Raw genomic sequence first — 72,089 nt, 5'->3', positions numbered from 1 at the left:
ACCTGGCAAACTGTTTAAGCCCCCATAAGCCCTGAGAACACTGCTACCTATGCAGAACTGTTCACAGAAACCTGTAGAAGCATGTTAATAGCTGTACCCACCAAGATGAAGTACAGAACTAACTCAAACAACAAACCACCCTGCTGGAATTATAACATCAATAGGCTGAATAACAGAATGAAGAAAATTATGGCAAAAATTAGGAGGTGCAGCACCCAGCAGGATAAAAGCACTCTCATCAAATTAAACAAAACAACTCAGAAGACAAATAAAGTCTACCAAAGCCAAATTTGAAGTACATTTGGACTCCCAGGCCAAGGACAATCACAAATCATTATTTAGCTATGTCCACAACTTCAAAGGCAATACACAATAGTGTGCAGAGTGCACTGTAAGTGGAGCCACCTATACTGAGCCAGAAGATATAGCTAACCTCCTGGCTGATAAATTCAGCTCCAACTTTACCCCCTCTCCTCCTCAACCTTCCCTCAGAAAATGTCATCAAATATAACTCCCTCTACAACCAATAGGGAACAGGTCCTAAATGCTCTTTCTGAGACCAAGAACATTGCATCATTGAGCCCAGACAATATCCCAGGATGCCTTCTAAATAGCATGAAACCAGACCTATCAGGGCCTTTGGAATTATCATTTAACTGTAGCCTCCAAACAGGCTCTGTGCCTCAAGAATGGAGAATAGCAGCAGTCATCCCTCTGCACAAAATTGGCCCTCTACAGGCCCTGGAAACTACAGACCCATAAGTCTCACTAGTCTTATATGTAAAGCCATGGAAATAATTATCATGTAGGTGATCATTAGAGATATAGTAAACATCCGGACACTGGACCCAATCCAGTTTGGTTTTGTCAAGGGCAGATCATGCCTATTCAACCTGGTGGACTTCTTTGAGAAGGTCACCAAAGCAATGGATGAAGGCAAAATCATTCACGCTGCCTACCGTGATCTGGCCAAGGCATTTGACACAATACCCCACTCGGGCATTGAAAAACTCATGAGGTTAAGTACAAACCCATATTTCACCTGTTAGATAGCCAACCTGCTCACAGACAGGATACAGGAAGTTAGAATTAGGGAGTCCACCTCTACAAAGAGGTCAGTCATAAGTGGAGTCCCACAGGGATCAGTCCTTGGACAGCTCCTTTTTGGCATTTACTTCTCAGAAGTCAGGGCCAGTATCAGTGGTGTCTGTCTAAATTTGCAGATGATTACAAATTAAGACCTGTCATTGAATCTCACACTGACAAAAATATTCTCCACGTGGGGCTGATACAGATAAACAACTAGTGTCAGAGCCATGGACTAAAACTAAATGCCAAGAAATGCATAATAGTATCCTTTGGGAAGTCATCCATCCCTGGTAACTATCATATTGACAACACACCCCTTAGAGTTGACCCGGTAGTCAGAGACTTAAGGACATGCATAGATAGTAATCTAGCCTTTGACCATCACGTCTACAGTGGTGAGGAAATCATTCTATGTTGCACAACTTATAACCAAAGTATGGCATGTAAGTCCAAGGAAAGCATTGTTCTACTGTATTCGACATTCATCAGACCTATCATTGAGTACAATGCTCCTTTGGTATGTACCTAACTAGGCATATCCAGCAATTGGAATGTCCACAGAGGTTCCTCACTAAAACAATACGGGGCATAAGTAAAATGTCCTATGCAGACCACTTTAAGGCCCTATCCCTGTATTCTGTCTCCTACAGGCTTTTGAGGGGAGATCTACGCTTGACAAACAGGGCATTGTCAGGCCCCACTCTGATGGACTTCCTGCATATCCACAAAACAAACACCAGACTAATCCATTCTAAAGACTTAAACTTGCCTGAGATATAAATAGGACCTGCTGCAGAGATAGTTATGTTTCCCCAGAGACTGCCCTATCTATGGAACAGGCTCCCCATCCATGTGAAGCAGAGTTCCTCCCTAACCCAGTTCAAATGTAACTTGGACAATTGGATGGGAAACTGGAAATTCAAGCCTGGTTTGGCACCTATGTCTCTAAAGGACACAGGCAAACTGAAATTGGTTCATCTCCCAGGCCCATGCTTACACTTATTAAGGGTATTCAAACTTGTCAGAGATTTGGGCTGCATGGCTAGGCTTAAAAAGGCCCTTGTGGTTGTTAGCCAAGTAAACACATATGAACCCATGAATCTATGAATCAGTGTGGTCACACCTAAAAGGCATAGGTATGAAGATAAAGTGTGTACAGTCAGAAAATATCTGTGCATTTGGCAATCATGCCAACAGTACAGCAATCCAGATAGCAGGCCTGGGATGACAATTTAGGGAATACATTGCTGTAAATCTACATCTGCAACAAAACATTGTCATGCTTATCAGGAGCAGGACCATGGGCTTGTCCAATTCCTGTCAGACCTGTGAAGAGTTGATGGAGAGGTAATGTAAGCACCACCACATGTTGCACTAAAATAAGGTAATACATCCATATATGTCACATTTACAGTAACTACTTTTTTAACTGTTATGCTGATCAACATCTGAGAATGAGATTCAAACTGCAGGTAACCCCCCAAGAACAAAGACCTGATACCCATATAAATGTATGTACATCCTGACACACTGAATGCTACAGTATTCCAATGCTGATCAAACTAAGCTTAGCTGCACACTCCTCTACCATAGAAACTGTGGCACTTACATCCACAATGTACAGTATGATTGATGCCTGGGTGCTCTTGTGTGTTCCTAGGTTCACCAGAAATTCCTCAGTGGCTGAGAGTGGTTGTTCTGCTGCATGACCTCCACCAGTGACACAACAATCCCTGGCTACATCTGCTGCTCATCTGTTTGCAGCATCAATCATGTCTGTTGCACAGTGTTTGTTGAACCTGCTCATATATCCTGCTCTGATGACCTATGGCATTCATGTCATGGACAAGGTAAGCCCACAATGCTGCTTGCTGTTCCCTGTTTTGCCTCCCTCTGGACAAGTAGAGGTTCATGGTGTTAACAGAGCCCTTCCAGTATGATATCATTCTCTGTAGCCATAAAAGGAGCACATTGTCAGGGATGCATGTTTCCTGAAAGACAACAAAATGGGAACACATCAGGATCACATACTTGAAAGTACACTTTGTAGATATACAGCAAGAACAAAATGGCTGGCAGTATCTACTGCTTGATCACAAATGTCATATTTCACAGTGCACAAACATACTAAGTGTGTGTGGATACAACTAAGATACTAGCAATACACAGCTATTCCCATGTGTGCCATGACAGATACTGCTGTATGATCATACACCTGACACTGGAGTCCATTGTACTGCATCCCCTAGTGGCAACCCCCCAATAATATGTCAAAACAACAGTGCCGAAGAAATAGCAGTGTGCTATTACAACCACTATAAAGGGACAGCCCACAAGACCAGTGTGCCACATTGACAAAAAAACATTCCACTCTTGCTGTATTGTATATCATCTGTAGGTGTAACAAATGTGGAGATAAATGACATGCCATTATCACAGTTCTAAAAAGGCTTAATACTATAATCCCCATCCCCCCAAGTATATTCCCACATATGCATTATGCTGTAAACAAAAAAAATACAAACCTGATGGAGTACATCACTCCTCTGTTGAAATGTGCAGATGTATAAAGTTTTTGGCAATGTGTTTACTATGTGAACAAAGTCTTATACAGATTGGTTCTCCATACTCAGCTGTTTTTCTTTTTAACATGCTTTTAATTATCAGGTGATTGGCCCTTAACCAATCTGTGGCTCTGAAATGCTAGTTGCAGCCAACACAGCTAATAAGCGTATCATCATCCAATGACATACAACCACTGAACAAGATATATGTCCGTCCTTTAGATTAGAAGCCCTTTCTGGCATGTAGTGCTGGGCATTATTGGGGTCAAGAGAGTACGTCATCACAGGGGGTAGGATTGTGGCAGCTACTTTTATATACAGATATGTGTGTTGCAGGCTGAAGCTGCTGCTGCAGGTAATAGGCATAGGCAGAGGGTGTGAACAGTCTAGAGGACAACAAGCTGCAACAGTAACTGTGGGAGCTGTGTCAGCATTGTTGTAGAGGCAGAGCCACAGTGAGGGTATCCATTCCACTCAAATTAATGCATGTGTGTAAGGTAAGTATTTTAGGCAATGGTATCAGTAACAGAGTACTAGGCAACATGTTTGTTGTGTCCTTGAGCAACATAGGGGGTAAATATAACATTAAGTCAACCATATGGGCAACTGTCAGGCCATGTGTTATAGTCTGGTACTAATTTAGAATGTATAAGCTGGAAGTTCTTGTTACTAGCAGGGGCTTCATATGTGTATGTCAGCTGTGCAGCTGTGCTAATCTGTAATGTGATTATGAAAGGATTGTGTGCTGCACTCTGATATTAGTGGGCCTCATTTGCATTACCTAAGTTAAAATCCTCTGTGAATTCATATTAATGCATGACTTAATACTTTATGCACTTATAGTGTTGGTACAGGGATATGAGAAGTGTGTTCCTATTTGTAGGCCTGTAACTTCATCAGTGAAAAGCAGAAATTTTATGTGAAATGCATTGTGTGGATAAAGACTGCATGATTCTGTCATTAATTGCTGGCTTCACAATAATGTAATTTAAATGCTATATATCACTGGATTTGGACCCAGGACTGTGTGTGACAAAACTTACTGTTTGCAAAGCATTTAACAGACTGAGCTACTGAGTCACTGTTATAGCAGGTGTATTTGTCAAGATATAAGTGCACACATAGGCTGTGACATACTTTTTTCCATCCATCATGATGTGCATGGCTTTATATGGATGTATTTTTCCATCAGAGTCCCAGTTGAATGTGCATGTTGCCATTAATGTTTTAGCAGGTGTATGTCAAAACGCTTCTGTTAAAAGTGCAAATTTACCTGCTATTAGAGACCTCACTTACATCCATTATTCTGTGTCTGGCTTTCTAGTAGAGTAGTCTTGCACCAGACTCCAAAGCACACTCCCATTTTTTCATTACACCTTTTAGCAAGTCTGCACAATGCAGCATGATGCACAGCTCTGCTTAAACATGCTTAATGTCTTACAGTTACTACATTTTCTTAAACCACCTGTTTGAATTAGCAGCTATGTGTTGTGTCATGTTGATGCAATGGTCTGCAGGTCCAATGGTCTTGTGTTTAAAATAAGGGTCAGATGTTTATTTTGTGTGTGTTTATTATTATTTAAAACACATATATCAATATAGCTCCATTTAGCTGAGCTTAGCAAAACTGTATGATGCATTGTGTCTTATAGCATCACTCAAAAAAATCTTTAAAGAAATGAAAATGGGGAGATAGGAAAGTGGTGAAATGGGGTGCAAGCAGGGGGGGAAACACAGTGAAAAGCAGATATGTATGTGCAGGAAGGATGTAGGAAAGAACCATAGCTATCCATTTCCCGTAGAGCAACAACTGTGCACTTTGACAGAATTTGTAGATGAATTTGGAGTCTCACCCCCAGAGAGAGGGGTGAGGACAACATAACTATGTTGTCAAGCTAATTGGACTAAATTACATGTGCACAATGAATACGTGTGAGAAATGGAGAGCTTTGCATTAGATGATATTTTTTTATGGGACAGGTGTCCATGTTTATTTTAAAGGTGAAAGTGGAATGTTGGGGAAGGGACATAGGTATGTGTGGGGAGGTAAGTTGAGTAGGTAAGAAATATTTGCAGACAGACAAAAGAGATGCAACAGCAGACAGGGGTGGTGTGTGAAACAAGAGGATGGTTAACACCTTGGGTGGGGAGGGTGTTGTGGAATCACAGTCTCATGTGCTTCCACACAGTAGAGCATGACTCAAGTCCCAACCCATGGGACTGGCGGCACTGCTCCGTCACTGCCCTGGAGGTGCAGTGGTAGAAGCTGAGCTCCGGGGTGAGCCTGCCCCACCAGGGTGGCCAGCATACTCTCCATCTGGTGCAGGCAGCATCCAAACCCATGGTACACGATCCTGCTCACCAAATGTGGCAGTTTGTCACATGTCAGAACTCCCTCTCCACCACCACTACCAGAGGGTGGCCCAGCCCTGGCCACTGGGGTGGAACTACATGATGCCGCAGGTAGTGCAGTGGCAGCAGAGGGGGTACCATCAGACCTGGTGCAGTAGGTGGATCAACAGGAACAGGCCTACTTTGTCATGCTGTAGTAAATTAGTTCTAACAATACGTTAAAGTTAGTAATAACCAAACCAATATTAGTATTAACATAATGAAACATAGTATTGACTAATCAAAATGCATATTAAGGTATATTATGTGGGACACAATATGAAATAACATAACAGTAAGTATGTTAATAGCAAACCAGAATGAAATAACCCATAATTCCAACAAAACAGCTAGTTTAACATAATATATTAATATTAAATCATAATAATACATAACAACAACAAATGTAAGAAGATAAGGGATGGGGTGAGAGAGAGAGAGAGAGAGAAAAGCATACCATTAGTGACATTGCAGATGATATTCCTGCACAAACTGCTAATACATAGTTCTACAGGTGTGTAGTGTCACTTGTGAGTACAGTTACTACAATTCTTCTATAGATGATGTAGCATGTACATACCTCTCAAGCTGTTGCCATGGGGCAGTATGGGCCAAGCTGTAACAAATGCAGGTACACAACTACACGGAAGTGTTTCACATAATGTGTACATACATGACTACCAAGGTGTTCTGTAAATGGATTTGAAAATACATTGCATTCCTGGTAATCATTTGTCTGATAATCATGGAACAGAATGACTGGGCATTTGCAATTATATTATGAAAAATCATGACAGTTGAAAGGTATGTTTGTGTACATTGAGTGGACTAGACAGCCATCATGTCTTAGTTGGTGGGCATGGAAGTAGAACCCAAAAGCTGTGACTGCAGGGACATATGCAAATAATTTAACAATAGACTGCAGTGACATTAGAACAGACATGCAATTAATACAGCCCTACTGCAAGTATTTAGATACATTAGTTATGAAACCACAATCCTGCTTTACACTTTATTGGTATTGCTGGTAAGTTTCTGTGAAGTATACACATGATATCTGCCCATAAAGTTGGTTGCCTCACCCATATACTTTGTTCCTGTAGTGGGAGGAAAAGAGAGCATTATGTGACTGAAAGTGGCCTGAAGACAGCCTTGAACCACACTGTGGGTTGTACATTTATCAGGCAATTACTTTTGCATTCTACTGTTATTACAGTTTTACAGTTGACTGTAGCAACATTAGAACAGGCATGCAATTAATTCAGCCATACTGCAATTAATTTGACACATTAGTTATGAAAACACAATCCTGCTATACACTTTATTGGTATTTCTGCTTAGAATCTGTGAAGTATACACACAATATCTGCCCATAAAGTGGGCTACTTCTCCCATATACTTTGTTCCTATAGTGGTAGGAAAAGAGAGCATTATGTGACTCAAAGTGGCCTGCAGACAGCATTGAACTGTACTGCGAGTTGTGCGATACATTTATCAGGCAATTACCTTTGCATTCCACAGTTATAACCATTTTACAGTTGACTGCAGCAACATTGCAGCAGGAATGCAATTAATACAGCCCTATTGTAAGTATTTTGATACAGTAGTTATGAAATCACAATCCTGCTTTACACTTGGTGGTATTGCTCCTTAGAATCTGTGAAGTATACACATGATATCTGCCCAGAACATAGACTACCTTATCCTTATACTTTATTCTTGGAGTGGAAGAGATACAGAACATTATTTGAGTGAACGTGGCCTGAAGACAGCTTTGAACTGTATTGTGGGTTGTGCAATACATTTAACAAGCAATTACTTTTTGAATTCTATTATGTATTTCAGTGTTACAGTTGACTGCAGTGAAAGAAGAACACACATGCACTGAATACAGCCCTATAGCAGTTAGTTGCAGACATGAGTTATCAAACTATAATCCGGATTTACACCTTGCTGCTTGCTGTTATTGGTATTGTTTATTGCACTACAGGTTTTATGGTTTATTGTTTATTGCACTACAGTTGTCATAAAATATCCATACTTACCAACCTCACTGTGCATGCTGGTCAGTCACCCAACAGAAGACTGCATGTTGCAAGCCCTGTCAGCTGCAGCTATTGGAAGAGAAGCACACCGTTATGCATACCAGCTTTGCACAGATTCAGCTTGTATTTTAGTAAAGTAGTAGCAGACATACTTACATATTTGTGGGGCAAGCCCATATCTCACCCATTCGACCCAAGTATCCAAGGTTCCCCTATTCCTTCACTTCAGGTCATCATAGTGGTGATGACATTGCTCACTAGTGCACTGGTAAGATCCCTGGCCAGCCATTCCCAGGCCTCATCCTTGTATTCTGACCCCTGGTAACTGCCCTGCAAAAGTCAGGGTTCATAGTCCTTAACCAGGAGCCCAACAAACACTCTGGATGCCTGCACACCCCACCTCTGTGTATAACAGCTCGCACTCTCACCAACACTGCCTGCCATATCAACAGATGGTAAGATTCCAACAAATGCTGCAGATTTCCCACATGGTGGTCTTAATATGGGCTGTTTTCTCACCCTTACATGTCATACTGCAACATTCAAAAAACCACCACGTTGCTTAGCACTGTGCATACCAGCTTCCATCTCGTAAACTTGCACAACCATGTTTTAGTGAAGCTTAGCAATGCACAAACAGGAATAACCATTACTCATGTTTAAGCAGTTCTTAGCACTGGACAGCTCTTCAAAATGTAACAGTTTTGTTTTTTTAATTAAGCAAAAGAGCAAATTAAATTTAAAAGAGGTATGACTGCTAAGGACTTGAACCCAGGACCTACTAAACTTTAGATTGTGACTTTACCCATTTAGATACTTGGATATTATGTAAACTACTATATCTACACATGTACTACTAAGCTACCTGTTAGCGTTGCTAAGCTCCACATCGCTCAAATAGGCATAAACATTATCAGAAATTAATTACATCCAGTTTCTATTTTTAGATGTCTGGCAGGTGTCAGCTGTGTATGTGTAAGAACAGGTTGGCTCTGCTGTGCTCCGCACTTTGCTGCGCAGACATTAAAAAAATAAAAAATAAATAAAATTTAGAAAATTAAAACACAAAATATTAATTCTCACACATTGCAACAGGAGCAGGGTATATCACAGGGATTCTTACCATGTACATAACATCTGTCCAGAAATTTTCTGGACAATCCACAACCACTAGATGGCCTCTACACATCTGCTTACATGGATTCAGAAGCACGGTGCTCTGCTGAGGGGGGACCATGGCCATGTACACAGATACAGTCCATGTAGGCTCTACACAGATCCTACATGGATTTTCTTAAATCCTGAGGTATGTCTCTCTTTTTACTAAGCATTTCTTCCACATACCTTACAATGATTTCCCTAATTTGTTGCTGACTTTTCTTTAGATTACCATCTTTATCTATCATTTTTATCATTACACTACTGTTCTCCTTCACTGTCTTACATAGAAAAGGTGAAACCTCTTTTTTTCTGCCTTGTAAAAATACATTTGTTTGTATAATAATTCCTTAATTTCCATATATTTTTTCTTAATTTTATTTCTTTTTCATAATATTTTCTATTATTATTTGCTAAATTATCCATCATATCTCCATATGTTTTAGTGTATTCATGTTTTTCTTTCTTTCTTACTTTACTCTGCCAAAGTTAATAAATGTATTTTTATTTTCTTTTAAAAATCATCCATCATCCCAAACAATTAACATAAAATGCTTTTATAGTAGTGTGGTCCTTCCATAATGGATTCATTTCTTTCTTTCCTTTTTCATTCCATTCACTTTTATTTCTTCTTTTTATACTCTTTCCTATCTTTATACGTTATTTAGTATCATATTGTTAAAAACCTGGAAACAAGCAAACAAACTGGTACAACAAGAGGTCCTGGTCAAAGCAAAGCCCAAAGCACAAAGTAATATTTGGTACAACAAATATTACTTTGTGCTTTGGGCTTTGCTTTAGTATCATATAGTTCCAAACACATTGCCAAATTATCTGGAAAACCCACTACAATGGTTTCTTATTCTATTATACATATTCTTTCAGATACTAAAAAAAATAATAATTTTCAAATTTTAAAGCATCTCTTCTATAAATCCATGTTTTTTTATTCCAAATGACCCAGTCGGCTGTTTTTCTACACAAACGATCTTTCCATTCCACCTGTCCTTACTTTGAATGGCTTAATCAGTGCTGAAAAGAAATATCCTGAAAACTAAAAGAAAAGCATTCCTGCTCTGCTCCTCACTAAGGGAAAGGACTGCAAGGTCTTCCACCCTACCTGTCCTTACCTCGAACGGCCCAATCTGTGCTGAAAATAAATATCCTGAAAACTAAAATAAAGCATTCCTGCACTGTCCCTTGCTAAGGAAAAGGACTGCAAGGTCTATATCTTAAGTGTAACTGTTGTCCTAATAGATGCTTGACTGAACTGGGTCTACAGCTCGCCTAGGGCTCATAGTAAAAGATAGCTTAACAGTCTTAGACTCCCTAGTCAGGCTGCTGTAATAAGTAATAAAAAAAATTCTACAGCTTAAACAGCCTGTATAACACATTCCCCCTGATTACTTCATCTCACAGTAGCTAAAGAAATAACAAAATATCTGTACAAAATTCAGGTTAAAAGCTTGCTTTCTACCAACAGTCAGTAAAGTTGCCTGGCTACGCTACAAACTTTGTTTAATACAGTGTTGAGTAAAACACAGCTCACTTTTAAAAGAATTGAGTAAAATTGAGTAAATTGTCACTCACTTTAAAAGGAACTGAGTAAAAACACTGTAAAGTTGTATTCTTTAAGCCTGCATACTCACAGACCCTGGAAATCCTTGTAACTTGATATAGCCCCGCTCCACTCACCCTTGCTTCACTCGGGCTCGCTCCGCACCATACCCTGCCCCCAAATTCCACCCACCCCCACTACTGCTAAATTTAAGCCCAATAAACCACTCCCCCCTCCTACAACCTATCATTGATAACCCACACCTCCATACGCCACCCCTTCCTGCCAACAACCCCCTTAATTCTCCACCCACATTCCTTACCAAGTACCACTACTATCAAGATGAGACCAATTATGTTCCTCTCAGTTATATTGCCTGGGCTATATCTCCTCACCATCTGTGAAAAACCAGCCCTAGCTTGGCTTTCACCACCACATATCTCATACCATCTCTGCTCCCACCTTGAGTGAATCAGACCATCCCCTAGCTGACTACAAACCTGTCCTCTCCATTTTTAACAACCACCAACTAACTAGACCACCGACCATCTCCCCCAAAACTAGATATTATCATAAAATAATAAGTAAACTGCTGAAACTAATAATCATGGTACGATTTACTCTGATGAGGGATGGAGACATCCACCCTAAACCTGGAGCCACCCTTCCCACAAGCTCCCAGCCCACTACCACCTTCAACATTTGGCCAAATGCAAGGTCCCCTAACTCTCCCCTGACCTGTCACCCAAACATCAGGAGCATTAACAACAAGGTCCATAATCCTCATGCCCTTCTAGCCACCTACTCGCCTGATGTGCTATGTCTTACAGAAACCCGGCTAAAACCAGGAACTAAAAGTGATGAGGTTATCCCACCAGGGTACAACACAGACTAGACTGAAACCCCAGGAAAGGTGGAAGAGTAGCAGTTCTGTTTAAAAACACAATAGATGTCACTCTAGCCCCACAGCAACCCCCCTTGTTCAATAATGCAGAAGCCCTAGTTAGCAAACTACAGCTTAACAAAAGTAAATCTATATTCATTGCCTACATTTATATCCCCCCAGGCAACAATGCAAATACCCTAGAAGACTTCCTCCAATGGCTTTCCAACACATATCCATATGAAATTATGGTGTTAGGAGATGTTAATATTGACTGGAACAACTGGTCCTCTGAATCTCCCCCCATCCATATAAACCTTGACAGCTATACCCAACTTGTATCCTCACTCATCAGAATAAATAAATCCAACTACAAAGGCAATATCCTGGATTGGATTCTTATCAACAATCACCCAGATCTGTATAACACGGGTACCCTCCCAGATGATGTAAGTGACCACTTACTCACTTACATCATTAAGCATAAAGTAGATAACTACCACCAAGTTCTTTATAAATCTATCAGAAACAACAAGAACTTTAACTCCACTGACTTTCAGAATGAACTGAGAGCATGCAATTGGGCCATAAAGAACTTCCACTAGATGTTGCTGTAGACAATTTTAATTCTAAATTCCTCTCCATTCTAGATTCCCATGCTCCTGTCTGCACCCTTAGAGCCATAACTAAGACCACCCCCTGGCTCTCTAAAGTAACCAAAACCAAAATCATAGCAAGAAATAAAGCATGGAACAATTAGCACACCTCCAAAAACCTACTTGACCATATTAAATTCTGACAACTAAGGAATGATACCAAGAAAGCCACATTGTTAAACAAAAAAAACTTATATCAACACCTTCAGCAAAAACACCAGAACAAACCTCAAAAATTTTGGGCAGGCATAAACAAACTCCTCCACCCTGGCCAAACGTCCACCCCCACCCCCTCAACTTGTGACCTTAAAACTCCAGAGGAAACTGCTAACATCATTAACAACTTTTTTACGAAAACCATCCAATCACTAGCTAGCCAACTACCCCCCCCACCAGCTCCTTTCAAAACTTCCCCACAACCACTACCACACTCCCTTTCGCCTTCCAACCTGTATATACATCGACCATCCGATCTCTAATTAACAAACTAAAGCCCACTACCCTGGCAGCTGATCTCCTCCCACCAGAATATTTACAAAAAGGGGCAGATGCCATTGCATACCCTGTCTCGATCATAATAAACCACACCTTGACTTAAGCCACTATTCCCTCTCTCTGGAAGGTTTCCCATGTCATTCCCCTTCATAAAGGAGGGAATTCTTTAGATCTCTCAAACTTCCGACCAATAACCATACTATCACCACCGGCCAAAATTATGGAAAAGTGCATCTACAACCAATTAATGCACTATCTCACCCAAAATAAACTACAGGCCAACTCTCAGCATGGTTTTAGGCCACACCACAGCACCACATCAGCCCTCCTATCCCTTTCTAACTCTTTCAACACCAATCAAAACAATAACAAATGTACCTCAGCTCTCTTCCTAGATCTCTCTAAGGCCTTTGATATGGTCACTCACCAACTGCTTCTCCGCACCCTGAAGGAACTGTCACTGAATAGTAGCTCCATTAAATGGTTCCAATCTTACCTGTCTGATAGACAACAAGCAGTTTTATGGCAGAATATCCTATCCACACATCTACCCATTACTCTAGGAGCCCGCCAAGGCTCCATACTATGACCACTACTCTTCTCAGTCTTTATCAATGACCTACCCACCATCACTCCCAAGGCCACCTGCATCCAATACATGGATGAATCTACTATAATATGTACCGCCTCCTCCTCAACTGAGCTTATAACCATAACCCAGAATACTTTCAGTGATGTAGAAAAATGGTTTGCAAACTGTCAGCTTCTATTAAAACCCAACAAAACTAAACTGCTCATCTTTTCCCCCACCTGCAAATCCTACTCACCATTCTCTACTATAAGTTCCAGCAACGGCACAATCATATCTCCAGATACTCACACAAAACTCCTGGGTGTCACAGTCAATAACACCCTAAAATATGATATCCATGTCAATCAAGCCATCAAATCTGTCAACAAAAAAACTGAGCTCCCTATACAGGATCAAACCCTTCCTCACTCCTTTTGCAAGAACCACTATCACTCGGTCCCACCTACTATCTACCCTCCTCTATGCCTCCCCCCTCTTCATTAACCTGAACCAAGCCACCCTTACCAAACTTGTTAGTTGTTACAACCATATTGCTAGATTTGCTACCGGTGCTACCTCTAGGACCCGCCATTGTATCTACCTAACTCAACTAGGATGGCTAGAGTGGCCCAGTCTTCTCGGATACAACCAACTTATAATAAACTAAAAAATACTACATCAACCCGAAAAAACACCAGCACTAAATAAGATCATCATACCATACAGCAACCTGAGGACACTGCATTCTGCTGACAAACTGCTGGTACAAACAACTAAGAGCATAAATTTGGCTGGGGACTCACTATTCATCAACTCAGTAGGCACGACTTGGAATATGCTACCTGCTGAACCTATTCACCAATCCTCCTTAACCCAGTTCAAAAAAGGCTCAAACTACACTTCCAATGGCATTGGCAGTGTCCCTGCTTAAACCCCGACTAATCACCACCCACTGTTCCTGCAAACTCTCCCTAAGCATTTCAGTCTTATACTATAATAAGTGTATGAATTCTTGAAGGGACTTAACCCATAACTCCATGTATTATTGTCTGAAATTGAAGCCGCGTGATTTTGATGTTGTCTACTATCTTTTATCCATGTTTGTCACCCTACTGAAAACTGCATATTATACTTATCTATAAATGTTTCTATTGTTCCTAATGTATTTATACTCTGCTTTCTGGAGCTTTTCTCCCCAGGCCTCCTATGAAAATGGACATATATCCAGTCGGATTTTCCTGGTAAACAAATGTAAAATAAAATAAATGACCATTTTTCCACATTTCATTACTTCCATCATCTTTTTTTTATATCTTTTCCTCTTACATTCTCCCTTTCTTTACTAATCACATAAACATATATAGCAATAATTCTATAAACTTTTCTTGTCATCTTATATCTATAGTTGTTAATCTTCCCATTTTAATAATATAACATCTAAAATCTTCATTATTCTTCTCCATTCTGCTATTCCTGAGCATTTCTCATTCTGTGTTCCATATTATTTCTCCAGCCCATATTTTTTGTGTCTGTAATCTTTCCTCAGATGTCAAAAATCTTATGTCCTCCAAAATAATACTGACATCACAGCTGTTGCACCATTCTAAAATTGCTATCCTTTTTGTAATACTTTTCATGCTATTAACAACTTTCACTGAAAAAATCCTTACATTATTCCTTTCCCTATTGTTTAATTTAAGAGATAGACTAATCTTATACTAGCTTCTTAAAAACAATTTGTTATCCATTCCCTTTCTTCACCTTTATATCTTTTGCTTTACGTGTTCTTTTTCTATCTTTTTGCTCTTCTACCAATAGAATTTGTTTTTCCTCTTACCATCTTCCAACTAATAACTTTTTCATAACTAATGTCTGATTTTATTTCTAGTTCCTCTCTTTCATTATATTTCAGTATCTCCCTTTTTTCTTCTTCTAAAGTTGCATCTATTTTTATCTCATCTTCAGTCATATTTTGTTCTTTACCTTGCTCTGATTCACAGATTTCAACTCATTCTCTTTTACTTTACAATCCATCCAAGAATATCCATTTTTTACATTTATAGCATTCAAGTTCATATTTCTTTGCTTCATGTCCCATTAACCACATACATATCATTTCTTTTTATCACAATTTATGGTTAACTGTCCTTCATTTCTGCAGGGAAAAAAAGATGTCTTTGGGTGTTAACAGTATTTTACAACACCCATATTACCATCAATATTTATAATACTCAGAATATGTACCATTTTTTCCATTTCTGTTTTTAAAATGACAATGCAATCACAAGCCCCAGTCCATTCCTATTATCATAAACTTTTGAAATGTTTATTATTTGTTACATATTAAGGCACTAGTCAATGTATATATGGTCTATGAAAAAATTAATAACCAAAGGTATAGCATACAAATGAAGGAAACTGGTACTGGTAAATAAATGAATGAGCATGAAGAAATGTGTATATTAGAGCGCTTTAGCCTCTGCCTGATACTTCATCAGAACAAAATCATCAAGAACCCACAGTCATACATATACTAAAAACATGACCTGTTAGTCAGTTTCCTATAAATTAAAGTTAATTTAATTAATTGTGTCTGTTGAATACATACTGCAGCCTTCTGTATTAAGAACTAAATTTAAACAGTTATTCAAGTGAACTACAATATATATAGTAAATAAATAAGTACATAAAAATTCACCAATACATATAAAAACATCATGATGCAATTTAAATAAACTATGCCTTGTAAATAATAAAAATAGTTAAAACTTCCTGAAAAAACTATCAAATAACAAATAAATCAATGCTTTACAACTTTTCAGTCACTGATTTCAAAACAGGTTTGACTGAAATAGTTGTGTTCAGCCTAGGTGGTGCACTGACATTAAGTTTAAGTTGCCAAACAAGCTCCTTAAATTTGAGTTGGTTCTCTCAGTCAGCACCCGTAGAGTTAATGCTAATCTTGTCAACAATGCCAAACGTAAAACCTTCAAAGATGGCACATTGACAAAAATGTTTATACAGAGCATTAACCTTGTTTTTAGTTTTAATCTCAGAGTTATGCTCATAGATTATTTTCCATAATGCCCTCTCTGTTTTTCCTATGTAAAATGATGGGCATGTGTGATGATAGGAGGTACTGCCAGCTATGCCAGGACAAATAGGGCAGTGGATTTGCAACATTTGCCAGCACAGATAGCTGGAAGGTTGTAAAGAATTATATGTTATTTGTGTATCAAACTGATTTGTGCAGATGCTTGTGTTTTAAATGTATTTGTAAAGTTGCTTGTGTTACAATGTATCAACAGTATGCCCTGCTGGAAAGAAAAGAAATGTACATGCATTATTGCAACTGAATTAAATGTATATGTTTCAACAGAGGATACTGACAGAGCAGGGGTTAATCACAATCCAGCTGCAGCAAACTCTAAAATATATATGAAATTAAATTACTTTATGGGTTAAGCCATAAAGATGTTATCCCATAGTTTTGAATCGAGCCAGAGACATAATCCCCCTGATTCTCAAAAGCCTGCACAGTGTGAAAGATCAGTACAGGAGCTCAAGCAGGCAATATGTCCGCTGTGCGATCTAGGAACAGCCTGCAGGGGTGTGCATGAGCGCTCCTGCACTAATCTTGCATGGACAAAGCCATTGTATGCAAATCACCCCATTTGCAGGAGAAATCCATGCAAATGAGGTGAATTTGCGATCCAGGAAGCTTGCGACCGTTCATGCAGGACTAGTGCAATCACCAGAAATGTACTCGGTTAGTAACCAACTACATGTCTGCAAAATCCAAAACAGAGCTATGACAGCCCCAAATAAATGCTGCATATCATGTAGTAAGCATACCAATGGCCAAATATAAGGCCATTGGCATTGCAAACATACAAAAATTTAAAAAATAAACTTTTAATTCCTATTAGTCGATCTCGTCTGTTTAAGCATTCAGCGGCACGCAAATGGGATCGGGGAAAAATAAAATGAACCTAAATTAAGCAGTCTAACTAACATCAGTATTCTGCCATGCAAGTCAATGGCAGGCAGAAAAAAACCTGGCCATTGAGTAGTGGTTGTTAAGGGGGGAGGCTCAGTGTGAGACATGTAACTATGCATTAACAGGCAATCCTATGCAAATGAGGGGAAGGATAGTGAATCCCAGGTTTCCCCAGGATGTAAGGCAGGTCCCAACAGTGTAAGAGATGAATAGCTGGGTTCAAGCCTAGGAGGTAGGTGACATCATGGGGGTATGTGTCAGGCATACTGTAAGCGGATTGGAGGTCTGTGGCCTGGGGTTGCTCCTAGCATAGCACAGCTAAGCTAGGGGGTCTGTCTAAACCTGCCTAGCAGTCATTACAAAGCTAAGCAGATGTGCGTGCCACACACCAGTTTGTACAGGAAGAAAAAAGAGGTTAAACCAGGAAATAGCAGTAGTGTGCATATTTGAGCACTCTGTGCGGCACACACACGGGCTTAAACAGGAAGGCAATGGGAAGGGAAAAAAGCAGTAGGAAGGTAATCAAGGAGTACTAGCTTAGCTGGCAGATGAAATGTCAGACCCAGCCAATTACACAGGCAGCAGACCAGCCCAGCACAGAACACTATTATAAACTATGCAAACACCTACACCTCTGTTTTTCCCACACCACCGGTGTAAACAAGTGGGGAACTTTTAACACTCAAAACTGCAAAATTTTATGGGCTGCAATAGCTAACATACAGCAACTTGTGGAAGAGGCTGAGAGTGGTGAGGATGTGAATGCTGTTGAGCAACCTACAGTGAGGAGATGGAGAAGAATGTACAGACTCAGGGTAACCTACCAAGGTCTACATGAGCTGGAGATAGTGGAGCACTATAGGGTGGACAGGGACCTCCTTCAGCAAATTGTTGCGCTGTGCCGGCCATGCCCACACACAAAACTAACAGAGGGGAACCCATCCCAGTGGATACAAAGGTATGTGTAGGCCTAAGAATACTAGCTACAAGTACCTTCCAAAGGCCATCTGGGGATAAGATGGGGATCTCACAGGCATCAGCATCCAGGGTACTCCACCAGTTCCTGGATGCAATGTCAGCACATGTCTGTGAGCATGTATATTTCCCCAACACCCGTGAGGCGTTGGCCATATGCAACTGTTCCACCAAATAGCAGAATACCCAGAGGTAATGGGTGCTATAGACTGCATGCACATATGCGTCAAAGCATTACCTGGTGAGCATGGTAGGGTCTACATCAACTGCAAGGGCTTCCCCTCCATCAACTGCCAGGCCTTGTGCGATAGTCAGGGCATAATAATGAATGTGTGTGCTGGATGCCCTGGAAGCTATCACGATTCCCACATCTGGCATCAGAAGCAGCTGTACCAGAGATTTGCCAATGGGGAAATCCCACACGGTCACCTAGTGGGGGATGCTGGATACACACTGGAGCTGTGGCTGATGACACCCATCAGAAATGCACAAACACCCGAACAAGAACTCCATAATGAGGCACATGCACAAACAAGAATCATAATAGACTGTGTGTTTGGGATGTTTAAGTCATGGTTCCGGTTCCTGGACACATCTGGCGGTGCCTTACAGTACTCACCAGCTACATGTACCCAAATTGTCCTTGTATGTGCCATGCTACACAATATGATCCTGTGAAAACAGCTGCAGCAGGAACAGCATGGGACAGGGACACACAGCCCCCCACCATTGCCAAGGCCTGCATGGGCACAGAGTGACTCAGAGGAGGAATAACCTGAGCCTGCTCCAGGAGGCAGAAGGAGGTGTACCCAGTATGCCCTGGCCTTGGCAAAGAGGCAATGCATAGCACATACACTGACATGGGAGGAACTCTGACTCTCACATACAGTAAAAGGGATGCCAAACATTACTACCTGTGCCTAACCATGTATAGGGAGTGTACTATGTGCATCCGACATAGGCAGCCCTGCAGCACCACCCTCAATACTGGGACACCCACAAGGTAAGTGACTCACACATGCCAGTCGGGGGGGGTTCACATACCCAACAACAGTCACAGCCAGCAGGACAGGTGTAGACAAACACAAACAAAGGCTGTGCTATGGCCTCTGAATGAGGCCTATGGGCAACCCCCCCCCAAGGCCTACACAGACTGATTACAGCAGGCCAGGCAGTGAGATGTCAGTTGTGAAGGCTAGGAAGTTAGACACTAATATGTAGGTAATTATAAGCTAAGTTCTGTAGTACACTCGTATGCCTCTAGCCAGCACGATAGGTAAGACCACAGCCTGAAATGGAGTACCCGACATGCCAGTACAGTCCTAGCAAATGTGCACAAGTGTCAGGTGCACTCCCCCATCCTACGTAGGCATATAGTAACAGTCAGGTGTGCCCCCAAATCCTGTGTAGAAATGTAGAAATAGTCAGGTGTGCCCCCCCCCCGCTATGCAGAAATGTAGTAACAGTCAATGCCAACTGATCGATGGATACCCTGCTGAGACAGCATGCTACCTGTCAGTCTACAACACAAATGTCAGCACTGCAGTACAAACTACCTGGACTTGACCCACACATGCAATACAAACGGCCATACTGGGCATGCTCATACACATAGAGAAATGAAGGCATTGTAAGTCAACAACATACTGAAGGATCACACTGGGCATGCTCACACACTTACGTGAAGGCAATGTCTGCAAACACTAGTGGACCAGACATATCTGGCAGTCGCAGTTGTTAGTGCATACTCTCGTCAGTATGCATCACTCATGCCTTTCACACACAGTGGATAGGAATACAGACATATATGTAAGGACAACACACTATAATAAACCAAAGGTAGACAGACATAGATGTGTGGAAGAGGGTGACTGAGACAAGGAGCCATCCAGGCCTGTCCCACCCAGCACACAGCCAAAGGGCCTCAAACACATGAGATGCAAATGTCACTCACTGCAGATACTAGCCACCAATATCTGTCAGCAGTACAGACTATGTGGTGCACGTGTCAGCTGTGCGAAATGACTGTACAAGGAAGTAGTCATCTAGCAACTGCATACACTTACCTGTGAAATATAACCCTGTGTGTGCCTGTATGTGGCATGTCAACCCCTAGATGAATGAGTAATGGCCCATGCACACACACTGCCCATAGCCCTACTATGACAAGCCTGCTGATGTCATCCAACGTGAAATACACCTTTGGGAGAATTGTGGCCTAGTAATCTCCATGGTGCATCCCATAACTGTGTAGTGTTGTAGTGTGATAAGCTAGTTAGGTAGGAGTTTGAATCCCAGACTTGTCAACTGTGTGTGTGCATGACTATATAGAGAGCAATCCCTTTTAGGGTAGTTACACTCCCAACAATTTAAATGCACAACTTAGGTAAGGCCGCTGATGTCATCTACCTAGAAATATACCTCTGAAGATTGTAGCCCAGTAATCACTATAGTGTGTCCTGTAACTGCGTACTGCTGTCGTGTGATAATGTAGGTATTATAATCCCAGACATGGCAACTGTGTGTGTGTGCATTTGTGTGCGTGTCTGTCTGACTGTGTAGAGAGCAATGCTTTTTAGGGTAGTCACACTCACAACAATTTTAATGCACAACTTAGGCAAGGCTGCTGATGTCACCCACCTAGAAATACACCTCTGGGAAGATTGTAGGCCAGTAATCTCTATAGCGTGTCCTGTAACTGCGTACTGCTGTCATGTGATAAAGTAGTTAGGCAGGGTTTCCATTCCCAGACATAACAACTGAGTGTGTGTGTGTGTGTCTGTCTGTGTAGACAGCTATGGTTTTTAGGCTAGCCACACTCCCCACAATCCAAATGCTCAACCTTTGCAAGGCAGCTGATGTCATCCACCTAGTAATACACTCCTGGGAAGCTGTAGCCCAGTAATCTCTGTAGCGCTTCCTTTAACTGCTTATCTCTGTAGTGTGATAAACTACTTAGGTAAGAGTTCTATTCCCAAAACATGGCAACTGTGTGTGAGTGTTTGTCTGTCTGTGTAGAGAGCAATGCGTTTTAGGCTAGCCACACTCCCTATAATCCAAATGATTAACCTTTGCAAGGCAGCTGAGGTCAGCCACCTAGCAGTACACCTCTGGGAAGCTGTAGCACTTTAATCTCCGTAGTGCATCCTGTAACTGCGTACCGCTGTAGTGTGTTAAACTAGTTTGTTAGGAGTTCTATTCCCAGACATGGCAACTGTGTTTGTGTGAGTGTTTTTCTGTCTGTGTAGATATCAATGCTGTTTAGGCCAGCCACACTACCCACAATCCAAATGCTCAATCTTTGCAAGGCAGCTGATGTCATCCACCTAGTAACACACCTCTAGGAAGCTCTAGCCCATTAATTTCCATAGTGTGTTTTGTAACTGTGTCCCACTGTAGTGTGATAAACTACATAGGTAGGTGTTCTATTCCCCAGACATGGCAAGTGTAGATGGGTGTGTGTTCCTATGTCAGTGTAGGAAGCAATGCTTTTGAGTTCATTCAGACATTACAACCTCCAATGGTCCACTTTGACAAGTGTGCCAATGTCATCAACTGTGAAATACACCTTTGTGGAAATGATAGGCCAGTAATCTCCGTGGCGCGTGCCGTAACTGTATACTGCTGTATTGTGATAAACTAGTTAAGTAGGAGTTCTAACCCCAGCCTTAGCAACTGTGTGTGTGTGTCTGTCTGTGTAGAAAGCAATGCTTTGGAGAATAGATACACCCTCTACAATTTAAATGTTCTGGGTAAGGCTGCTGATGTCATCCATCCTGAAATACACCTTAGGGAAGGTTATAGCCCAGTAATCTCTGTAGCATGTACCATAACTGTATACTGCTGTAGTGTAATTCAGAACTCTAGTAGGGTTCTATACCCACTCATGGCAGTTCAAGATGTTTTGTGTGTGTTCCACTGTCTGTGTAGGGAGCAATGCATTTTAGGCTAGTCACACTCAGTACATGTCAAATGCCCTGCTTTGGCAATCCTTCTGATGTCAGCCAATGTCATATACACCTTTGAGGAAAAGGTACTGCAGTAATCACCATGGCACGTGCTATAACTGTGTTGTGCTGTAGTGTAATAAACTAGTTTGGTAGCAGTTCTACTCCCGGACATGACAGGTGCGTGTGTGTTTGTACCTCATATCCTGTGTGGAGGAGGGTGTGTTTGTGTAGCAGGTTTAGCAATTTCCTTATATGGTGGCCCTAGTACATATCACAATGTCCACTACACAGGAAAAACAGCTGTGAAATAGCCAAGAGGCTGGGGTGCATATCCATACCCATACATGTGACATCAAGGCAAGGCAATCACAGTTAGCAACCCCAGTATTAACCAGAGCACACTCTCAACCCATGTCTCATACACATACACACATGGCGAGGCAAAAGTCATGATGTGTGTAGTACACTGCATATTGGCAACTGATAGTAACTATAGTGTGAATGCAATGGCCTACAGAGGCCATGGCACCCTGTCCATCAGTACAATAGGCACATAATAGCAGACAGTGCGCCTTCATTATGTTTTCCACTGGATGCCTGCAACAACTGTGGTTCCATCACATGTGATCCACAAAGGACATACCATGCCTTACACACATGCCCTGTATGGACAAATGCTACTGACACCAGGGAATACTTGTAGCATGCTATCAGGGTGGATGCAGGTTCAACCTACTGTCCATTACCTGGACCCGCCACATGAGGGCGGAACTTTCACATCTGATGATAACATTCTGTGTACACAACATGGGCCAGACAAACCAGGTACACTTCCACATGCCACTGTACACGAATGTGGGATGTGTGCACTCCCAAACACCGTCCATGTCATGGCGTATGGAACATATACATGCCAAGCATTGCACAGCACTGGCCATGCACAATAGCAACCCAGGAGACTGGATGGTGAATACTATACCCACCTGTGTGGTCCATTCCGGACACTACACCCCTTAGCCATAATGCAGACTATTCTCATGTGGATGATGCCAAGGTATACCCCTCACCTAGCCTTGTACAGCCATCTGGCACCATCAACCACTACACACCCGTGAAGCACTGCAAACATGCATGCTGGTACTAGCACCCTGTGTCTGTGATTGTGGTGTATGATGCTTCCGACCACATTCACACCCAGTACCACCCCCATTGGCTTACTGAAGCATGTTCTCTAATGTTAGACACCGCCACATATCCTTTGACCATAGAACCTCAGAATAACCCCTGTGGGCGAATTGATACCTATGCATTACTGTATTGTGGCAAGGTAAGTGGTTAGGAAGTGTATTCATTACCTTGCTAAGTGTGGTAATGTGTTTGAGTCCCTTACAGAGTGTGGCTGTGTTGTCACTGACACCTGTTCATGTAGACAGGCTCGTGTGCTACACCTAAAGTATCACCAGCACATATACATCTGGGCAGCTCACCAACATGTAAGCTATGTGGCGCATGCAATAACTGCATACACATGTGATAGCTATGCATAGTCAGTCAGGTGTTTGAAGCCCTATACTGGTAGGTGTGTGACACAAACATGCTTAAGTTTTACTCACCCACACCTTCCCTGACATACTTTGTCTCTGTTTGTCCCACCCACAGCCTCTATGGTGGATGTGGGATGTACATCTGCTTTGCTAGGCTTGTGTTTTGTAAGTGATGGTCATGATCAGCTGATAGCCTCTGCACCAGTTGCAGTCCTCCTCTAGCTTAGTGCATGTGGAACAGCTGTGGTAACATTCCCATAGCTAATTGCATGGTAACACACACCAATATCTAGGAACATTGTTTTGATGTTGGTCCTTTACATCCACTGTGGGCAGGAACTAGATCTGTCATTTGGCAAAATGCATCTCAGATGGATTGGGGATTTACCTCTAACAACTTACACTGTGGAAACAGTGCAACACGCAGGAGGGGGATGTGCCTGACCTGACTACAGCTGTAAGTGCTGCTATACTGCATATGGAGTAATGTTGGTTTAACAGAGTGTGTGTGTGCGTGTGTGTGCATGTGTGTGTGTGTGTGTGTGTGTGTGTGTGTGTGTGTGTGTGTGTGTGTGTGTGTGTGTGTGTGTGTGTGTGTGTGTGTATGTGTGTGTGTGTGTGTGTGTGTGTGTGTGTGTGTGTGTGGATATGGCTGTCCGACATGTTGTAATACCTGCCATGTCAGTACTGTGTTTATGAGGAATTCGCATCTGCAGGGACGTCAGCAGACTGGGCAGTGTGTTGTGCCCTTGGTGTCATTTGATACCCACTGAGCACGTATCTGTGAACTGCAGAAGGTAGTGTGAGGATTGCAGTCTGTAGATGGTGAAAGCCCTGACAGTTACTGACTTCATATCCCTCATAGGACACATGTTGCAACAAACCCTGTTACAACAGTAGAGGTCATCAGCTGATCATGACCCTCACTTACATGAGGTTATCACAGAAACATGTCAATATTGGCCCTGTGTATGTGCTTCCGGCCACATCTCTGTCACCTCCCCCCCACATAATCATCTTCAACAGAGTATACACACAACTCATTAGGTATGGCTACAGCTACAGCTTAACTACCATTTGGACAGATTGTGTAGTATACCACACCTTCTGCTATGTGATTGTAACCATGTCCCCTGAGTGGACACTAACATTGCCAGCCTGTTCAAGACTGTTCACTTGCATGCCATTGCCAGGGCCACTATGGTTACATATATGCCAGTAGTATGGCTGCTCTGAGATTGCTGCACATCTGACAGTCTGTGTTATAGGGGGGGGTTCTATGCATGCTGTTGGACATGTACCGGGATTGTGTAGACTATTACTACCAACATATGTACTATGACTGTGACACAATAACATGTATATGTTCCATTGATCAGCAGATCCACCTCTCCAAACCAATCTGACCAGGATACCTGGCCACATCACATGTGTGTGCCAACCTGGGGCCTCCTTGTGTACTGTTACAGCCACATCAGGTGGAACCACCCAAGGGATGTTGGCCCACCCCCCTCAGGCACACACCAGCATGCCCCTCTTCCCTGAGCTCAAGTCTTGCACCTGTTCAATACCAGGCTCCACAGACACATGAGGGATATGCTACATCCATCTGAGGCACCCAGTACACATTCACACAGCCAACACTCTCCTCCTGCTCAGCCACCAGACCTGGAACCTTCAGGACGTGGACTACTGTTGTGAGTGGGAGTTGGTGGGAGCCTTGTTCCCACTGTGCCCATATTGGGGACCATGGTGCGTCCACATCATAGACCACACACATCATCTATGGTGTTTACCCACCACATGTGTCACATACCACCCCTGTAGACTGTCCTCTATATCTATCAATCCTGACCACCTCCATGTGTGCATGTGCCATACTTCCCCACATTCCCACAGCATACTTCACAGGAGGGGGCATTGTGGTGCTAGGATGGGACTAACATGTGACATACCCATCCATGGTGTACACACTGCCAGCTGTAGATATCTGTCTGTATTGCTATGTGTGCTGCTGCCTCGCACATAGCAATCATCACTGTAGTAGTGATATAGGGGACATGTCTTACCATACATATCTGTTAGTGTGTGTGTTTGTACAGATGTAGACATTTGCATATCGGTATTTATCTATATGTGTGTAGATATATGTGACTTCATATATATGTGCTCATAAATATGTCTACACATGGGTATATGTATATTTCTGGACATACATGCTGATACACATATATATCTTTAAATATTATATATGTGACATATGTACGCATATGCATACCGATATGTGGGGTACATTCAGACATCAGCTCCACAATCTCACAACACCTTCCTGCACAGCTGCACTGTTTTGCCTTGCTACAACACAGACAGGTGCCACATATGGACACAGCCTGACATTAGGGGGGTATATTTAGGAGCTATTACACACCTATGGCATTCCAGCATGCTACATTACAGATTCACCTGAGTATTCTGTCAGTGGTGGGATGTGGCTCCCACATGTCCATCACAATGACATTACTTCCACCACCAGCTATTGGTCATGTAATATACATACTCCCCATTACACTACACACACTATGATGGCTTACATCTTGTCTGTCAGTGCTGACCTGCGCAGTTAACAGCTATGGCTCACTACACACAGGGACAGACACTATTGTCCATAGCAGTTGTTCAGTTGAACATCATCACAACAACACCTGATGGCACATATAGCTCATTCCACATCACCTATGCCAGTATGATGGACCAGGTACTACATGCTATTACATGTATATATACCTCACATACCTGTTGTGGGAATGGTGTCTTGTTGAATGACAGTTGGCTAAATGCCTGTGACATCAGCTTTTTCTTTGAAGAGCTTTGTCTTTTCTTTCTTTTTCTCTTCCTCTCTCTCTCTTTCTTTCTCTCTCACTCCCTCTCTCTCCAGTAACTAGATTGAGCTGCTTTGAATAGATTGCAGCCTGGCTTTAGTATGTGGTGCACATGATTAGGTGATGGCCTCTGCACCAGTCAGTGTCCTCCACTTGCTAACTGCATGCAGCTTGCTGTGTAGTACCTCCAATTACAACTGTCATGGCAACCACCTACTATAAATCCCCACATCATGTGGGCGTGGTCCCTTTACCTTTCCTGTGTGATGGACATCATTACTGTGTGTGGGCATCAGTGTTACAGACAGCAGGTAGCAATACATCTTACAGGAGAACTGGCACACTTAGGGCAGCTACATATTTGTAGGAGGTTCCAGAACTACAGACAAAGTGTGAGTAGAGTTGTGTTATGCTTTGTATAGTACTGGTGTTACAGGGTGTGTGTGTGTACATACTAGTTTACCTTGGAATGGAGTCTGTCTGCATAGCTCTCACCTGTGGGCCTATCCTCTTGGTGGCCAGAGGTGTGCCTATCATGTTATGTCTGTCCTCCACACAGGTGCTGTGTCGGATATTTCACTGGCAGTGTGTGTGTTGAGTGCTATCAGTACATGGCTACATCCATTTATGTTTCTAACCTCAATTCCCTGACTAAGGGTATGCTGTAGACTATCCTGTGTCACCGGTGACTTGCTTAGTGTATGACAACAGTTTTCCACATATGGGCCTGTGTTCCAGCCTCTGTCCTTCACCTACATATCAAGCTTTGCACATATGACATGCTGCCAGGGGTTGTTCTGTAGTGGGCTGTAAGTATGTCACACTGCCATTGCTGCCATCAGTCCACTGCTGTTGTATCCCCCACACATATGGTGGGGCTGAGGCCATATATGTGTGGGCTTCACCTACACAATACATGTGTGCCCTTATGCACTCCAGAGGCCAGTGTATGTAACAGTGGTATATGGCCCTGTACTATTGAGATTGGGGGGGTGTATCATAAATTACCCAGGCTGTTACAAAATGTGGGGGTATCAGGGGTGAGCTGCCTTAAGATATCTGGATGTACAGTACCATACACTTCACCTATATTTACATTACTTACATACATTGGGTTAATGCAGGCCTACTGCCTCCTGCCATACAGACTGTTATGTTTGTCAGTGTGCTTGTGATGGTGTCAGTTAAGCCTTGTTATGCAACAGTTACATCCCATTTGGTCAACTGAAGTCTTTACCACCTAGTGATTTTGTACAGAGTGTAGATAAAGGCTGCTGAACTATACACCTGCATTACTTACTGTTGATAGTTTGGTATCCTGTGGCCCAGTCTGTCTTTACAATTGTACAATATGAAGGGTTGGCCTGGACAGCAGCAGCTGTGAACCTTTCCAGACTACTGTATTAATATAACGGTTTCACAGTTGCATTACTCTGTTTATATGGATGTCCGTGTCTGAACAGCTATAATACATGGCATATAAAACTGTAATAGTACACAAATAAAGATTATCCATTTCTGCAAACCTGTGTGTGGTGTTTTACCCTATGACCTCTCTGTGGGCATATGTTGCAGGCAGCAATTGTCATTTGTATGGGTGGCCCATACACTGTCCAGTATATGTATCTTAATGTACATATCTCTGCGTGTGTCTGTGTAGTCACATGTATATATATATATATATATATATATATATATATATATATATATATATATATATATATGTGTGTGTGTGTGTGTGTGTATATCTGTATCTGCATATATGTGTCTGTGTATATTTATCCTGGGGATGTTGATAGCTTCCATATTTTACATCTCCTATGGGAGCCACACTGTGCTGCATGATATGTTACCAATACCAGCCTGAAACCATACAGGTGGGTTGTAGTACTGTTTACATGTTGTGCACATGTCACGTCAGGTCCTGCTTATATGATCTGTAACACTTTAGTGTATTGCAGTGTGGACGTGTTTGGCTGTGGTGGGGGGGCATGCCTATTCGTACATGAGGTATATTGTTTGAGGCGTCTGAACCCCATTAACGGTACATGTGGACATATTTGTATTTGTCAGTCTACCATTGCTATCTACAGATGTGTGGCCATATATATATATATATATATATATATATATATATATATATATATATATATATATATATATATATATATATATATATATATATATATATATATATATATATATATATATATAGATATATAGATATTTACATCTATTGATATGTTGTATCTGTTTAGATATTACTATATTTACTCACACAAATACATTTACATGTTGGAATATATTCTCTGTACTGTTGAATGACTGGGCTGATTGATATGTTTTGAATACATCAAGATTATATATGTCTGCCATGGCTTAGTGGCAAATCACTTTGTGTATGCTGTACAAGGTCCTGGGTTCAAGCCTTGCAGACACTGTTTCTTTTGTTGCTGGGCAGAAGACGGGCCATTGGATATAAAGTGATCAAGGCACTTTAAAGCAGTCGTAAGTGGGGGGTGCACATGTTTGCACGGAGGTGAGCACTGTTAACTTCTGGTCACACTTTCTTCTACTCAGTTAGGTCCCATATTGCTTAATCTGTGTAGGCAGTGCTTACCCCCATGCAGACGCACATAAACACGCTTACTAGTGTTTACATATGCCTACTACTGCTTATTTGTGCTTAAACCTGCTTAGTAGTGCTTTATTCTGTATGACACTGACACTTTACATGTGCATTCCCTGCAGTACTCTAGTCCATACATATGTGTCATTTAGTGCGTTTTGCTGCAACAACAGTGGTTATAACATGCTTCACCATGTAAAATTGATTGTGCTGCACAGGGACTTGAACCAGGAATGCCTGCTCATCAGGCGACTGCTCTGCCCACTTCACACTATTGCTTACATCCACGAGGCGGTCCAATTTGAACCTCTCCAGCCAACCCCGGCATGCCTCGACCCATAATTTCATACCCATCCCCCCCACCCGCTCCCCCTCTGCAGCAATCATCCTTTCTCTGGGTGCAGGTCGGGTCTAGCCACACCACTACACACTGCCCACGCTCCACTTCATGGGACCCATGACGTACATTGTCTCGACCCTTGGATCATCAGGTTTTCCCAACCTTGTAGTCCAAGAACATATGTGCCCTGCCTTGACGAATTGGTATAATGCCTGGAATCCAAATATCCTACTATTTTTGGGTTGTCCCACAAAGGAAGTTCCTGTCTTTGTTTCTAGATTAGACTTAGCAGGTCTACAATGTTTCTCCCACTGGTAGTATCCTGCCTGTGGTTTGGGAAGCAGTGGTTTGTTTACTTTGTATGTTTGTTTGCATGTTTCACCTGTTTGGCTGTGGGTGGTATTGGTATGTGTAACACGTATGTTGATCGAGACCCCTCACCTCCATTGGTGGTGCCTGTGGTCATATATGTCATTGTTATGTGCTGTCTCATATCATAGATATATATCTGTGTATATATACACACACACACACACACATATAACATATATATATATATATATATATATATATATATATATTTTATATATATATATATATATATATATATATATATATATATATATATATATATATATATATATATATATATATATATATATAGATATAGATATATAAAACTACATGTAGATGTATGGATGTCTGCATATGTGTATATCTATATGTGGATATTTACATATATGTATGTCTATATATGTATACATATGTAATACAGAGAGGGAGAGGTATATATCTATACATATGTAATACAGAGAGGAAGAGGTATATATCTATTTAGTTATATATATATATATATATATATATATATATATATACACACACACACACACACACACACACACACACACACACACACACACACACACACACACACACACACACACACACATACACACACACACACACACACACACACACACACACATCTACATATTTAGCTACATGTCCTGTAATGTTGAATGGTATTTCTGGATGCTATGTTTGTGGAAACGTCAGGGTTATGTATATCTGCAGTAGCTTAGTGGCAAATCACATTGGCTATGGTATGCAGGCTCCTGGGTTCAAGATTTGCGGGGACTGTTTAGTTTGTTGATGGCCAGAATGGTGCCTATTGGATATGGAGTGGTTGAAGCACTTTTACGCAGTTGTCAGTAGGTTTGCATGATGGTATGCACTGCTAATGTCTGGTGACATCCCCTTACATATGGTTAGCCTCACTATTGCTAACTCTGTGTATGCACTGCTTCCTGTCATGCACACAGACTTGCACCTGCTTAGTCATGCTTATTTATCCTTACTACTGCTCTATTTTCGACAGTCATAGGTGGTGGATTTGGCAAGTGTATGGGGTTATCATTCATTACACTGCTTACTACTCCAGTTCACACATATATGTTATTTATTAGGTTATACAACTAAATATATTGATCATAACAGTGATTTGACATAGAAATGGAATGTACTGCAGTGGGACTCGAACAGGAACTGACTGCTCGTGAGGCAAATGCACTGCCCACTACAATTTTGCTGTACTGCTTCTTTTGCACATATCCTGATTTTTATCCTCCTTTTGCTATTTCAGCTTCATTATCCGTAGCTACGCGATGGGCACACCTGCACACCTACGGTTAGCTTTGATCTCTGTTTTAAAAGATATAGATGGGCTTCTTCTTTTAATTTATATGTCCTGTTGCTTTTGTACACTTGGGGGGTCTGTTGGTGGGGATATGGGGACACCTGTGAGCGATCTCGCTCATTTCTTAACAGCTTCTGCTGTTTGACATTGCAGGGGTATGTTTATTCTGAGAGCTCTGCTCTCAGACATGCCCCCTGAACTCGTACACACTCTGTCTAAGCCTAGGAGCATGGCCAGTGTGCCATCATTACTATGCATGGTGCACTGCTCCTAAATGGGTGCTTCCATGCAGGACTAAACTAGTCCTGCATGGAGGTTTGGTAAATCCGGGGGAATGTCTGTGCTAGAGAATAGGTTGTAGCTCCTGTAGGAACCGTTGAATGGTTTTATGGTTTTATCACTTCCGGGAGATCTGAGCAAAGCTCTGTCTGTATGTATGGTAACACATAGGTGTATGCCAAACTGACTAAAGAAGAAATGAATTCAGCCTTATTCACAGCTCAGACCAGCATCCAGGAGGATAACCAGTATAGTGATGGGAATTTACAGCCCTCAGAAACAGGACAGTTCACCTTTTCCTCAGAGGATTTAAAAATCTGTCTGGAGTTAAAGAGACTTGAACTAGTGGCCAATTGTTTAGAATTAGAATCAGCAGATAGAACATGGTGACTGAAGAAAAGGAAAAACAGATGGAATTAGAATCAGCTGAGAGACTGCAGCATTTGGAGACTGAAAAAAAATGAGAAGCAGTGTCAACATGTGAGGGAGATGCTGACTCTTCACCAAGGTTATGGAGGTAATGGAGAGGGGCATAACTGAACCACAGAAGCAACAAAAGTCAGTAAATTTCTTCCAAAATTAACAGAGGGTGATAATGTTGATAGTTTTTTTTTCATATATTTGAAAGTTTATGTAAACAGTATAATGCTGACCAAGCATTCTGGGTATGGTTCCTTACACCTTTACTCCTTCATAAAGCTGTAACTGCAGTTTCTAAATTGTCTGATATTGATTGTTTAAACTATGAAAAAGTCAAGAAATCTTTACTTGAATGGTTTAATTAACATCTGAAGCTGACAGAAAAAAGTTTTGTGAGTATAGATGCAAGGAAGATGAAAGTGTGTGCGATTGTATCTGAGTTAAGCACTTATTTTCATAGCTGAGTGGGTGGGTGTCAGGTCACCACTTTTAAAAGGCTGGCAGACCTTTTGGTGAGGGAACAAGTCCTTAGCACTTTGCCTGAGGACATGAGAATATGGATGGCAGATCGAGAGTGCAACTCTGCAGATGATCTCTACTTAGCAAGCAGGGTGTCACTGCATAGGAATGGGATATTCAGTGCTGCACATGGATATATGCTGCACATAGATATAAGAGAACCCATGGTGGGCAGCCTAAATCACCCCAACAGAGTCTACCAGTAACAGAGGAAGCCACAAGTTCAGGTACATGGCCAGGATCAAGGGTTAAATGTTTCAAATGTAGCCAGTAGGACCATGATGCATACTGATGTTCATGGAGGTAAGGTGGGGAATAAAAGGTGGGGAAGCAAGCAAGTGGGAATAACAGTATGCCAATGGTAAATTGTCTGGAGAGAACAGGGGTACCAGACTATCACATGAGGGTATATCCTATCTTACTGAATGGGAAACAGGTCACTGCTAAGAGAGTCACAGCCTCTGACATAACCACTGGGGAGCCTGCTGCGGTTAAACAGGAACAGTACTTGCTTGGGCAGTCCACTCCAGTCAAGCTTTAGGAGGGGCCCCATTCCAAATGCCTTTGGCCAGAGTTCACCTTGACTGGGAGGGTGGAAAAAGAAGCAAGCAAGTAGGTGTGTTTGAGGATATCCCTGCAGATATCTTGATAGGGAATGATTTTGATAATGCAGTACCTTGTGTGCATGCAGTAACATGTAGTCAGGCTTAGAGACAGGCATGTGGATCTGGCAGCCTGGGGGAGACACAGACAGACACCACACCTGAAGCCAGGGCTGGTAGTGTGGCTATTTCAAGGAGGGAGCTACCCTGCAGCAGTGATCCTGAAGGTGAGCCACAACTGCTGATGGGTACTAATGTTCCCTTGGACAGAAAGACTACAAGGGCAGATATAGTTCCCAGGCTGACCATGAGGCACTGCTGTCAGAGGATACCAGACTTCCTGTGGAAGAGGAGCTGGGAAGAGGCACAGATGTAGAGCTGAGACAGGCTCAGCTCTTAGACCCTACACTAAGAGGCTTGAGGGAGGTGGCTAGGGAGGCACTGATTCTCAAGTTAAAGGGGAATCTGTATAGTGGAACAAAGGGTTACTGTATAGAGACTGGACCCCTGAGGGTGAGTTAGAGGGTGAGGTAATACAGCTGTTGGCAGTGCCTACAGTCTACCATCTCGCACTTCTATCCATAGACCATAATATTCCTTTTGCAGGTCATATGGGCATGAAGCATACCAAGTGACATATTATGCAAAACTTTTATCAGCCTGGGATTGGAAGGGGTATAACAGGGTACTGCAGGACCTGTGAGCAGTGCCAGAAAGTAGGCAAAGCAGGAGATAAGGTCAAAGCTCATTTTATGCCTTTGCCTGTGACTTAGGAGCCATTTCAGAGGGTAGCTATGAATATTGAGGGGCCTCTGAGTACCCCAAGCTCCACAGAGAAGAAGTATATCCTGGTGGTAGTAGGTTATGCTGCTAGATACCCTGAGGTTGGTCTATATTAGATCTTCAAATGCGTAGGTTGTTGAATGTTGAAACATTGACAGCTAAGCATCGAAATCTAATAAATGCAAGAGGGCAATTATGCACATTTTTTTACCAGGGAAAAAATTGTGCGGACAAAAAAAAAAAAAAACCTCTAAAACCCTAATCAAGTGGGGGGCTTCAGCCACACCCCCCCCCCCGATGTGGAGGGCTGTGCCCCCCACATCCTACCCTAACTAAATATACCAACTCCAAGATTGCTCTATATCGGGGAAAAAGGCAAATCCCTGATAATGGCCAAGCACATTTTTTCCCAGGGAAAATTTTGCATACTTGGCCTGTCGCATTTATTAGACTTCAATGTTTAGGTGTTGACATTTCAGCGTTTGACAACCTAAGCATTCAAAGATCTAATATAAACCCCCTGAGGTGGTGGCTCTGACTTCCATTGAGGCAGAAAAGGTGGGAAATGCTTTGTTAGAGATTTGTAGCAGGGGAAGTTTCCTAAGAGAATTACTGACTGACAGAGGTGCCAATTTCACATCAGACCTGTTAGCTTGTCTCTATAAGCACAGTAGGGTGAAGTGCCTACAGATCAACCCCTACCATCCCTAGACTAATGATCTTCTGGAGAGGTTAAACTCTACACTATAGACCATCGTACAGGCATTTATGGCCAGTTTAATAGAGAGTGGGACCAATATTTGTCCCATCTGCTGTTTGCTTACAGAGAGGTACCTCAGGAATCCACAGGTTTTTCACCCTTTTAATATCTGTATGGGCATAGGGAGAGGAGACCTTTAGATCAGATTCATGATGAGAGGGATGGTGAATGTGAATCCCACAAGGAGTCTGTTGTGGCATATGTCCTAAACCTTAGAACAAGGCTCAGGGAGCTCATGGGTTTGGCCCAGGAGAAACTGGCAGGAATCCAAGACCAGAAAAAAGTCCGATGTGACAGGAATGTTTGAACCAGCGCGTATGCTGTAGGACAGCAGGTGATAGTTCTCATTCCTGTCAGACACAATAAACTGCAGGCAGCTTATAAGAGACCCTTCAAACTGGTAAGGAAGGTCAATGATGTCAACTACATGGTAGATCTGCTAGGCAGGAGGCAGGGGCACAGACTGCACAATGTTAACATGATGAAACCTTACCATGACAGGGAGGCCCTTGTGTTAACTATTTGTAATCGGAGGTAGCAGGAGTCTGAGAGGGATCTATGGTGACAGCGAGCCAGCCAGCAAAATGCCAAGTTACTATTATGGAGTCTAGGGTTGCAGGCATATGATATGACATTGCAACACTGTATTGGGGTCAGCAATACCAAGGCAAATGGTATCTCAAGTTAGGGTATGGGGTAATGTATTCTCAGATAGGCTCCTTCTTCTCAAGTGTTTCTCAATGGGCACTTGAAAAGTTATCTTGAGTCCTTAAAGGGGGGAAGAGGTGTGATGACAGGAGGTACTGCCAGCCATTCAGGAGAAATAAGGCAGTTGATTTGTAACATATGCCAGCACAGTTAGTTGGAAGTTTGTAAAGAATTATATGTCATTTGTGTGTTAAACTGATTTCTACAGATGTTTATGTTTAAAAATGTATTTGTAAAGTTGCTTGTGTTAAAATGTATCAACAGTGTTCCTTGCTGGAAAGAAAAGAAATGTGCATGCATTATTGCAACTGGATTAAATGTATTTTTCAACACAGCATACTGGCAGAGTAGAGATTAATCACAATCCAGCTGCAGCAAACTTTAAAATATGTCTGAAATTAAATTACCTTATGAGTTAAACTATTAAGATGTTATTCCACAGTTTTGAATGAAGCCAGAGACGCAATGTCTGTGCTAGAGAATACGTTGTAGCTCCTGTAGGAATAATGGAATGGTTTTATGGTTTTATCACATCCAGGAGATTTGAGCAAAGCTCTATCTGTGTGTATGGCAACGCATAGGTGCTAAGGTTCTATCAGCTTCTAGTACTGGTGATAGCATGGGAAACAGAGTCAGATGACAAGATGTGTGCGATGTCATTCTGTAAGCCAAAAATAATATTTAGATAGTAGGAGTTTGTTCTCAGCATTCTGTATTCTGTCTTGGATCTGACAACAAAGATCACTTACCCTCATCATCTTGCCTTGCAGTAGTAAGTAACTTAACTAGGGAACAGTAATTCTTTTAGATTAATCAAGAAAATATAGTGAGATGAGAAGTACTGCTTTTCTATAACTGTGTGAAGCTTTCCATTGGTGTTATTTTTAATATTCCCTTTGACTGAAACTCTGGTGTTTACTGTAAATAGATATTTAGAATTTTCTTGATCTTTTATTATTATTAAATATATGTAAACTTTTTATTGTGGCTGTTCCTTTTTAGAAAATATTTAAGTTTTTAGAGTATTTGCATATATTTATTTGGTAATAACTCTGGCCACTCATGAAAGCCATGCTGTTTGGCCAGCATTACCATTTAGATTAATAATAATTTAATTCAGTATAATTAGATAACTTTTTGAGAGTCTTATAGTAACTGACTGGTGGCAGTTACTCTACCTTATATTCTGGGTAAAGCTGGTAAAGTGGGTAATCTGTGCCAGCCTTTCCTAGGTGTGTGCATGTGTATGAAAATTAAATCTCAAAGAGTGTTTGTGTCAGCTACTTGGGGGAGAGACATAAAGCACTGGTTTCACAAAGAGGGTGCTGGAGGACTTGACTTGGACAATTGACCAAGGACCTAACTCTACACCTTTACCAGTGGGGAGTCTTATCAGGGACCTGGAGGGAGGCAGATAGAGAAATCCAGACTCCAGCTGTGTGTGTGCCCTATGTGATCTTAAGGGAAATTATGCTTGATGCAGAGTTCTGCATCTATAAATACTGATTGTATCTATTTTATTCCAAGTGAACATCCCTCCCAAGTGTCAGTGGTGAGGATTCAGACTCCTTGATTACCATCCTAGTGTGAGGACATCACAGCATGTATTATATTTAGCTAAGTAAATTATTCCTGTAGCTGACCAGTCTCCTTTAATAAATCTGATGCTGTTGTCATTTATGAATAGTTTTTCAGCCTGAACAACATATTTGCACTGTTTACATTTTCCACATTTCCCTGTTCACTCATAGGTAATGCTTCCTTTATTCATTCCCCTGTTTAAAAAAAAAAGTCTTCAAATTTTTTGAAACCTTGAAAACTAACTTGGGTTGACTCCTTACTACTGTGTATATGTAAGGGTTAGACCTGAGAATGTTCCAGTTCTTCTCAGTAATTGATCTAAATGTCATAAAATTCATTATTAAATTCCAATGCCACAATTGTCCCAAAGGATGAGGTGTTACCATCACCCTGTTTAATTAGGCCATTGCCAAAATAGGTTTAATTTTCAGTTCCCTACTTTCCACAGCTTCACTTACCACCTTCTCAACCATTCTTCTTGGGTAACCCCTTTGCAAAACATGATTTTTTTAATTTGTTGATTACCTCCAAAAATGTGTCCAAGTCCGAAATCATTCTAGCCAACCTAGCAGCATGCCCACTCACCAAGCTGGCATTCTGGTAATATGGATATGAACTTGAATAGTGTATATAGGTGTTACTATATGTAGGTTTTCTATAAATGCTAGACTTGAATCCCTGATCTACTTTGAAAATTACAGTGTCTAAGTAATTCAGTTGAGAATCGTTAAATGTATAAGTAAGTCTTAGAAATCCTGTTGAGATACTCAATGACACTAACAATAGCTTCTTCTGGACCCAACCGCAAAACAAAAATATCATCAAGGTAGCACAGGTAAATTTTACAAAATTTTAAAAATTCACACTGCAATACATGTAAAAGTTCCCATACATATAAAACAACATTGGCTAATATAGGGGCACATACTGAACCTATTGTTATGCCAAAAACTTGTTTAAAGAGTTTGCCCTCAGAATATATAAAATTGTTTTCTAGCACCATCAGCATACAGTCCTCAAGTAGTTTGATGTTGTCAGTGTTTAAAAATTTGAACTTTAAAAGCCCCTCATGGAATAACATCATGCCTTCCTAAAGAGATATACTAGAGTGAAAGATCAACAATGTCAACTGTCAGAAACCCAATATTACTCTTCTACAAGGTACTTTTAAGCCTCCTCAAAAAGTCACAGGAGTCCTTTAGAAGATGGCTGTCCATGGAAAATAATGGTTTTAACAACCTGTCAATAAGTACTCCTATTGCATGTATTTTGAACCAATATGCTGGTACAATTAACCTAAAAGGGGGATTAAATATACTTTTCTGAACCTTGGCTATATTGAAAATTGTAGAAATGATGGAATTGTCTTTCCTTAAGAAACTGTATGTATGAAGATCTATTTTTCCATCAAGCCTAAGGTCCTCTAACTGGTAATCTATTCTTCTATAGGCTATATTAATCTGATTCCTTGGAACCTGTGGATATGTATTGCCATCCTGAAGTATTTCTGCAATGGCCCCTGAATTATTGAAAGAATCCTAAAGCACCATACCACCACCTTTATTGGGTTGCATAAGTCTTAGTTTCTATCATTTACCAAGCCATTCTTAATTTTCCTTCATAAGGTGACAAGTTCCTATAAGTCATTTTCTTCATCCTCCCAACTTTGTAAAGGTTGTCCAAGCAAGCTTGCTGGAAAACCTGAATGGTAGTATGTAGTATGGGATTAAAGACACTCTTTTTTTCTATGAATTCCTGTTGGATTGGTATTCTCAAGGTCAATGTTTTTGTCTTTAAGCAAGACTGCTAAATTTAACTTACTGGTAAATAGTTTCAGTTTAACGGAGGTATCTGCCAGACTAAAATGCTTGTTAGGTACACATTTAAATTCTTTCTGAAAAAGAGAAAAGTAGCTGGGGGTATCATCAATATTAGCATATCTGAAAAGGTTATAGTCCTTATGGCTTAAAATTAAACCCCATTAGGAACTCAAAATCATCTCCTCTTGTTCCCCCTCCCTCTCCCCCCTCTTGTATCTCTGGGGTGGAGGGTGTGATTTCCCTAGGAAATTCCTTTTTCATGGCAGAATTACTACATAAAATACAAATTCTGAGAACTCCAATCAAGGAAGGTTTTCCTTTATAATGAACAAATATACCAGTGGTGAAATATTCACATTTCAGCAACAAATCTGTCATTTTTTGGTCCCTCATCAAATGGAAATTGTTGAAACTTACTTATATAGTTCCTTGAGTTCTCAGAGTTCTCTGACAGCAGTCTACCTTTATACTCTTGGATTCCTACTAATTCTGGCCAACAAATTCTAGATATGCTATACTGGTGTCGTATTTCACCTTGTAAAGGCATAAGAAATTGTTAGTAAAACATTTAATACTGTTTTTCCCCTGAAATGATTATCTGTAGAGTATAAAACAATTGCTTTAGGCAGGAAGATAAGTGCCCTGTACCTTCTGATATTGGGACTTTGCACTCCCACCACAAATCCCCATATATACTTATTCCAAGATTAAACACACTTGTTAAAAGGAGAAAAGATGTAAAATAAACATAAAACTCACTTTTTCCTTTTTCTCCAGCTTTTGTCTCTCAAATGTCAAGTACAGACTCAGCAAAACAGCATGCCCCAAAGTATAAAAATGTTGACACTATAAGCTTGTGATCTTCCTTCTGCAATGTTTTGTGGCTTTATAAAAGGAACCATAACGACCTATGGGTGCTTCCCAAGACTACCCTTCACATCTGGAAATTCCTTAGAATTCTCTACAGAATACTTTTCATATCTTTTTTTTTTTAATTAGTTAGATCAAGAGATTATGCAGTTGGTGAAATAATGTGTAATTAGTGAATATTATAGACAATGAGGGGAAAGATTATAAAGGTATGCAATGATAACTTTGGCTTTTTGACCCCTCATCAAGGTCCACCTGAAAGAGGTTCTTTCTGGTTATGATCAGCTCACCAATGCTACACTCTCTGATTGCTGTTTTCCATATATAAATAAGTTGTGCAGTTTTTAAGTGTGTGTTGGTAGTGATTATTGTGTTTTATGAGATTTCTTTCTTTTTTATGTTTGTGCATCTGTGGAGTTATATTTTGGGAAGTGTGAATGCTTCCCTCCTGTAAAAACATGCTTGCAGTTGCATGCAGTATAAGATACAAGTTGTACAAAGTATGCAGTGTTTTTTTTTTTTTTTTTTGCTTTTATTCTGAATGCACAGTACACATCAAGTTAAAATATGATAAGCCATTATACTGCACTTCGGTTTCTATTCTGATTGGAATAAAACGTATATAAATTGATTCTTCAAGACTACAGTTGCTACACAGTTATGTTTTTGCATGCATGATGGATGATTTACATTTATAGTTTGAACAGCAATCAAAACTCCTTATTGACATACTGGCTAATATTTTTCCACACCAGATAGAATTACAAAAGTAATCCATTTTATCAATATGTAAATTTAGCTTAAACAGTTAAACATGGTAGTTGTGGGACTTCTACATATTTGCTTTACTTTAAAGCACTAACTTTTATCCAAGCACTGATGAGAAATCTTGTACTTTTCCTGCAATTTTTAACATTTGACCTTTAGTCATTGATTACCATCATGCTTTAGGTGAAACTGCAAACATTTATAATACTTTAAGAAATAAACCTTGTAATGAGGGCAATAGCACATGTAATAAATGGATTAAGGGATTTAGATGGACAACTGTAAGTGACAAGCTAAGTCAGCACTTTCAAAGCAGAGCTGGCCAAGATTGGGAAAGACTTGGACAACTCATTGGATGTGCTAATACTTTTCCTGCTTACTTAAACAAAGTCTGTAAAGAAATCAGTAATGTGGAAACTCTGTAGATGATTTATTTAAATATCAAAAGTTGAGCAAAAATAACAGGAACATTGTCAATGGTTCCAAAAGTCAGCCTGTAACATTTTTTTTCCTGGTGGCTCAAGAAAAAATATATATTTTTATTTTGTTTTAGTTGGCTGCAAATGTATCTCTGCTAGCAACATTTTAAGTTAGCCAGTAGTATTGTGTGTGTGTGTGTGTGTGTGTGTGTGTGTGTGTGTGTGTGTGTGTGTGTGTGTGTGTGTGTGTAAGAGAGAAAAAACTGGGATACTGAAATGCAAGGTGATTGAAATGGAAGGAATTTTACAAATACAGTTACATTCAGACAAGGCAATTTAATGTAACTACTGTAATAATTTTGTAAATGCATCTGCAGTGATTTTTTTGTTATCTTTAGAAGTTTATATATTTGTACTTCAGTGAGGTAAAGGCACCCTAGATGTAAGTGTTTCATTTCAAAGACAATACTGGAATGTTAATAATGTTAATATAGATAGTAAAATTGCACTCAGTATATGTGGAGAAAAAAAGACTGAAATCTAGGACTACAGGCTTAAGCTCATTAGCCACTCTGTTGTATTGCCATTCAGGTTATCACATAAAGACATAACATTGACAATGAAATGTTGAAATATTTTTTTTCCTCCAGAAAGTTGTGTGTCAGGTTATTGTATTACTGCAGTATTTCATTTTTTTTATTTTTTTTAAGCATTGTGAATACTTCTGGGTAAAACTAGGATTTTGTTTGTGATGTTTTCATTCACGGCACTATTATGCTGAACGACACTGTACTATCACTGCTAAGAATACAACTGATTTATATTTGAAGGAAGGCCCACTGCAGATAGTAAAATCCAGCAAAGATTAAACAATCATTGCATGTGAAAAAAAAAGAATACATCATATCCAGTAATCATTTAAAATGTCAGACCCAGCCAGACATGCACATTACACTAAATAATTTATCGCTGCCAGTGCAGATTCACTTCTTTCATCTTTCGTCCTTCTGTCCTCTCTCCAGTGCAGATGATGAAATCTACTTTAGACCTTTGATCAGAAAAAAACACTAAACTGGTGTGTTGTTAGTGAAAACATGTTTTAATGGATTTGTGCAGAGCTGATTGTTTGGGTTGGCTTGCCCCTACCTTTGGTAAATACTTTATGTTCATTGCATACCTCTCAACCTCTTAGCATAAGAAATCTGGATAAAGTCCAACATAATTGGAGGAAAAAGGCCAAATATTGCTCTTATGAAGACAGAAAATTGATATAATTAAATGTTTTGTGTTACTATGCATCTCTTGAAGGATGTGAAGGCTGAAACTCAAATAGCTGTCAAAAATTAGTGAATTTAGTCCTCACTAGTTTGACAGAAAACCACACATTTTATGAGGAACAGACCTAGAACATGAGGTAAAAACCTGGACATCCAGTGAAATTCCGGAAAGTTGAGAGGTATGGCTCATACCAGCATTACAATACTTCCCTGTACTATGATGCGTATGTGGGATTTGAATAATCAGTGAGAAAATGCAGTCATTCATGTAGCATGTTAATATACAGACTTGTATAAACCTGTTATCACAGTTAAAATGGTGTGTGTTTTCAAACCTACCAGTGGGATTCAGACCTCTCAACCAATCGAGGACAAATTTCAACAGAATCAGGAACAAGTCAAGAAAAGATCAGGGACAATCAGGGCCACTTCTAAAATATTAGTACTATTAACTTGAAACATTGACAGAATCAAAGCATATGAATTAATACACATTTTCTGAAGTAAATTAAGTCTATAACTCTTAATTATTGTCATTCTTCATATTAAGTGTAATTCACCACCTTTCCTCCAAAAGTCATTAGTTTTAGGAGGGATTAAGAGGGACATATCTAAAATTTGAGTTAAAATCAGGGACAATTGAGAGGTATGGTGGGATTCATACCCCTTTTCTGTGACATTATGTTACAGCAATAACATATGCACTCCTTCCTAACCAAACACATCCAAAGCTATTATAAACACTGTGTACAAAAATATTGCTTAACATGATTTAAGGCATTTCTGAGAGTCACAGAAAACAGATCAAGACAAAGTTCGCTCCAAAATTTTTATGTGATACATTAAAATTATGTGCAAAAGTTTGACAGCAAGTTGGCTTAAGAAATTAACAAACAAAAAATGTTTATGGTGCAGTCCACTATGAGACATCTGTACATAACTTGTGAGCAAACTAGACATTTAGAAATGTCAAATAAATCATCTGCCAAAATTGTAAGAAAAAAAGCATCTTTTTTACAGAGGACATTCCTAATGGGGGACTTTGTACTCCATACCCTCTTATTTATATATATCTATATATATATACTAACTTCAGATGTATTTATTTGTACTAACTCAATAGTCAAACAATTTCAGGGAACGGGAAATCACCCTGAATGGGTACAAAAAAAGGCTCATGCAGCCAAGAATTTGCAGCATAGCTGTATAATGTAAAACCATTGTGAGAGCTATATATTTCGAGAGGTTGGATTAGCAGGATAGACTTCATAGAGTTGCCAGTCATCGAACAGCAGAACTCCTGATTATAGTGCATTCTGTATTCGGCAAGCTAAGCAGCTGATTCTTTGTTACAGGCAATAAATCAAACTGCAGTTTTTAAACAAATCCTGGGCTATGACAGCTGATGTAACAGTTAGATTGTTTCCCAGTGAATAGAATTACCAGCAATCAATATCATTCAACAGGGGAGGAATAAGCCATAAGTAATCATGCCATTCTACAATTATCCATTTATTCAGGGCTATCCTGAATTGCTTATACAGGAGTAGACTGTCCACTGTCCATTACCCTGTCCATGGAACTTCTTCATAGCTGACTAAATCCTTGCTCCAACCATTTGACGTTCAGGACTCCTCATACCCTTTTGTTTCTCTTGACCAGCAAGCACTCTTCATCCCCCCTTTTATAAAACTGTGTAAACATGAACCCTTTCCCATTTTTGAAAGAGGCTAGACTAGTTCTGTTCTGCCATCTATCATACCAGACACCCTCCAATTGCTCTGTTCGGCCAATACTGTTTTGATCACCCTAAACTCTTGTTGTGCTAAGTTGACGGCCATTTTATTCATGACAATCTTTGCCAGTTAGAGAATCCCAATATCTTCCTGTCATACCTTCAACGAAAATATTAATTGCACTCAAGTTTTGTGTTACTTGTCTGGAAGAACGATGAGCATGATGTGCAACTTGTGTCATTCCCTTTGAAGGCCTAGATAAAGGCATCTAAAGTCTAACCATCTGATACAACAGAGATGTCCAGTTATGTGATCTCCATGCATGATTGATTCCCCCGCCAGCACTATGCTAATGTCAGTTAGGCATCCTGTTAACTTTAGTTGTTTAACTGAAACCAGACTTTTTGTATATTTCTGGTTTCCTTGATCAATAACAATGGCTTCTGCTGCCACATCTTTTCAAATTAGCAGTAAACTCTTGTATACTTCCTGATTTCTTTCTTTAGGTTTTTATTCCTTGAATGCCATACATGTCGTGCCATTTCTACTTCTGCACAGCCTCAGACCATACAAATGCTAAACATGTTCATCTATACAATATAGCTTCATGACTACCCCTGTAAATCAATAAAAGCACTATTAATAGATTAATGGTCAGATCCACTACAGACACATATGTACAGCAATCAAATACAAAGTTAGCTCTGAATTATAATTAAAAGTGAATTAAGACCTTGTGCAGGTTCGAACCCAGACTCAGATCATAACCATTTCATAACTATGTATATCTTGCTTGGAAAAAGAATGAGCAACTAATAGTCCTACTTCTATGGCCTCATTCACAGATATGCAATGAAATAAAAACATATTAAAAGGACTACTATCTTATTATAATCTTACCCGAATATCATAATCCCCAAACATCCATTCCCCAATCATTTTATTTCCTCTTCTGATGTATCTGCTTCATGAGTATGTGCTATGGCCCTTGCAGCGCAGGTGTGAAGACTGTGTCTGCAGGTATGTAGCCCCAGACTTAACTATGACATCATGCTTCTTTATTGGTGTACTTATGGATGATGGATGGTAATAAAGAACAGATGTAAAATAGTTACACAAATATGACTTGTATAAACCTGTCATCACAGTTAAAATGGTGTGTGTTTTCAAAACAACCAGTGGGATTCATACCCCTTTTCTGTGACATTATGTTACAGCAATAACATATGCACTCCTTCCTAACCAAACACATCCAAAGCTATTATAAACACTGTGTACAAAAATATTGCTTAACCTGATTTGAGGCATTTCTGAGAGTCACAGAAAACAGATCAAGACAAACTTCGCTCCAGAATTCTGATGCGATACATTAAAAGTATGTCCAAAAGTTTGACAGCAAGTTGGCTTAAAAAATTAACAAACAAAAAATGCTTATGGTGCAGTCCACTATGAGACATCTATGCATAACTTGTTTTGAGCAAACCAGATGTTTCAAAATGTCAAATAAATCATCTGCCAAAATTGTAAGAAAAAAAGCATCTTTTTGCAGGGGATATTCCTAATTGGGGAATTTGTACCCCGTGCTCTCTTTTATATATATATATATATATATATATATATATATATATATATATATATATATATATATACTAACTTCAGATATATTTATTTGTACTAACTCAATAGTCAAACAATTTCAGGGAAAGGGAAAGCACCCTGAATTGGTACAAAAAAAGGCTCATGCAGCCAAGAATTTGTAGTATAGCTGTATAATGTAAAACCATTGTGGGATCTATATATTTCGAGAGGTTGGCTTAGCAGGATAGAATTCATGGAGTTGCCAGTCATCGAACAGCAGAACACCTGATTATAGAGCATTCTGTATTCAGCAAGCTAAGCAGCTGCTTCTTTGTTACAGGCAATAAATCAAACTGCAGTTTTTATACAAATCCTGGACTCTGACAACTGACGTAACAGGTAGCTTGTTTCCCAGTGAATAGAATTAATTGCCAGCAATTAATATCATTCAACAGGGGAGGAATAAGTCATAACTAATCATGCCATTCTATAATTATCCATTTGTTTAATGCTATCCTGAAATGCTGAGACAGGAGTAGACTATCACTATCCATTACCCTGTCCATGGAATTTCTTCATATCTGACTAAATCCTTGCTCCAGCCATTTGACGTTCAGGACTCCTCATACCCTTTCATTTCTCTTGACCACCAAACACTCTTCGTCCCCCTTTTATAAAACTGTGTAAACATGAACCCTTTCCCATTTTTGAAAGAAGATAGACTAGTTCTGTTCTGCCATCTCTCCAGACTCCCACCAATTGCTCTGTTCTAAGCTGTCTTGGCCAATACTGTTTTGATCACCCTAAACTCTTGTTGTGATAAGCTGACAGCCATTGTATTCATGAGAGTTTTTGTCAGTTAGAGAACCCCAATACCTTCCTGTCATACCTTCAGTGAAAGCATTAATTGCACTCAAGTTTTGTGTTACTTGCCTGAAAGAATGATGAACATGATGTACAACTTGTGTCATTCCCTTTGAAGGCCCAGATAAAGGCATCTAAAGCCTAAACATCTGATGCAACAGAGATGTCTAGTTATGTGATCTCCATGCACAATAGATTCCCCCTCCAGCACTATGCTAATGCCAGTTAGGCATCCTGTTAACTTTAGTTGTTTAACTGAAACCAGACTTTTTGTATAATTCTAGTTTCCTTGATCAATAACAATGGCTTCTGCTGCCACATCTTTTCAAATTAGCAGTAAACTCTTGTATACTTCCTGATTTCTTTCTTTAGTTTTTTATTCCTTGAATGCCATACATGTCATGCCATTTCTACTTCTGCACCACCTCAGACCATATAAATGCTAACCATGTTCATCTACACAATATAGCTTCATGAATACCACTGTAAATTATTAAAAGCACTATTAATAGATTAATGGTCAGACCCACTACAGACACATAATGTAGAGCAATCAAATACAAAGTTAGCTGTGAATTATAATTAAACGTGATTTAGGACCTTGCGCAGGTTAGAACCCAGACTCAGATTATGAGCTTTTCATAATTATGTATATCTTACTTGGAAAAAGAATGAGCAACTAATAGTCCTACTTCTATGGCCTCATTCACAGATATGCAATGAAATAAAAACATATTAAAACAACTACTATCTTATTATAATCTTATCTGAATATCATAATCCCTAAACATCCATTCTCCAATGTTCTTATTTCCTCTTCTGATGCATCTGCTTCATGAGTGTGTGGCATGGCCCTTGCAACACAGGTGTGAACTTTGTGTCTGCGGGTATGTAGCCTCAGACTTGACTATGACATCATGCTTCTTTATTGGTGTACTTATGGATGATGGATGGTAATAAAGAACAGATGTAAAACAGTTATACATATATCTATATATATAAATATGTAATTTTTCCAAAACTGATTCTACAGGTCATGTACTCTTCTGACAGACAAAATAATTCACTTTTCCCCTGGATTCACGCATCCTCCGTGTAAGACTAAATAAGTCTTACTCGGAGGCTGCAGTTGAATGGTATGACATCAGCGTGCCATGAATATTCATGGGGCACGCTGACTTAACCCCAAGTCCAACATGGATCTTGCAGGCAAGCAGGGGGCGTGTCCAACTGCCAAGCAGTGTAAAGGTCTACGTCCCTGCAAATGTGTTAAAAAACAAAATGTCAACATACAAGAGCGAGTCCGCTCAGATGTCCATGTACCCAACACCACACTCCCTGACATTGTAAACCCCAGCACAGTTATAAAAAGTAAAACATTATTTTTTTTTCTAATTCCCAATATAGCTGCCCGTATTTGTGCGTGTGTACGCGGGTGTGCCATTGCTTAGCTGCAGTTAGCAATCTCGACATGGAAGAGCATAATAAGGAATGTTTATGCAAATTATGCCAAATAGTAGTAGCGTAGTGGTAGAGCGTTCGCACAAAGAGGAGGCATTCACGGTTTGAGTTCCACCATTCCCCTTCTTATTTTCTGTTCCAAATTAGTATATGAAATAATTCCTGACCTATATGATGAAACTTTTACTAAAAAGCATTCAAATGGCTTACGTATCAGTGAACAAAATGTATATTTATAAAGGAACCTGACATAAAATTGGCTGCAGTTAAGCAACGCTTAACCCAGTGCAATATAGTTGCCCCTAGCTAACTCGCACTTTACCCAGTGCAATGTAATTGCCCATAGCTAAATCGCTCTTTACCCAGCGCAAAATAGTTACCCATAGCTAAATAGCGCTTTACCCAGTGCAATCGGTTTGCGCGGAGGTGTACACTGCGCCAACCAGCGCACCGTCGGGCAACGTGGAGCAACGTAGAGAAAAGTCGCTTAAACACAACCATGCCCCCTAACCTGTCTGGACAGTAGTAAAATAAAAAGCAATGATAAGGTTTGAACCCAAGACACTGTGCACCATAATCAAAGTACTGAACCACTAAGCCACGACAGCTTAGGATAACCACCCACTGTTGACACACACACATATATATATATATATATATATATATATATATATATATATATATATATACTAATAAATGTTAGATTAACAATTGCTAAGCAGTTCTGCAGTCAGCCGAGAATTTTCAAAAATGGCCAATCAAAGAAAAGTGTGGGAAATGTGGCATATTTAAGCCACATCTGATTGTAGCTCCCATCTGCAGTTAGAATGTCTGGTGCTGGAGAGGGTACACGCTTTCAAGCGCAATGCTGGGGCATCGAGGAGTCAAGATATATGGTTTGGCTCCTAGTCCATCGGCATGAGACTTGACTCCTGCAGGGCTAGTTCCAAGGAACGGAGTATAAGGCGGAGGCTTGGAACCGGTTGGCTCATGAACTCACCAGTGCCACAGATCTCCCTTGGACTGGTGAGCAGGTCCATCACCATCATGCAGTGAAGAGGTGGAAGCAAGACCTTCTGAACCAGTGGATCCAGAAGGCCTGTCAAATGCGTGATGCCCCACTACTAAGTAGGTAGCCATGGAATGCAATATGTAAGACAAGCTAACATAGACTAAATAATGGATAAGTATGTCTCAATATCCCTTTATTTACTCCACAGCTGCAGATGCTCATGCTATGAATCAGTAAGCCTACGCAGATAGGCTGCTAAGGCTGCACCAACAGGCAGGTTAGTAAATATTCTGCATGTATTGTTACATGCTATATGTGAGTGAGCATGACAAAAGTGTTTCCGCCCAACAATACAGCAATAAAATCTCCTGATTAAATCCTCTGCATGTACTGTTATATAACAAATGTCAGTGAGCCAGAAATAGAGTGTACTAACCCACCAATCAAGGTAAAATAAGTCTGGAATACTAATATCCCTGTATGTACTGTCATAACATATAAGTGAGCAGGCCTGAAAAAGAATGTTGTAACCTATCAAGAAAGGTATAATATGTCCTGAATATGTCTTCCGTATGCACTGTAATAACAAGTAAAGGAGAGAACCTGTAGAAAAGATTGTTCAATGTAATTAATAAAGGTATAAATCTTGGAGTGTGTCTGTGTCACTTACTTTGAAATGTTGTTGTACCCTTACAATAAAAAATAGTACTGTTGTATTAGGTGTTGTCAACCCACAGTTGTGCAGTCCCATAGGAAGTGGATGAAGGAAGTGGCAGTAGCTGTGAAGCATAAAACATTTATTCCATGAATAAATCCTCTGCATGCACTGTTACATATCATAAGTCAGACAGCCAGGAATAGAGTGTAGTAACCCATGAATAAAGCAAAAACATGTCTGGAATACTATCTCTGCATGCACTGTCATAGATAAAAAGTGAGTGAGCCTGAAAAACAGTCTTGTAACCTATCAATAAAGGTATAACATGTCCTGAATAGGTCTACTGTATGCAGTGTAATGTCAAATAAAGGAAAGAGCCTGTAGAAAAGAGTTTTAATGTAAATAAGAAAGGTATAATACTTACAGTGTGTATGTGCCAGTTACTCAGAAATGCAGTGAAGAAATGTTACTGTTGTATTAAGTGCTGACAACCCCCATTAGTGCAGTCCCATATAAAATGGATGAAGGAAGTGCCAGTAGCTGTGAAGTATGTAACAGTCCTCAACAGTTGTGAAATGGCTGACATGCATAGGTAAATCTGGCACACGAGTAGCCTGTCAAGGTGTTCCCCAGAAATGTTAGTGTTCTACCTGAAAAGTAGGGTTGTGTAGAAAACAAGTGAAAAAGGCATGTGAACACATCCAGATGTGCAGGTACATAAACAAGTCAATTTAATACAAGTATGTAGCAAAAAAAAAAAGGGCAATCTGTAGCCGAAAAAAAATTACACCCCATACATAGCTGCCCATTTCGCACACATGTCCATTGGACATGTACACTGATAATTCTAATTGGCAGTACAACAAACTATGTTGTCCTCACCCCTCTCTCAGGGGTGGAAGGTTTCAAATTTTACTCCAAATTTGCAACATATGCACAGCTGTTGCTGGTAAAGAAATGGGCAGCTATGGACCTTCCCTACACCCGTCCTGCACATCCCGAGCTTGTTTTCCTAATGTCTTTCCCTCTCTGTGCCCCCTTTGTCACCACTTTCCTATCTCCCCATTTTCTTTTCTTTCAAAGAAATTAGCTTGGGGGTTAGCGGGAGTAAGCACTTTTAAGCAGTAGTAAGCAGGATTAAGCCAGTGTGTGCATGTGTGCACTTAGCTAAGCATTGCAAAGCATCGCACAAACCCGCGCAAACCCACTTACAACTGCTTAAAAGTGCCTTAGTCACTCTAGGTCAGGGCCCTTGTTCTGATCAGCAGCAAAATTAAAATACCTTTGTCAGTCTCGAACCCCAGACCTTGGACACATAAGACTGCATGAAGTACCACTAAGCCACAACAGATATACAATAACTTTGTGCTGCAAAAAAATATATCATGCATTACAATGAGTGAATGTAAAGGAAATATAGGAAGGCCATAACACAAAGCCTGTTCTGTGGATCTTTACCAGCAATTATTGTAGGATTGCATTACATGAGTGTGATGTGAGAAGCAGCTAATCAAGCAGAAAATAATGTTGCAGAGGCACTTTACAACCCCCACACAGTATCATAGCAGCACAAACACTGGCATATCTGAGTAGGGCAGAGGCCATACCTCCTAACTCAGTCAACTTTCCAGGGATGTCCCTGATTGTGAAACATATTTTAGCTGTGTCCCTCAGAATCCCACAGAAAAGTACTGACGTCAGTCAGAATGGTGGGCTATTACACAATGAATACTGACAATAATTACAGTAGACACTGCTTGTATGTCATTAAAGGAGTACTAATCCATATGGAGTACTAATCCATATGCACTGCTTCACTGAAGTATACACCTACTGTTCCTATTATGTGTAAGGTGTACCTCACATTCAGCTACATATCCATGACACCATGCAAAGATGTATGTGACTGCTCCATAGGCCCGGCAGAGGCCCAAACACACAGGCATATAGGCTATACTGCTGTTACACACTCTGCCAATAGCATTCTTAGGCCCTCCCCAAGCATACTCTTATGTAGGAGTATAACACAGAAATACCAATGGATGTAGCCATGTACTGGTAGCAACTGACTATAACAATGCCATTGTAACAGTGCTGAAAACACCTGTGAGTTGCACAGACAAAGAATGACAGTGTAACCTCTGGCTACCATCTGGGTAAGTTCACAGGTGGGAACCATGCAGACAACCTGCCCTGATAAACACACAGGTACACACCAATCCTGCAAGTCCAGTAAGATAATATTTACACATTAATGCATAATGCTCTCATAAGTAAGCCTCCCCCCAATTAAAAGATACTTGTGCATTTAGGGTCTACTAAGTGTGTAGGTAGGCATACTCAGTACAGAAATTGTCCAGTTGTCCTGCGAACCATGTGGTAATGTCAACAGTAAAAAACATAACCCTGCAGAAGTCAGTACATTAATATTCCCAGTATAGTCACATAGATGTTGTATAAGCATTTGTAGTGGTGAGTAAAACTCAACACTGATAGCTTAGTGTTGGAAGTGGCAACAGTCAGCTCTGTGTACAACATGTACATCACTGTCTACACCTCTAGCTTCATTTATAAGACATATGCCAACCTTCTGACTTACACAACAGTCTCCACAGCAAACAAGCATGGGCCCCACTCTGGATATCTGAAAGGGCTACACCTACATACCTTAGCAATTTATAGCATTGGGTTGCTATGACAGTGAGTACTGCAATTACCACTCAGCAGGCTGTATGCATTTACCAAATGCTGGGCAACAAATGGTGCAGAGGGCATCACATGCACATGTGCAAATACCTATAAAAGCAGATAGGACTTGCTATCCCCACATGCAATCATTACATTGCAAGCTGAACATAGCAGACAACTCCAAGCAGGAAAAAAAAAAAAAACAGTACGTTTCAGTACCCCAAAAAAAAAAATACACAGACGGACTCGGAAGGGACATACAGGTATGTAACAGTTTGTAGTTACCAGCAGGTAGTAGATGGTTATAGTTAGTACTGTTGATCCTCTGATATATGCATATGTGGCAGCAGTAGGTATGTATGCACTGATGCCATGCATAAGTATTGCATGGAGAAATTGTTGGGTAGCTGTGTGCAGTGGGACATAAGTGTGACAGTTGTAGGTCAGCAGCACATGTCAAACATCTGAACATGTTATCTATGGTCTGTACAGTACTGCATTTAATGGCAGTTTTGGGGAGTATTGCAAACACCTAGATAAACTTGGATGTCACAGAGTAAGACATACATGATAGTCACATAACGTGTAGCTTAGCATTGGCAACCGCTGTAGCAGGCTAGCATAGTGATGTATCATTTGCAGCTATATATACCCTTGTACTATTACTGTATGCACACATGTGACAACTGTCTGTGTCGTAGCAAAGCCCAACAGGTCATCTGTGAGGTGTATGGACTTACAACAGTGTGGACCTTGTGTCTGTATGGCACACACATATGTCGAGATACATGTGTGTCTGATTTCTGAGCATCTGAACATGTGCATAGAACAAGGGACATACTGTAACTGTTTGTGAAAGGCAGACATTTATATGTTGGTGCAGGTTATGTGCATATATATATATGTAGGTTGTAGTGTGTGTCAAATAAGACAGCATACAGTGCTGGCATATGACATGTTGTTCAAATGCTGTGGGTATGCTTTGTTAGGTATATAGTCTCCCAGATATGGGGTCCTGCTAAACATATATGGGTTGAGAACACCTTCCATGCATTCTGTACAAGACTGTGCAATATCATTACATAACTGTATCCCCCTCAACCTTAGCATTATTGAAATTCCACCATGAAAGGTGGACTGTACATGTGCTGATGTGCATATCAATGTGTACACCAGTGGTTGTTGAAATGTATGCCCCAGCTGAATGTTGTACATGTATTGCCATCCCTGTTGTTAAAAGCCCTGTACCCATGAACTAACACATAGTTGGTAATGTACTCAACACCAAAGGTGTGATAAGAGACTGCGGGACACAGGTGGACAGTAGTGTCCCTAATGATGATCACTGTGCCACACTAGTCATGTAAACCTAGTACAGTCCATATGTCATCAGTAAATGTGTGTCATCCATGGAAACAGAGGTCAGGGTTCCACTCCACTCATCAGTCATAACACCCATCATAGAGTACAATGTCCCTGTTGGTATGTACCTCAGAACACATACACAGCAACCATAGATGCCAGACACATACCTCACAAAGAGTGTTACCGGATTCCAACAGATGCCCTATGCTGAATGTCTTACCAAACCAATTGTACACTGTGTCGCATACTGCCTACCCAGAGGCTACCCCTGCCCAACATACAAAGCTATGGCAAACCCACAGGTGTTGGACGTGCTCCATGTAAACAGATAGAACACCAGACAAGATACACACTCTACTGATCAACACCTTGTAATGTCAAAAGCAGAACATGCTTGACTAGCACATCATCATCACAGACACATACCATACTGTGGAACCAACCACCTATCAACAGCATATGAAGGTCGTCATTAGCAGTTGCCATCAATAACCATGATGATTGCATGTGAGATAGGAAACACAACCCGGTAATCACCCCTGTGTCTCTGCATGACAGGGGCACAGGAACCTACATTACATGTGTGTCATAGTGCAGGGTACCATATGCCTATGCTTTCATAGGCCCTATGGATAACAGCCTATCAGCTACCTAGGACATGATACACACACGCATGTACCTGTTGCAACACATGCTATGTGAGGTTGACTGTGTGTGATGGAGAATGTGTATGTGAATGTGTCAATGATGTGTATATGTGTGATAACCTAGTGGGAGTCTGTGTATACTATGGTATGTAGTGTTGTAGCTCTAATCCCATCAAAAGGTCCGTATGCTATTGCCAGGCCTGAAAATCACTATGGCATACATTGTGATGTAGTCCCATGTTGTCGAATGTAGTGTGCCTTTGTAGGCTAAAGCAGTACATGTATGCTTATTGATTGTTAACACTAGTGAATACAAGTCACATATGGACTGTAGTACTACCTGAAGCTGTATGCCTCAACTGCACAGTGTGGTTTATATCCACATGGCTTGGTAACACACTTTTGTTTGTTACCTGTAGTCCACACACATCACATACCTCAGGCATGAGGTTATGTATGTGCTGACACACAGTAATGTATGGTACACAGGTAACTGTAATCTGGGTTGTCATACCCTTGTGTCTTGTAGGTATGTCTGATGTGTGTGTGAGTATGCCTGTATCATGTCCTTGGTGGTATGTGTGTCATAGGATATAGGTGCATATCTAGCAACATGTATAGTGTAGTACAGCAGTATGCCACCTATAGTGGTGAATGTGCACATATGTTACTGAGGGGTTTGCTATCAACAAGTAGTGTGGTGTACATAGATTTAAATGGATGACAAATGTCTGTATGCATTAGCTTCATATACACCTCCTGTGGCTAGGTGTTGCATTGTGTCACATACAGTGGGCCATGTACTGTTGTATTGTCCTACATAATGGTTTCACTTTGTGGCTGTGCAGAACATGATTTTGCATTTAGCATGTGCCAGGCACTGTCAGACAGTTGTGGTCTTAGCAGTCATATGTGTTATTAAAAATGTGTATCTGCTGACAGCCAATAGGTTGCTATATATGGCACTTCAATGATGTCTGTACATTAGAATGTTGAGTGTGCAACATGGCTTTTTCACAATTACTGTTTAGTTGTCTTCCAGTGTTATGGCACATAACCGAAAGCCATCCTATACCCCTGAGGAGGAGGATGTTATCAGAGATGCACTCATCCAACATTATAATCTACTGTTTTCAAGATCCTGCCAGGACCAGCATGGTCACACTGCACTGTGGCAGGATGTTGTCCATCGGGTGAATGATGTAGGCATACATAACCGGACTTATGAGCAGATACGCCATCACTGCAGTGATTTAATCAGACATGTCCGGCAGCATGCCTCCGATGTCCACAGACAACAGCTTGCCACAGGTGGTGGTGCTGCCACACATCCCCCCCTCACCAGAGTGGAAGAGCTGCTCCTCAGCGTGGTGGCTTCTGGCCAACCGTTACAACACACCTGTGTCATCATGGAGGCCAGAGTCACCCAGCACAGCGACAACGAGCGTGCAGGTAACATGGCATATCCGTAGACCACTGTTATCCAAAGTGTTATAATATACATTAATCAGATGTGTACTGTGTATGCAGAATATGTGGGGCCTGGTGTCATGCAATGCTGATAATTTGGGACATTATCTGTATGCCTGTGACTGTCACCCCATGTACTACTGTATAATTGCAGACTCACAGCAGCAATGCCATAGTTGTTGACACTGACATACTGTCTCATATCCTTACAGGTCCTTCTGGTGTGATAGCAAGACAGGAGACCCATGCTGGTGAGTGGGCTACAGTCAATTTAGCATATAACATCTGCATTTCATAGGAGAGTTGTAGGCCATATACACACGTTAAACACCAATGCATAGTGCATGCTCTGCATGTTCCCTGTGTGACTGTGCACTTCACAATGACATGAGTAGCATATTCATATGCATGAAACACACAGTGCATCACAAACAAGTGGGGTACACTGTATTGGACATTGTATAGGCATTGTCAATACACATGCACACAACATACACCACTTTGTCGTATGCAGTATGTGTTAATATGATACACATGGCGTATGTAGACACCTGCTATAAGGTCATACTCCAGTATCCCATATGTCATCAACACAGCACACATACTATACCTGGGGGTAGAGCCCTATCATGGGACAGTGTGACATGCATCAACACACAACACAGTCATGTTAGGCAATGTTCCCTATTAAACACTTGACATGCCCATGCAATGACTGTCTGTGAACTGTTTAATGTTGCCTAAGTGGTGCAGGTCAGGTACAGCAATATAGTTGCCAGTGTGACATGCATCAGTGTCCTTGAGTGACCACATGATATGGCCTGATGATGGCTCATAGTACTACACTACATCAAGTTACAGTACCTGCAGTACTACACATAGCATTCATCATTAGTCACCTGACAGTTGTATGCATCCGGACATGGTTTGTATACCTATGAGTGATGGTGCACACAACATCGGAAAGTGTTTCAGACTTGCAGTGCAATGTTGTGTCCATGTACACATTGTCTACCAGGGTGAGGGCAATCAGTGAACAACACATGCATCAACGACATGTATACTGTTAACTACAAGGGCTCTCTACACTCGCACTGCATGCTGTTGAGCAACACACATCCTGCATGCTGACACATGTGAGAGGACTCTTTGTATTGTAATACTGTACTCCACCATCAACCACTAATGACTATGTTCCATATTGCTGTTGGTGTGTGTGTGTCAACTTAAATGTGTAGTGTATTAGAGTGCATGTGTTAATGTGTTCATTTGTGCATGTGTGCATGTGTGCATGTGTTCATGTGTGCATGTGTTCATGTGTTCATGTGTGCATGTGTTCATGTGCTCATGTGTGCATACGTTCATGTGTGCATGTGTGCATGTGTTCATGTGTGCATGTGTTCATGTGTACATGTGTGCATGTGTTCATGTGTGCATGTGTGCATCTGTTCATGTGTGCATGTGTGCATGTGTTCATGTGTTCATGTGTGCATGTGTGCGAACATCCTGTACAGATGGTAAAGTGTGCTTCCTGTCTCCCTCTCACAGGTGCTGAGGTAATGTTGGATGGGTGCAGCAGGGAACCTGAGGTCACTGCCACTAATAGTGACCATGATGATACATGTGTAGTGGCACAGGCATGTTTGACAGGGTCTGTTGGTGGTCCATCAATCGACAGTACACAGCTTTCCACCCTATCTATGCACACATATGCACTGCCATTACATCCCTCAACACCAATGGCCTTAGGTGAGGAACAGCATATGGTAGGCATTGACCAGGAAAGTGTGGTATCCATGGCACATACAACCCCACACAGCAGCCATGTCCAGACACACGGAATGGTACCACATAGGCATATGTCCAGGGGTTCTTGTGGTAGCATCGCTGGTCGTAATGCCCCTGGCAGGCATGCCCGCAGTGGTCTCACAATCTCAGGTATGTTCCGGGCTGTGATGCAAGCACAGGCACATATGGAACGGTACACCAGGCAGGGACTAAGGGTGCAGAGGGCTCATAACATGGCGATCAATGACACTATCCGTGACCTTGCCGTTTGCAATCCACAATTACACTGATATCATTGATAGACATTGGGGGGAGACACTAGATATCCGCTGCAATGTTATGTCCATGTGCCAGTACAGTGCAGGATGGCTGGGACGTCGACATGGATGTACGCCAGCAACATCCTCATCTGGCAGCCGACGCAGATGACAACCAAGTGCCAGCCACTCCCGTAGTGCCAGTACCAGCCCCAGCAATGTTGTGGCTGGGCTGTCGGTAGACAGTCCGAGACGACCACATGCACGTGGCTCTGGCCAGTCCCATTAGGGACATGGGTCCAGTCAACATCCCTCTGCCTCTAACGATAGTACTAAGTCTGGCTTAGTACCCAGTACAGTCCGTGTCACCCCTGGCAGGCACAGGTACTGTGTCCGTGGCAAGAGAAAGTGATCTGTACAGCCTGGCAGGTGCAGTCTGTTGCTGTTCCACAAACTCCCATAATTGGCAGCCACAAGAGGGTACTGTGTGCATGAAGACACACACACATACTACCAACATGTAGGGCTAACACATACACACACACATCACATCAACACTGACCCATACTATACTGTTGTCCCTCACACACACACACACACACACACACACACACACACACACACACACACACACACACACATACATGTTGATTGGCTGGGTCATTGTCAGGCTCTGGAAAACAACCACACACCCTGTGCATATGATGAAACTGTGCCACCTCCTGTCATCTGTGACATTGATGCAGGAACAGGATAACACAGTGCTGATGCACAGGGTGACCTACTAGCAGTGTAGCAATGTTAGCATGTTGTGAACAGTAATGGGTAATGATATCCTTGTAGGTGTATCTGAGCAGGCATGATGCATCCCAGCAGTGATTATCAATTTTGTTTTGTATACACCAGTGTTAATACCAAACATGGATTGTCCACACATGGCTGATGTGTGTGGTACTGGCAGCAAGTGTTATTGAGTGGATGTAATGTCTATGATGTGTGCTGTACAGATTCCAAGGTGTACATTTGTGAACATGGTGGAGGTGCACTGTTTGCATGTATGTGCATGGTGGGCACATGTAAAGAGTGACATGCCCTGTATTACACAGTTTTAATACTTCATAGTTCCTATTGGTGTCCAATATGCATGTCACTACACATATGTCACAACTTGGGTACACATGTGTATGACATGGAATGACACTATGCTGTGGGTGATACTGTTGATATCGGTCATTGGTTAGCATTCTGGTAGTGCACATAACCTCAACAGCCTGATTTTAACAAATTGTTACATGATGTCTTTACAACTGACACACAGCTGTAGTATACACAGTAGCATTAGAATCTTTCTGGTTTTGTACTATACCAGTTACCAGTGGTAATGACCACCACACATTCCCGTGACCACTCCTGTTTGGCATGTGTCTGTCCTAGGTACACGCAGACACACTAGGGATATGTACATCCACATCTGGTGATGCATACAGTGGCCTACAAAGAATTCCCTGGATTAGACACCTATCTTCCATGAGGGTATCATACAGACACATACCTGTTGACAAACATATGTTGTGAAGCTATGATCCAACAACAGCATAGTCATCCACATTTGCTACACATAGTATCCTGATTGTACCACATTGGTAGTAGCACACAATGTGTAGCAGGGGTACCGATGTGTACAGACAGCCACATGTGATTTCATCTGTCCTTTGATATCCACATCCCCAAAGCTATGCTGATGTCCCTCAGTGAATCACATAAGTAATAAGGTGTCTGTATGCATATACACAGGGTTGTTGTATACCTACCATGAATGGCCATTATTGACAGACTGCATTGTGTTTGGGCATGTCTGTCATATGCCACAGGCATACACCCACACTCACACTATTGTATAACAACTGTCATGTGTGTGTGACAGAGATGACCTAGGGCACAGCTCACTACAGTGGCTGGACTTGTCACATACATACATACATATGTGAGCTACGGTCCAAGAAGCAGCAGCAAAAACTGTCAATGGTAACAGATGTAGTTGTGTTGGCAGCAGGCTTCACACCTATGACATGAATGAGGTCACATGTACATATATGTCTTGCCCACACAGTTACCAATTTAGGTCACATGTACATATGTGTATTTGTCACACAGATACTTGCAGTGTGCAATGCACATACTGTTGTTTTACTGATATGTCATACAGTAGTAGTAGTAGCAAAACACACAACACTTTGCTCAACAGTGTCACACACACACACACACACACACACACTCAACAATTGCAGGATTCAAAACCCTACCTACCTATGTCATGGTACTAGACACATATGCATTACCACTATGTGCCATATGCTTTGCTGGGTGTTTTCATTTCCACTGCTGTTTTTGTGGGATACTGACATCATCAAACTAGCAAAAGGGGTATTCACCTCTTTCAATGTGTTTTCACATTCTCAAAAAAGGCCACTCCTCTCATAGGATTACACACACCCCCCTACACACACACAGCATTGGTAGGATTTAAACCCCTACCTAACTATGTTATGATGCTAGTAAGATATGCATTAACATGACGCGCTATATGCTTTACTGGATGTTTTAATCTCCACTGCTGTATTTGTGGGATACTGACATCATCACACTTGGCAAAGAGGTATTCACCTCTCCTAATGTGTTTCCACAGTCTCCAAAAAGGCCACTCTTCTCAAGGCAATGTCATACACACACACGATTCAAACCCCTACCTAACTATGTTATGATACTAGTAAGATACACATTAACACGATGCGCTATATGCTTTACTGGGTGCTGTAATCTCCACTGCTGTATTTGTGGGATACTGATATAATCACACTTGGCAAAGAGGTATTCACCTCTCCTAATGTGTTTCCACAGTCTCCAAAAAGGCCACTCCTCTCAAAGGCAATTTTACACACACTCTACATTTGCAGGATTCAAACCACTATCTAACTATGTTATGATGCTAGTAAGATACGCATTAACATGACATGCTATATGCTTTACTGGGTGCTTTAATCTCCACTGCTGTATTTGTGGGATACTGACATCATCACACTTGGCAAAGAGGTATTCACCTCTCCTAATGTGTTTCCACAGTCTCCAAAAAGGCCACTCCTCTCAAAGGCAATCTCACACACACATTCACACGATTCAAACCCCTACCTAACTATGTTATGATACTAGTGAAATACACATTAACACAAAGCACTATATGCTTTACTGTGTGGTTTCTATTCACATGCTATATTTGTAGGTTGCTGACATCATCAGACTGGACATGGTAATGTGTGTGCACTTAGTGTTGTGCAATCCCAGGAATGAACCTTATGGGTCAGCAGGTGTGAACATCTTGAACAGGAATACACAATTCATAGTTTGTGTGATCTATCTGTGGACAAATTACGGATTGTTGGTTTTGTGGATACAACATGTTTCTGTGATGTTGGTAAAGGGCTGTTCAAAGTATATGTGGGACCTGTGTTGCTCCTTTCACTGATGTATGTCCTGGGTGGCTGCCTTGCAAGATATATAGCAGGTTTGGGGAACATGATGTACTCATTAACATACCACAGACATTGGGTTGTGTGTTTGTCAGTTTACAATAGCTCTGTTCCTGACTGCAATCATGATGGACTCCATGGACTAGCATTTCGGACTTCGTAGGCTTATAGGACTATAGTTCCCATGGTGTGCTCTGCACCATCACTTGTGGGGTGTGCAACATGTTGCTGTAACACATTCAACAGTGTAAGATCCTGTAGAGAGTGTGAAGCTCAACAGACTGTTCAGGTGCAGAGTCTGTTTGTCCTGTTGTTCACTTATGACACATATGGGGAAACAATGTTATACATGTGATGGGATTCATTTGGCATTGGAAGGACTAGTTTACACATTCTACATGCGATATCTCCTGGTATGATGTTAGGGCCTTTTGTCACTGGGAGGTGGGTATGTATGTATGGGCCTGCCTGACAGGATGTCAACATTGTCAGTCTGGTACAGTTGACCCTGACTCAGGACATATATGACTGTACATTGATATTTTTGACATAGCTGAAGGAGGTGTAATGTTTCTGTCTGTACACCTTCGCAGATTATCTTTCCACAGCAACAACAAACCTGAACACTAAACCCCTGTTATACTCTTTTGCACACTTCACACACTACTGATCCTTTGTGATCAGTTGACAGTGTATGTCATCATCATATCCTGGCATGTCCAAAGGTCGGTTTCGTGTGTACTCTCCAGTCCAGCTGGTCCATATTGGAATTTTGATGCATTGTTACAACTGCCTTATGTACACAGGGAACACTGTCCTCCTACCGGCAAACTCAGATATATGTGAGAGGTGCAATTGTATAGACAGACAGGAGGCTGAGCTCTCCCAAGCCATGACTGGCACAGTCTATTGGGTGGTGAAGGTAACCACAGACACCACAAATACAGTCGCACATGGACCTATGACAACAGCAAACCATATACATTGATACACAAAGACATACTTGGAGCATCTAAATATACTCTGCCTATGCAGCAGAGACATCCAAAGCAGACACACAAACAACTGCTAACACACAACCCTACACACATATCACATAGTTCACAAAGTCATTGTGCCACACAGTCACTGGCCTTAGGCCTACACAACACACTTCATAAACTTGTATTAGGTGACTATAATTGTCGGTCACACTGACATCCCACTCACCAGGCTGAACAAGGTGAAGGTCACTTTGTGCTGTGTGTCGGGTGCCAGGATCTGCCACATGACACATGCACTGTTGTCAATCCACTGCAAGTACAAATATGGCTCCATCATTGACCATGCTGGTGTGTAAACCCTCAGACGGTTCTCCCTGGACTACATGACAAGAGACATAGAGGAGCTCTCTGATCATGTAGCCCAGGCCAGTATGACCCTGACCTTGTGCAGCATCTTACCCTCACCAAGTACTATGTCACAGTATACAGACGAAATGATCACTTTTAACAGTTGCCTAACATATTGTTGTCATTCACAGGGGATCCAGTGTCTGTCAGCCTGGGATTACATGCTCAACGTACATTCGCTATGGATGCCATGCACCTGTCACCCCTAGGTTTTCACAGACTGCCTTAGGCTCTTGACACACACATAGTGGCTGTTTGAAGCGAGGCTCAGAAGACATAACCACAGCCATAGATGTTACAGGGTACAGGAAACGGAGAGTGATGGTGCTCAACAACTGATGTCTAACCCTCGGAATGCATGCACTCAGGACTCACATCAGTATGGAGTCTGTCCATATATGTGCAGTAACAAACACCTGGTTCAGGCTCACAAAAGCACAGCAGCACTAACAGGTTTTACTTCATACCATGGTCTTCAGACACAAGACTCAGACCAGACAACAACAATAGGGGGGGTATCCATATACATCATTCATACACACACCTCCGGGTTGGTAGCACTGCACAAAGCATCGGGGAACGTACATGTGCAACTGAGAGTGGGCCAAACTGCATTTCAGTTTGTAGACTGCTACAGACCACACTCCCAAACTTGGGAACAACACTCGTTATTCCTGGGAACACTGGGGAATGTGAAGGTCTCACCAAACACCATTATATTGTGTGACTTCAAATATACAAACATTGACTGGGTATACTACTCAAGCACTGACACCCTCGCACAACAGTTGCTAGGATTGTTACACTCAAATGCTATGGCAGACCTGGTCACCACATCCACAGGGGGGTTAAAACATGTGGGACCTGATCATCACCAACATGGGGACTCTATGTTCCACACCAGAGGTATACCCATCATTGTTAAGGTCAGAACATACATTCATCTTACTAGACATACATATCCCATACACACACACATCCTATGTGATCTCAGTGACGTACTTCTCATGAGCAAATGTCACACTTGTACAAACTAAGGTGGTATCCCTCAATGACCCTGGGACAGTGTTAATTACGGCCCAGACCACTTAATCCTTTACAAGCCCATACTATGGACAACTACTGGAATGCATGGATGATGCTATCCCAGATAACTACAAGACTCACTCCTCCAAAGGCAGGGGACCTGTCTAGTGGACCACAGTCATTAATGAGCTATACAAGGACAGGAGGAGGCTACTACATTATAGAGCACAATCACAATCAGGAAGGCATCTCTGATCAGTACCATGGTATAGCTATGATCACTTGTTGACTCATCTAAGACTCACTTTGAATGGACACTTGCAACAGACACTATGGACAATCACAAGGCCTTATTTAGTTATGTCAGGGACCTGGGTGGGAAATCACAGATATGCTGTGAGTTACTGCATAACTACAAATGATACAGTGAACCCACTGACATTGTGAACATCCTGGACAACAGGTTCAGTGGGAATGTTTCCCCACCATCCCTCCCTGCAGTGCACATGTCCATCCCAACAGGATGTAGCCTCCCTGACATCACAGATGAACATGTGTGTGCTGCCCTCTCCATAGCAGACAACACAGCATCAGTGGGACCAGATGGTTTCCCGGACTGCGGCTTACACGAGATTCATGACAAACTTCACACTCACATTATGTCACTGTTCAATATCACAGTTACTACAGGATATGTACCCATGGAATGGCATACAGCTATGGTGTACCTGCTCCACAGTGCTGGTGCCACAAGGGACCCTGGACATTATCCCAATATATGCCTAACTATCCTGGTCTGCTAAGCTATGGAGTGTATCATCATGTAACACATACACATACACATTGTGAACCTACAGACACTGGATCCTACACAATTTGGTTTTGTTGTGGGCAGATCTTGCCTCTAGCACCTGTTTGATGTGTTTAAACAGTTAACAGGTCCATAGACGTACAGAGGGTTGTCCACACAGCCTACCTGGAGCTCGCACACCAGTTCTACACAATACCCCACTCGGCTTTTATACATTATATCACCAGATTCAATATCTACACATATGTCACAAGATGGATTGCTAACTGGATCATGGATAGCACACACATGGTCAGTATTGCAGGTGCCATGTCTGACTATACACCAGTTACATGTGGCATCACACAGGGCTCAGTCCTGGGACCTCCCTTGTTCTGTATATATTTCTGTGACGTACTGGCTAACACAGGAGGAATATGGCTGACCATGTTTGCAGATGACTGCAAACTGTGCACCATAATCGACTCCACAGCTGGCACAAGCATCCTCAGAAAGGGTCTCACAGAGATGGATGACTGGTGCCAGAGCCATGGCCTACAGCTACCTTCCTTTAGATGCATAGTCATCACCTTTGGTAGTAACATCGTGCCCACACATTACCACATAGGTGATGATACATCACGTACAGTGTGTGTGATTTGTGATTTGGGGACATGAATACTTAGTACTCTCGCCTTTGACATTCACGTTGCCAATGTTGTTGGACACACCTTTTATTTAGCCAACCTTATCCCATAGGGTACGAAAAAATGAAGTACAGGTCACTGCTGAAATCTTCTTTGTTGAATCTCCTTTATTAAAAGTAAGCGCTTTCGGAATAATCCTTCATCAGACATAATTCAAAGTAACAAAAGCAGCCATATTTAAAACACAGATCATCCAATCACTTACTCCTAAAAGCCCGCCTTTTTTGTAAAGCAGGTTTAATTGGTAAAACATCATTAAGACCAGGTGGTCTATGTGCTCTTAAATCTACTATCCACTTAGATTCAGCTAATGCTGTTCTATGCTGAATGTCCCCCCCCCTCTCATTGGTAGCAATATTTACAATGCATCTGAACTTAAAAGTGTGTGTGGGATTAGTCTCTATATGTCTGAATAAAGCATTGCTCACTTGACATGTTCTAATATTACTAATATGCTGTAAAATCTGAACCTTCAGCATGTTATTTGTCATACCTACATAAAAACTTTCACATTGTTCACAATTGGCCATATATACTAAGTGTTTTGTCCTGCAAGTAGCCCTCCTTTAAATATAAAGTTTGTGTCTTATCGTGTTTATATTCAATGTCACTATTAATATATTGACAGGCCTTGCAGTTGCCACAGGGATATGTGCCTGCTCTAATATCTATTGTAGGTCTCCTATTCAAATATGTCTCCTTACATAGCAGGTCCTTAAGATTGTTGTTTCTCCTATAATTGAACATGGGACGTTCTGCCACTCGTCCTTAAGACTAATATCACTTCTTAGTATATTCCAATTGTTCTGAACTATATTACATATGTCTTTAATATTACTACCATATTGAAAAGTATTCTAGGTTGTTCCTTCCTGCTACTACATAATCCTGTATCTATTTGTCTGCCACTAACAGGGCCTTGCATCCATGGCCTATTCTTAGATCTTCCTATGTAGTATATTGTTACTAACGCCTTACTAACCATGTTCCTCTCATAGCCCCTATCCAAAATGTCCACTCAGCCTAGAAAGTTCCTCGGCACAATAAGTATCTTCTGAAAATACCCTAGATATCCTACCCACTTGACTCTTAACAATATTGGGAAAGATATGCCTCGGGTGCATGCTGTCATAGGATAGCTATGCATTTTGCCAACATTGTTTCATACAATTTCGAGGTGAAACCAGGTTACTCTGTTCCACACAAACATCCAGGAACTCTATCTGAGTAAAAGAAGTTTTGGCACTAAAGTCAAAAGTGGTGGTGGTGTGAGAAAGGCTAAAAAGCTCTCAAGGTGGAAGTATCCCATCCCACAAAATAAACGTCATCCACAAATCTGACATACAAAACTATGTACTTATTCCATTCCTGATTATTAAGAATTTCCTTGGTTTCCCATTTGGACATAACCAAATTTGCATATGTATTAGCACAGGGGTGCCCATAGCTACCCTGTGCTTGTCTATATATGGACCCTGGTCCTATAAAGACATTGTTATTCAATACCAAGGATAGTAAATTCTCCACTACCAGCTTATGCTCAGTTGCTCCCAATCTACTTATTACTTCACCCTGCTGTTATCCCATATTGTTGTTCAATGACAGTAAACAAACTGTTGACATCTAGTGTGGCCATCAATAATCCACCATGTTTGGGCTTGGTAGCCACAGCTAATAGCCCAAGAAATGCCCTGTGTCTCTTAGAATGTTATCTATCTGTTCTAAATACGGTTTAAGTGTAAACTCAACCATATAGAAATGTTCTCAGTGACCCACCCTCTCCCGAGACAATGGGTCTGAGTGGTGGGTCTGTCAATGATTTATGTATTTTGGGCATAGCCTTGAATACAGGCGTATCTGGTTTATCTACCTGGAACTCATAGCCTTCATGTTCTAACAGCCCCCTCTCTAATAAATTGTTTAACTGCCTATGTACATTATCTATAATCATTCTAACTTGTAAAGGGTTGATGGGTACATATGCTCCATCTAAAGTCAGTGTTTCTATCAATTTCCTTTCATACCAACAAGTATCTAATACAATGATGGCTCCCCTTGTCAGCCATCTTAATGGTGATTTCTTTCTTGTCCATAAGGCCATGTAAAGCAGTCCTTTGTGTCGGTGTAAGATTATAATATCTATTAGCACTTCTCTCCTCAAAATGTTTGAAAGGTCATTCTCTGGCGTTCATGAGCAAGTTATGTCTGGGTGTTAAATTGGGAACTAATGTACTAGGGGGCCTAGGACCTATGGCTCCATGAGTTTGGTTATTAAAATCAATTTTAACATCAGCTCCTACAGAACAACATCAAATCAAATATAATATCGCAGAATACACAGTTGATGCCAGGGAGAAAGGTGAAACCGATGTTTAAAATCTCTAGCTCATGGGTACACAACACAAAATGAGAAAAATTATATACAATGCCATCAGACATACTGTTAGTCACTGTAGAGTCCTCCGGCTTGTCTGCATTTCTGTCCTCGCTTAGGGACCTCTTGCCTGCTTCTTTCCTCCGCTGCGTGCGGTAGATTCCCCAAAATGCAGAGCCCTGCATATGTTTTCGGCGGGCCCCTGTTTCATTGTGGTGAATACTCTCATTTGCTGTCTCCACTGTGGAGCTAGAAGGGCCCCCTGGAATCTGTGTTTGTTCTTCGGCTGTGGAATCGTGTTGCTGTTTAGAGAAACACTGTTGGAATCTTGAAGCCAGGATGTCATTATTGCTGGGGTAGTAGTTACTATCCATTGCCTGTAAGCATGTTGATCGTATCTTCCCCAAAATTGCTGATAGTACAAGATGGACTATCAGTAGAACTCCTCATATCGACTCCATGTTGGTTTGGCCAGGGCAGACAATGTGGGTTTATTGGCAACCATACCGATAGCGTTGTGCTTGCCTCTGTGTGTACCGCTGAATCCGTCTCTGTGGCTCGTGTAGGCGTCGAGCGTGTTGTCATCATCACTGAGGGGCGTCTAGTTGTTTCAGTTGCTCGTTCTTTGAATCTGGGCCAGACAAAGATATTACCATGGGTAAAATCGGTGATCCTCCTGATTTTACCTAATTTAACGTCTTTAAGTTTGTCAGCTTCTTTAGATAATTGTAGCATAACAGTAGAAATTCTTTCTTTACTTTGCTGTCTGGAAAGTCAGTCTGTAATCAAAATAATGATGTTACTTCTTGCTTCAAAGCCGCCAGTTCTGGTGAAAAAACTTGATCAGTAACTTCATATACTCCATACTGATCAAGTTTTTTCACCAGAACTGGCGTGAAGCAAGAAGTAACATCATTATTTTCGATTACAGACTGACTTTCCAGACAGCAAAAGTAAAGAAAGAATTTCTACTGTTATGCTACAATTATCTAAAGAAGCTGACAAACTTAAAGAAATTAAATTAGGTAAAATCAGAAGGGATCACTCCGATTTTACCCATGGTAATATCTTTGTCTGGCCCAGATTCAAAGAACGAGCAACTGAAACAACTAGACGTCCCTCAGTGATGATGACAACATGTTCGGACGCCATACGAGCCACAGAGACGGATTCAGCGGTACACACAGAGGCAAGCACAACGTTGGCCATCGGTATGGTTGCCAATAAACCCACATTGTCTGCCTCATCAAACCAACATGGAGTCGATATGAGGAGTTCTACTGATAGTCCATCTTGTACTATCAGCAATTTTGGGGAAGATACGATCAACATGCTTACAGGCAATGGGATAGTAACTACTACCCCCAGCAATAATGACATCCTGGCTTCAAGATTCCAACAGTGTTTCTCTAAACAGAAACACGTATTCCACAGCCGGAAGAACAAACACAGATTCCAGGGGGCCCTTCTAGCTCCACAGTGGAGACAGCAAATGAGAGTATTCACCACAATGAAACAGGGGCCCGGCCGAAAACATATGCAGGGGCTCTGCATCTTTGGGAATCTACCGCACCAAGCGGAGGAAAGGAGCAGGCAAGAGGTCCCTAAGCGAAGACAGAAATGCAGACAAGCCGCCGGAGGACTCTACAGTGACTAACAGTATGTCTGATGGCATTGTATATAATTTATCTCAATTTGTGTTGAGTACCGATGAGCTAGAGATTTTAAACAAGGGTTTGACCTTTGTTCCTAGCAACAAGTGTGTATACAGCGATATTATATTTGATTTGATGTTGTTCTGTAGGAGCGTGATGTTAAAATTGATTTTTAATAACCAAACTCATGGAGCCATAGGTCCTAGGACCCCTAGTACATTTGCTCCCAATTTACACCCACACTTAACTTGTTCATGAACGCTTGTGAGAATGACCTTTTCAAATATTTTGAGGAGAGAAGTGCTAATAGATATTATAATCTTACACCGACACAAAGGACTGCTTTACATGGCCTTATGGACAAGAAAGAAATCACCATTAAGATGGCTGACAAGGGGGGAGCCATCGTTGTATTAGATACTTGTTGGTATGAAAGGAAATTGATAGAAACACTGACTTTAGATGGAGCATATGTACCCATCAACCCTTTACAAGTTAGAATGATTATAGATAATGTACATAGTCAGTTAAACAATTTATTAGAGAGGGTCTGTTAGAACATGAAGTCTATGAGTTCCTTAATGTAGATAAACCAGTTACGCCTGTATTCAAGGCTATGCCCAAAATACATAATCATTGACAGACCCACCACTCAGACCCATTGTCTCGGGAGAGGGTGGGTCACTGAGAACATTTCTATATGGTTGAGTTTACACATAAACCGTATTTAGAACAGATAGATAACATTCTAAGAGACACAGGGCATTTCTTGGGGCTATTAGCTGTGGCTACCAAGCCCAAACATGGTGGATTATTGATGGCCACACTAGATGTCAACAGTTTGTTTACTGTCATTGAACAACAATATGGGATAACAGCAGGGGTGAAGTAATAAGTAGATTGGGAGCAACTGAGCATAAGCGACTGGTAGTGGAGAATTTACTATCCTTGGTATTGAATAACAATGTCTTTATAGGACCAGGGTCCATATAGACAAGCACAGGGGTAGCTATGGGCACCCCTGTGCTAATACATATGCAAATTTGGTTATGTCCAAATGGGAAACCAAGGAAATTCTTAATAATCAGGAATGGAATAAGTACATAGTTTTGTATGTCAGATTTGTGGATGACGCTCTTATTTTGTGGGATGGGGATACTTCCACCTTGAGAGCTTTTAGCCTTTCTCCACACCACCACCACTTTTTGACTTTAGTGCCAAAACTTCTTTACTCAGATAGAGTTCCTGGATGTTTGTGTGGAACAGAGTAACCTTGGTTTCACCTCGAAATTGTATAGGAAACAATGTTGGCAAAATGCATTGCTATCCTATGACAGCATGCACCCGAGGCATATCTTTCCCAATATTGTTAAGAGTCAAGTGGGTAGGATATCTAGGGTATGTTCTGAAGATACTTATTGTGACGAGGAACTTTCTAGGCTGAGTGGACATTTTTGGATAGGGGCTATGAGAGGAACATGGTTAGTAAGCTGTTAGTAACAATATACTACATAGGAAGACGAAGAATAGGCCATGGATGCAAGGCCCTGTTAGTGGCAGACAAATAGATACAGGATTATGTAGTAGCAGGAAGGAACAACCTAGAATACTTTTCACGTATGGTAGTAATATTAAAGACATATGTAATATAGTTCAGAACAATTGGAATATACTAAGAAGTGATATTAGTCTTAAGGCATAGTGGCAGAACGTCCCATGTTCAATTATAGGAGAAACAACAATCTTAAGGACCTGCTATGTAAGGAGACATATTTGAATAGGAGACCTACAATAGATATTAGAGCAGGCACATATCCCTGTGGCAACTGCAAGGCCTGTCAATATATTAATAGTGACATTGAATATAAACACCCCGATAAGACACAAACTTTTATATTTTAAAGGAGGGATACTTGCAGGACAAAACACTTAGTATATATGGCCAATTGTGAACAATGTGAAAGTTTTTATGTAGGTATGACAAATAACATGCTGAAGGTTCGGATTTCACAGCATATTAGTAATATTAGAACATGTCAAGTGAGCAATGCTTTATTCAGACATATAGAGACTAATCCCACACACACTTTTAAGTTCAGATGCATTGTAAATATTGCTACCAATGAGAGGGGGGGGACATTCAGCATAGAACAGCATTAGCTGAATCTAAGTGGATAGTAGATTTAAGAGCACATAGACCACCTGGTCTTAATGATGTTTTACCAATTAAACCTGCTTTACAAAAAAGGCGGGCTTTTAGGAGTAAGTGATTGGATGATCTGTGTTTTAAATATGGCTGCTTTTGTTACTTTGAATTATGTCTGATGAAGGATTATTCCGAAAGCGTTTACTTTTAATAAAGGAGATTCAACAAAGAAGATTTCAGCAGTGACCTGTACTTCATTTTTTCGTATTTATTTGGTTTGGTACAACAGGTCTTCAGCATAACTTGTTATTTTTGCTTGTGCCTTATCCCATAGGGTTTTACATCCAGATCAGGTGGGGTCATTGTGACCCTATACTCATCAGGCACATGCTTGGATACAATGCCCCATTTCGGATGTACCTTACCCAACACCTGCAGCAACTGGAATGTACACAAATGTACATAACCAAGTGGATCTAGGGTCTCACACAGATGGTATGCACAGTTTGGCTATGGTGACCCCAGTTCTCCTCAGTTGCTTGCTGCCTACTTGGATGCAGTCTGTGCCTTTTGTTTGAAGCCATGTCCATCACAGCATTGATGGACAGGCTCCACATGAGGATATCTAAGTCCCTTACAGCTACATGCTCCAGGGACAGGTACATCAGCAATGATGTTAATAGGATATGCTGGAGGGGCAGATTCCCATCACAGAGGCTCCAC

This window comes from Protopterus annectens, chromosome 7.part0 (assembly GCF_019279795.1).
Source record: "Protopterus annectens isolate FY-2018-M chromosome 7.part0, PAN1.0, whole genome shotgun sequence".
Lineage (NCBI taxonomy): Eukaryota > Metazoa > Chordata > Ceratodontiformes > Protopteridae > Protopterus > Protopterus annectens.
Note: the sequence above shows the minus strand (reverse complement) of the source record.